Here is a 72,089-nt window from a genome sequence, read left to right as displayed (position 1 = left end):
TTTTAATAACAAAACACAGGAGCTTGACAGAGTTCAAGTAGAAACGAAAAAAACCTCCCAAAGGGAAAAAACTGGAACCAAAACCTTCACTTGTTCAAAAATAGAAAAGCAAAAAACCACCGACTGCCCAGGCGGTATCAGTACGGTGGACAGCTCCGCAGCAACACTGTAGAGGAAACAGGCAGATCCGTTGACGAGCAGCGGCAATACTTCAAGACTCTCACTCCTCTCTTGACCACGCCGTAGGGACACGGGCACAGACAGCTTCGAGAGGTAAGCGCACTGGGCACAGGCAGACACAATGGTAAATGCAGGACAGACAACCAGCCATGCAGCAATCCCCAACCAGACAGGACTAGGACTTAGACACGAAAGGGGAGAAGACATACAACGTTAGCGAGAATAGAGGAATAATCTGGCAAGGAAGGTAGGGAGGAGAAGGAAAGAAGTAGGAGTGCTAATCAAGGGAGATGGGGAACAGGTGCGGGAAGCCAAGCGCAAAGAGTAGCGCAATGAAGAGCAGCTGAATGAGATTAACAGAGCAGAGGAAAGGTGAGTGCGAAATAGGAGCGGAAGAGTGAATGAATCAGTGTGAAAAGGGAGGGAGAAAGAAAGAGCCAGGATCATGACAAGAAAGGGCTTGACTTGTACCAAAGTTTTAGAAATGATTATGTAGCGTGACCCCTCCAGCGAGCTGCAGCTTATTTGAAGTTGGTATTGCATTTTGGTTCATAATACATTATGTTCATAAATTTGATGCAAAGTAGATTTTTTTTTACAGGATTTTAAGGTTTTAAACTGGCTTTACCACCAAGAAAAGACGAGCATTTCACACATAGACCATCCGGACATTTGACCATCAAAAGGCAGCAGGTGCATAAACACACTTCTGTTTTTATTGTTTACTCCATGTAGTTCTGAGAGCATGAGGTGCATATTTGGATTTTTTCAGATACATCAAGGTAAGTGCATAAAGGTCTCTCTCACGCCCTCTGTTTCTCTCTCTCTCTCTCTCTCTCTCTCTCTCTCTCTCTCTCTCTCTCTCACACACACACACACACACACAAACACTATAATTTGCTGTTATACTCCTTATAAATCAATATACAAGCCAGGAACTAAGCCTTTTTTGCACAGGCCTATCTAAAGGGTTAATGGTACCACCTAGTGATCGACTGTAAAAAAAATAACAAATGTTACCTCTTCCCAACAGGGAAAACCACCAACAATCAAGAATCTCACACACACATAAACACTATAATTTGCTGTTATACTCCATATAACTCCATATACAAGCCAGAAACTAAGCCTTTTTTTGCACAGGCCTATCTAAAGTGTTAATGGTCCCACCTAGTGATCAACTGTACAAATAACAAATTTTACATCTTCTCAAAAGGGAAAACCACAAACAATCAAGAATGCATGATTATATGGTGTCATGGCTTTGCAATCAAAAAATGTCGTTATAATGGAAGTCAATGGGGCAAAAACAGCCACCAACAACAAATTAGGGAGAAAAAATTTAAATCTAATGCTGCACAAAAACTAACAATGCATCAAAGCCAATCTTGTTACTAATCTTTGAGATGCCCAAGACTGTGATAAAAGGTAAAAAATATCCAGTCCACAATCACTTTTTAAATTTAAAATATGTAATTTTGTGGGTTTTTTTCCAAATCAGTGACATCATTTATGAACTTGGTAATTAAAGAGTTAAAATCTTGGATTTATTTTTAAACATTTGATAGTTTTGATCAGGACTGAGGTTGATTAATAGATTTATGCAAAAAAAAAAATGAAAAAAATATTTATCTGATACATTTTTACAGCAGTTTAATTTAGTGGATGTCTTCATCCACGAACATAACGAAAGGGTAGTGAATTTGCCCAGGGTGTACCGTCGAGTTTTTGAAAAATTTCAAAGCATTTTCCCAAAATATGGGTCAAAATAAGATTTGTCACCAAAAATCATTCCATTAGCTCAAACACAGAGAAAGTTGTGAAACGTCCCCAACAACGCATAAGGGTTAAGTGTGCAACAATACAGTGGTGATTTCTTTTGGGATTTGAACCAGTAACCTTCAGGTTATCAAATCATAAATCTTAACCACTATAAAACTTCATCCCCATGTAAGATCATAGAAGCAACCTTCCCCCAACACACACAAGTGCCTTTTCCATGGAAATCAGCCAAGTTAAATGCTTCTGACCGTGTCGGCCGTTGCACATTTGCTTCTCTTAATCAGCTGCAGAAATATGTACATATATTAACATAATCAAAGACTAGGCTGCATGACTTCATCTATTCTGCTATTCCGTGCTGAATTATAGCTGACTTTCATTATAGTTAAACATGTGGCAGAGCTCTTAATGTGTCAAGACAATCAGCTAATCATGACAATGTCGATTTATGGACTGGACTGAAATTACATCCCGTCCTTTCTTTGTTTCCTAAAATTGGTTGGCTGATAAAGTGTACTTGTGTGTATTTGTGTGTGTAGAACAAACGTGCCTGTGTGTCCGATGACTCTAATTTTAAGGTTTAAACAGACCTGCATGCACACATTCATACACTGATTAAATATTGCTCGCCATGTTTACAAAGATAGGCAAACAAATTAGCTGCGCCGAGGGAGTGATTGTGCATGAGCATAGGCTGTTTCATGCATTTATTCCAGTAATAATGTTTTGGATGATTATAGATCAAGTAAATCTTGATATGACTGTAGGTCACGTGGTGTGCTAGAGAAGCTTCTAAGATTCTATTTAATGTATTGCAAGGATTGTCAAAAGTACAGTGCAGAGGTTTATGGACTTCCTGTCACCTCCTGCTTATGCATGAACAGGAATTGATCTGAACAGCTGCACACACAGGAGGATTTCTTCATGAGACCTCATTGCTGATGGAAATTACAATCGGAGGCATTCAGGAAACCTGTTGAAATATAGTGACTCATTGATTTAAGAATCTTGTCATTCTCTTTATCCCATGATTCTCATGTATTATAAAAACCACATACAGTGAAAAGTTTTTAAATAGATAATTCACCTATTCATCCTGTCATCATTTACTCATCCTCTTGTTTTTCCAGTATGCCTTTCTCCTGTGTATATTTTGAAAATGTACTGGGTGTTTATGTATTTACAGTAAATAAGGACCAGAGATTTCATAAAAAAAGAAACAAAAAATATCAGAAAAGTGGTCCATATTATGTGTGTGCTATATTCTGAGGTTTCATATGATATATATAGGAGTCATATGATAGCTATGTGTGAAGAAAAAAAAGGTATTATTTACTGATAATCTTGATACTATAGCAGCTTGTGACTTGATCATTGAGCCAATGTATTGAACTTTGATTTGTGAATGAATTACTTAGACCAGTTTTGTGAACCAGATCCACAAATTCATTGAAGGATTAAAATGACACTGACACTGAAGACTGGAGTTATGATGCTGAAAATTCAACTTCACATCACAGGAATAAATTACATTTTATAACATATTAAAATAGAAAAGTTGTTATAAATTATAAAAATCTTTTATTATATTAATGGTTTCATGGCATTTTTCCCCTGTATCAAATTAATGCAGCCTTGGTGAGCTTAAGAGACTTCAAATCATTACAAATCTTACTGACCTCAAACGTCTGAATGGTAAAATATGTACGGCCTTCTAACTTTCATGTTAATGCAGAGTAGAATTTTTTTACTTATTCACATGCTAATCTGCTCTTCTGGAAATTTACCACTGTGTGTCTTCAGCGCCCTGCCAAGAAAGTGCTTCGCAAAAATATGTGAATACATTTATGTAAAACAACTAGTTGAAATATAATTGTAAAGAGACTGATGAATGAAAAAAATCAGGGAACGGGATGCTGGGTGAATGCCGTTTTAGAAAAGATAGAAAAGGAATAGAAAAGGTATTGTTATAATTCGCTGTGGTATTATCTAGCAGATACTATATTATGTGAAGTGCATGTGACATGCGGGGGGAGTTGGAGATGGCTGTTAAGTGGTGTGCACGTATGTGTCTCTGTGCTTCCCTGGAGAGAGAAGGACGGTTGATAGGATGGTAATGAAGGAAGAGAGAAGGAGAACAGGAGAGTGCCGTGCTGACACTTATTACTGCGGGTGAGAACCATAACGGTGAAACCCACACAAACAATTTCTCACCTCTAAAACCTCTCAAATCCGTGTAAATACACTTAACCAGTCACGTCCATAGCTAATGTATTTCCTGTAACAAATTAAGTGTGTTCAATCAGAACAAAATTAGGCACACACACACACAAAGTTTATGCCTTTTGTTTGCCAGCTTGGCACATATGCCATGCTATTTCTGTGGAGGTCTGCAACAACTACTTATCTCTCTGAAGGGTGTCTGTGTGTGAGAAGTATGTGATTAACAGCTGAAATAACACCTTGTGGAGACACTGATCTGATGGAGGCATTCAACACTAGTGTGTGTGTGTGTGTGTGTGTGGAGGAGACAGCATTCTTTCTCTCTCTTACAGAACATTTATTTTGCCTTTCACTTATTTAATTCTGCTTTTAGCATGAGACAATTTACAGAAACAATATCTACAATATCAATTTGCATTTACAAAAGGAAAATGCAATTCCAAATCATTTTCAAACGTGGCTCATGTGTCTAAAATTTAAAACTGAAATATGAAATACGTCAACATGAAATCAAAATTGACCTTGTGTGATTCACCATGTATGTTACTACAGTAGATAGATAGATAGATAGATAGATAGATAGATAGATAGATAGATAGATAGATAGATAGATAGATAGATAGATAGATAGATAGATAGATAGATAGATAGATAGATAGGTCGGTCGGTCGATAGATAGGTCGGTCGGTCGATAGATAGATAGATAGATAGATAGATAGATAGATAGATAGATAGATAGATAGATAGATAGATAGATAGATAGATAGATAGATAGATAGATAGATAGATAGATAGATAGATAGATAGATAGATAGATAGATTTTTATCTACGAATGACTATTTTTGTTGACTTTAATGCATTACATGTGGTCAGGCTAAATTACAAAAGTAATGATCTCAGGTGGTTTTGGAAGTACTGTAATATTTTTGGCACCCAATTTAAATTAGATTTGGTGCCATTAGTTTTTGGCTTTCCGAGCAGATACACAAAAATCTGCCAACAGTAAATTATATCATATATTAACCTTTGCTGCCAGAAAACATTTTATTGTGGTAGATCAAGGCCTCCTCGGTTGGCATGAGGTGATATTTGTTGTGTTCCCACTGGAACCCTTTTTCTTTCTAAAACAGACAAGTTCTACAAGGTAAGAATGACTTATTTGGCCATGCCATTTCTCACCTGTCATTTCACATCAGAGTATCCTATCTTTTCCATACTATCTGTCTCTAACCTCTTAAGGTTTCATTGTTCATCTACAGGCAAACTATCTAGAATTTACTGCAGTGTTTAAAGTTCAGAGTTTGAAACTTGTTAATCTGTCTTGTACGCTCTCATCATGAAAAACAACATTCACCTTGCTCAAAACATCCACTGCTTTAGTGTTACTGAATATCCTGCCGGTTTATACATAATGACATATTTGAGCTTCTATATCCCAAAATGTGCAGACTCTAGATTAAAGTCTAGCAGTGCTGATTTGACTGATTGTAAAAACAGTCAAGGGTTTGTCAGAGTATAATGAGGAAAGCAATTTATCATACAGAAACCAACAATATTAGAGCAACAGTACTGAATTGTATCTGTCTATTGCCCTCTCTTCCTCTTTCACACACACACAGAAACAGTCTGTTAATTTAATCAGGTGCTAAATCTGCTTATTTCTATCAGTATAATGAACTTTAATGAATTCACCTAACACTCTCCTGAAACAAGGCACATAAATTTATTTTCATCTGCTTTGAATTAGAGCTCAAATGTGGAATAGCTGATTAGTAAGCTGCACAGATGAGTCTGAGACTCAAGAGTGATTGGCAAGAGTAGGAGGGCAAATGGAATGGGGATGCTATTACCCTTCATTGTTTTTTTCCAGGATGATATTTATAAAGCCTCAAATAAAAAATGACAAAGTGGCCCCCACTGATGCCATCTGACTCACTTACTCTTTCATTTCTCACTCTCTCTCTTTCTTTCTCTCTCTGTCTCTTACTTTCTCTTAAGACTGAAGAATCAAAGGCATATTAAGAGCATGCACATACGCATCTCTCCCTTTCTATGAGAGATGTTGTCTGTGAATCATGCAGCACTTTGTAAAGAAAGGCGAAGAATATGTCAATTATTGTTTACATAAGTGGCTTCATCTTTACAAAACACAGACATGCAGATAATGACCATAGTCGGATTCTCTGTCTGCATGTAAACATCAAAACACAGGTGTGCTATTACTCTGCCTGTGTGTGTGTGTGTGTGTGTCTGTGTGTGCATGATAACCACTGTGGGGGGATACTGATTGAGCTCATTGTAACTCAAAGCAGGTGTGTTCATCTCGCATTCAACAAATAAATAAATGAATAAATATTTAGCATCCTGACTCATTTCTCCATGAATGAGATAGAACAGAACTATAGGGGCAGTCGTGGCCTAATGGTTAGAGTGTTGGACTTGCAATCCAAGGGTTTTGAGTCTCGGGCTGGCAGGAATTGTAGGTGTTTAGTCTCGGGCTGGCAGGAATTGTAGGTGGGGGGAGTGAATGTACAGCGCTCTCTCCACCTTCAGTACCACGACTGAGGTGCCATTGAGCAAGGCACCAAACCCCACCGAAACCCCAAACTGCTCCCTGGGCGCTGCAGCATAAATGGCTGCCCACTGCTCTGGGTGTGTGTGTATTCACAGTGTGTGTGTGTTCACTGCTGTGTGTGTGCACTTTGGATGGGTTAAAAACAGAGCACAAATTCTGAGTATGGGTCACCATACTTGGCTGTATGTCACGTTACTTGATAAGACATAGGTCAGTGCATGTACTCTTAAAAATAAGGGCTCCAAAAGGACGTTTTTGCAGAGAAGTCACAGAAGAACAATTTTTTGACTAGAAAGGTTCCATGATTGGTAAATGTCCCTTATGGAACCATTTAAGCCAATAAAGAATATTTGTGACCCTATTTCACAGAAGTCTTAAGCCGCTGTGGTATATTATTAGAAATAGCCACAAAAACAGTGTATGGGTCAAAATGATAATTCTTTCTCTGTTCCATGAAGATATTTTGTAAATTTTCTACAGTAAATATATAAAAACTTAATTTTTGACTATTAATATGCATTGCTAAGAATTCATTTAGACAACTTTAAAGGCTATTTTCTCAGTATTTTGCACCCTCAGATTCCAGATTTTCAAATAGTTTTATCTCAGCCAAATATTGTCTGATCCTAATAAACCATACATCAATGGAAAGCTCAAGCTCTCAATTTCGAACAATTGACACTTAAGACTAGTTTTTTGGTCCTGGGTCACATTTAATTTAAGGGAGTTTGGTGTGTGTTAGGAGAAATGGTGTCTGTATCTGAGAGAGATATGAGGAACACGTTTGAGAAAAGGCTTTACTCTAGGTTACTCAAGCTGAAAGAATTCAAACGGCTATCTTTAATTATTCCCTATTCCATTAGTTCTGGAAGTGGCCTTCCATATGAACACTCTGATTCTAATGGCTTTGCTGGATCCATGTCTGGAAGAGTGAAGGATGGCTTGGACTGAGGCAGTCTAACACACTAACAGACTGAAAACCAGCCTTGATGCATTATTCATCACAACACTCACCTCTTTTCATTTGGAAAAAAAGACCATGATTTGAGGCCATTTGTGTCTAGGGTCATCTAAAATCAAAGACAGAGCACCACTGAAACAGAAAGTCTGTCAGACATTAAACTTGGTTCCTATTGCAACAGAAAATGTTGAGTTGCAAATGGACTAATAAAGAACCATTCAATTAGTATTTTGCTTTGAGTAATTGTGCTTTTCTTTTTAGCCCAGGGCTTTTCGCCATAGTCTGGAAGCTTTTGCAAATTTCACACATTTTTTGGCTTTAAAGTCAGCTTTAGAATTTTGATTCTAAAGCTGTATTAAGATCCGTCTAGTTTCATCATTAATAAGAAAGGAGAGAAGGCAAAGAAAGAATAGTGGAGAGACAAAGAAAGAAGGAGAGAGAATTCACGGTGGTTAAGAGTTGGTTTGAAAAGGGGAAATTAAGGTTAAGAAATAAACCTGGACTGGCCAGAGAGTTGCCATGGTGTTTTGAAGAGGGCACTCAGGCTAATTTTTCACACTCTGTCTGGATAAGCTGAGAGGATCTTTTTCACAATGGACAAGGGAGGAAAGCATCTGTTTTCCACATTGTGTGCTTGTACATGTGGGAGATGTGTGGGAGAGAAAGATTTTGTGTTTAACACAGCTTCATCTAATGAGACAGTAATTAGAGAACCTGGGCCTAGGGTCGTGAGAGCATGTGTGCATTGGCATAATGTCAGATGTACAACAAAAACTTGCTTTGTTATGGACTTTCAGCATTATATAGTTATATACCATTCCAGTTCAACCAAGATTCTAAAAAAAAATAAAAAAATCTCAATCATGTTTTTGGAAAAAGTCTCTTATGATCACTAAACTGCATTTATGTACAACTTAAAATAACTGTTTTCTATTTTAATATATATATAAAAAAAAAACAAATAGAAGAACAGCATATATTTGAAATATATGAAATATATATTTTTTTTACATTTTATATATTTGATTAATATTTTTAGATTAATGGGTTTTTGTTAAATGTGAGCCTAAATCATCACAATTAAAAGAACCAAAGACTTAAACTACTTCAGTCTGTGTGCATTGAATTTATTTAATAGATGAATTTCACCATTTGAGTTGAACTACTGAAATAAATGAACTTTTCCATGAGATTCTAATTTAATGAGAAGCACCTGTAAAGACCATTATTTTATAGTTTTTTTTTTTTTGCATCACACTCAGTGTAGTCTATTATTATTTTCTGATTACATTTTTCTTGAAATATGGCACATTATGAAACACTCACTCTACTCTAACACTGCACTGTATTCCTTCTGATGTTATACGGTAGCTTTTACGACAAGTCGTTCAATGATGATATTCACCTCCACCAATCCTTGTATGTAATCTCCATCCAGATTAAAAAAAATGGCAGAAAAATGATGTAAGATTGTAAGAGATGAAATGGGCAAACTTAATTAATTTGACACAAGTTTCTGATTAAAAAAACAAGTAAAAAATGTCTGCTATATGACAATCAGTCATTATTCACTACAGCTTGTTTAGCATAAATCTTTTTTCATTGAATGATTCAGTATGTTGTGTGTTGCATTATGTTTAAATATTAATACTGTGTGGCAGCAGCCCTGACTCACATGATGCCCCAGGCAAGATCAGTCTAATTTGACCTTTTGGTTTCAATGCAAGGCCTTATCCAGGAAAATTGCAAATCTTAAAATTTGGTCAATATGAGGTGTCTAAAATGTCAGCAAGAGACAGCATTTGTCCCAGAAGTGTACATTTTGTTGATCAGAACAGCTTTGTAGTTAAGCAGGTTTTGTGACAGAGCTGGTTGCCTGCATTTCACTTATAAAGAGACACAAGGGATCAAAACAGAAAATCTGAGTTAAAAGAGAAAAAAGAAATAAATGTGCTGTGTTAATAATGGAAAGAATGACTGGGAAAGAGTGAGAGAAGTGCTGCTTTGGCACAACGCGACAATGAACAGATGTTCAAACAGAGCCCTCTGGCCTGTGCGTGCATGTATGTGAGCGTTTGTGTGTTTGCACGGGGAATGGGAGTGTTTAAAGCAAACCCTATGTATTTTGGAGATTATGGGACACATGGAGAGCACAGAACAATACAGCAGACCATGAACCCAAAGAACAAAACCATCACACAAGGCAGAGGGAAAGAGTAGAAAGCTGGAGGAACAGGATAAGTCAACAGAGAGGAGCTCCAGGTATTCTGAATTCCTCAGGCACATGCAGAGAGAAAATAGGCTAAGAATAGTGAAATACAACAAAAGAACAGAGGAGCGAAAGAATAAGAGGATGATCGAGGAAGGTAGAAGAGAAACTGATTTATTTCCTGGAAGACCCAAAGAAAGTAATCAGAGTATTCATGTCTTGAATTGCATGCTGCTTTTTATTTGAACTTTTTCTGCCTCTGAGTGAATGAGTTCTCCTGATTGGCTGTGTCGAATTGTTATTGTGACAACCAAACAGAGAGGCCATTTCAGGAAAACTGTCGGAAAGACTGAGGTTTCATCAGGCTTGTCCTTATAAATCACAGAAGTTTAGAAGAGGAGAGGAGCTTCTAATTAGCTTCTTGAGATGTAAGCTACTCACAAAGTAGTTAAACAACCTTTCTCTAACGAGACAACATCTTTATAAATGAATGAATGAATGAATGAATTATGCATTTGTATAGTGCTTTTTTTTGTATTGTTGTACACCCAAAGTAATTTATAATCATGTTTGGGGGTCTTTCCTGTATCAAATGCACGACATGTTTAATTATGCAATCAGAGGATTTTTAACTAACTAAATCCTAATAAACAGGTTTTAAATTGGGGTAACAGCATTAAATGAAATTTAGTGATAAATGCAATTAACAAAACTAGAAAACCAATGCACTCTCATGGCAGTTCACAACTATTTTACATTTTTATGTATTGGTGGCGATTTCATATGATTTTTTTACACTCTTATATGTTTTTGTATGACTTATTAATGCCTCATTGATCTGTTGATTTAGGGGTGGACCTTCATGCTTTTTGTTTTTCTAAAGATTCTACATTTCCTTATTACTCAAATCACACAAATTCATGCATATATAATAACATAAATCAGTTTATTTAAAGCAGAATTAAACCATGACTAGGTGATCATGAATGTATGAAAACATGAAGGTAATCATGACTTTATTTCTTATAATTGCACATTTATTTACATAAGTGCATCTTTATATCTCATAATTGTGACATTGTATTTAGTGATAATATCTCACAATGTGACTAGTTCTTTTTTTTCTCATAGTAATCTTTTTTTTATTTTTTTCTAGTTTTAATGTGCATATATCATTTCAAAATCAATATCATATGTTGCATATTATGTTTATGGATGCATTGTACGCGGGTCACATGAATGTCTTTCCAGTAAGTCTATTCAAAAATTCATGAATGATATTTAGTCAGTATCCTGGAGGTTTCTGTTTGGCTACCACCTACAGAGAATAAGGAAGTCTGCTCGCTTGCCCTTAGTGAAGCCTCGCAAATATGATTGCTTTCAGTTTATTTGAAATGTGTATATCTCTCTGTGTGAATGTGTTTGTTCATGTCCAGGCAAATGCAATCAAGGAAATGTCAAGTGGATCATCGCACTTGCATCGTTTTGCATCAAGTCCATCTGCTCAGTGAAGTGTGACTATTTCATCTTGAGTGTTCACACGACCACCTCTTCAGTCTCCACACACACATGCACAGAAAGATCTGATGATTAGAAACTGGCCGAGAATTTTGAATAGATTTCTCATAAGGTTAAGCATCTCTTTGCACCAATGACATGGTCAGATATGCTCTCCACATCAAGTACATACCGACTCTAGAAACTAGTCATAGTTAACAGGCACAGACAAACAGTAGTTGTGTCTGTAACATAAGGTCATTCATAAGACAAAAGAACTTACCAGTTATACATTGAGGACATTCATTTAAATAAAGAATCAAACCTGAGACACTTTAATTGGATATACCAGGTTAGTGTCATCAAATCTTTGAAACTATATGCTCTGTATAACTATAGATAGACTTTGTTTTCTGAATGAAGTCTGTGAAATAATCTGTATTTTTCAATATGTTTTTGAAATTGTGATGACAAAATATGCCCACATTTGGTGATTTCTATATGTGTCATTGTGAGGATTTGCACACCAGTCTTTTGCTGTAAACTATTTCAGCCACAATGGTGTGTTCGCTCAAGATTACTGGGATGATGGCTTTTTTTTTCCCGCGTCACTCGAGCAAATAAAAACATTTAAAAAAACATTTGCTGATATATCCAGATGTGTCAATAAGCTATTCACTGATTGTCTTGGGCGACAATGTTTCATTGAGTCAAGTTGATAAATTGATAATTGCATTAATAAAAGGTATTAAAAAACTTTGAGTTTAACTTGATATGCAAAATAACTTGATGTAATGCAACTAAAACTAATTAAAAAATATTAAAACGATAAAGAACCTCTAAACTAATAGATATATAAACAAAAAGCACATACACAAACAGATATTACTACTGTAAAATAGCCTAATGTAGTAATAATAATATAATAATATAGTAATTAAAAACAATAATAGTATTTCAGTTATACTAAAATAACACTATTAGACCATATTAATAAATATATATATAAAGTCTGCATAGTCTTCAAGTCTGTCTTTTTGTCAGTTTTCTAGTTACACTGAGATAAAACTGGGGTAATATCTACACAATAATAGCAACTCCAGCCCACCACCAACTGAGACCTGTCTGGTTTTAGTATTTCATGAAGATCTAACTGAAGAGATAAACACAAACACACATTCAGCTTCATACAGCAATTAAAGAACACTGTTTGCTGTACTCTGTGTTACAGAGTTTAAATGTATTGAACTAAGCTCCAGGTCTGTGTGATCCTCTCTAATGCCTCTCTAGTGTGATCCTCTCGCAGCTATAATGCACATCTTTATTGAGGAATGCCAGAAGTGAGCAAGCATACGCCACATTCCAGTGATGTCTGGAGCGGACACATAAGGAGATTGTTGTTTAAATCCCACTCAGGCTGATTTGTGCCCATTACAGCCATTTAAGAATCTTCTACGGATTCAGTATGTCTTTTACATAGAGAGTAGTTGATTCAACTGCTCAAGACATCTGCTGTCTAACGAAATATGAGCAAATCTGTCCTTCTCGTCTGTAGAGTCTCATTAATTGGAGGAATACAGCAGTATGTCCTTGCTGTGATGGGTTTTATGTACTATTATAAGCTCTGTGGTGGTTTACTCTTTGTGGTGGTATTTCTTCATGTGCATAGAGGTACAACATGTCCCTGAATCAACATCTGTTGCTTTCTGATCTAAGGAATAGTTTTAGGGCTAATAGGAATTTTGGTCCAGAAACAACAAACAGTGTTGAATCAAGAAAAGTCTTATTTGTGTAGCCTGATGTTTTCTAATCTAAGCTATTGCTTTGAGTGACAGGATGCACTGAGAAATGAGCATGTCTACTCACCTTAAGTACTGACTCACTGAGGTTACAGCACATACACTCTAGGAGACACACAAGCATATTCACATGTTTATATGCCCTGCTGCATTCAGAGAGCTCTAATGAGATGTGCACTACATATAAAACCTTTTCTACTGGTGTGAACAAAAATATGATCAGACTTGTTTTGGTATGGGGTGGGGGTGGCAGGTGTCTGACAACAGTTGACTATTCTTTTAGAAATAAAATAAAAGCCAGAAATAATTCCTTGTAAACTTATGTTTTTTTCTGGACAAAGTGTGGTTTTGTTTGTTATAAACTGAACTTTGTAGACTATAATGTTCACCCCAAAATTATTTGGGATATATTGTTATCAGAATTGCTACAGGTGATGTTAAAATTTCTGATATTAATTCAGAAATTCACTTATTTTAGCTTGCAGGGGCTGTCATTTAAAGACTGGATTCTGATCACAGAAGCCATTGATAAAATGTAAGAAAATAAATAAATAAATAAAATAATATTATTAATGGAATAGTTAACCCCCAAAAAATAAATAAAAAATTACTCACTCTGAGGCCATCCAAGACATACCCGTAGATGAGTTTGTTTCTTCATTGGAATGGATTTGGAGAAATTTAGCACTACATCACTTGCTCACCAATGGATCCGTAGTCAATGGGTGCCGTCAGAATGAAAGTCCAAACAGCTGTTAAAAACATCATAATAATCCAATAATCCACATGACTGATCGATCACTGAGGTTTTGTGAAGTATAAACTTTAAACTTTGCTTCTGGCCAAAATACAAGTATAGTAAACATTTTTTGTTTAATTTTTCTAGTGAAAAAGTCCATTGTGTATATATATATATTGTCAATACACACTTCACAAGACATTAATTGATGTTTTTATCAGCTGTTTGAACTATTCTACTGATGGCACCCATTCACTGCAGAGGATCCATTGGTTAGCAAGTGATGTAATGTTGGATCAGTTTTGATGAAGAAACAAAATCATGTACAAGTTTGGATGGCCTAAGTGAGATCTTTTTCAGCAAATATTTATTTTTGACAGCTAAGAAAATAAATCCACTTTGGTTAACAAAATAAATCCACTACAGTGTAGCTACAAAACAATCATCTTAGCAACAAACCACAAGTCTGACTCTATAATCTGTGTTGCCATGGACAATGTATATTAAAGATACCAAATATTGTGACTGACCAATCGGTATTGAATTTTCCAGAGCACCGTGTAATAGATGGTGTTAATCATTACCGGTCTTGATTATTAACTACTCCTGAGAGACATTCAGGTAATCAGGCCTGAGAGTGTCCTTCTGCTGCTGGACGCTGTTGTCTCTCTGTCCAGATTAATCCTTCACCTTCATCAGATCTTTCAGAGAGTTTGACTCCTCATGTCCTATTCCTTTCCTTCACCCTTCTAAGTTCTTCTGAAACTTTAATGTCAGAAGTATTTTTACACCAGCAGTCTGTCAGCGTTATTAGTCTCCTCAGCTTTTAGACACCGTGATAGATAGAGCTGGAGAAAACTGTCATTTCTGAAACTCAGATGTGAAAAGATGAAAAGAGTAACATGATCTAGTCTGGATAGTGTCTCAAGAGTGATCTTCTGCACATGTTTTAATAAAGGTGTGAAGATATGAAATAGCATGACATGGGTTTCTCTAGTTATTTAGGTCTGTGTGTTTATGCACCTGCATGGTCAAAAAATGAGGTGATTTCTTTCTTTTGATAATCTAACACGTAATGCATTTTTTTTTTTTTCATAAATACAAATGCACGGACATACATCTTCCTCCCCCACCTTTTTTTTTCTTTTCATAAATACAAATGCACGGACATACATCTTCCTCCCCCACCTTCTCTCAATACTTCACTGTTTACTTTAGTCTTCTATCTTTCATTCTCACCTTTTAGCTCTCTGCGTCCCGGCAATATGTCACTTCTGCAGTGAAACCTAAAACTCATTCAACATCTGATCACTGTCCGTTGAGACCTCTTTTTCTCTCTTTGTCCCTTCTGTATTTCAATCTTTACCTTTCAACCCTTCTCAGTGTCTTCTCAGCTTTTCACTCTCGCTTATTTTCTGCAGAGCAGAGGTGTTAAATGGACATGCTTTTCATTCAAACAGTCGTCACAGAGCCCTGTCCATGGTGCTGAAAGCACACTTTCTTTTTCTTTCTTTCTTTCTTTCTTTCTTTCTTTCTTTCTTTCTTTCTTTCTTTCTCTCTTTCTTTCTTTCTTTCTTTCTTATAAAAATTTAAACCAACTCTCCCATGTTGTACAAGTACATACACAACCAGAAATAAAAACTAATTTAAGAGGATTATAAAACCTTTGGAATTGAACTACTTCTTAAAAAGTCAATGTGATCTATTTAACCCGTATAGGCTTATCAGGTGTATCAAGGTAAGTTATTTTAATTATTATTACATGTTATGAACTTTTTATGAAAAGGCAGGGTTAGTTCAGGTCAGTATTCCTGATTTTTTATTTCTAACATTTGAAAAATAACGATGAGCATGTGTCAAGTGTATTCAATCTGCTATTCAAAGTTTTTTTTTTAGTTCATGATTAATGGTAAGATCACTTGACATTTTAAGAGGCGTTTAATTAATGTGTTTGATTAGCAAATTATGCATTTTTTTCAAAAAACAAAATATTGTAGATTACACTCCAAAGAACTTGTTTTAAAGAAGGATTTAAAAAAAAAAGATTTCCAATTTTCATCATTGACCATTAATAACACTACTATTTTTCCACTATATTTCTTCCCTTGATCAGTCTCCCTTAATAAATTGTGTTCAGATCTTGATGTGCTTTGGTGGAATTGTCTGAGTCAACCATTCCTGTCTGACCTGATGACTCCTCTAATTACTTACTCTGTCAACCAATCACTACACTTTCAATCACCAGTAAGCACCGGAATTATTATCCTCTCAACCAATCACCGCGAAAGCTCCTAATAGATCATTTTAAAACAAAATGGGCATTTAATGTGTTTCTTTCCTACCATGTATAATGATTAGGGCATCAAAAGATCACCCCACACAGCAAACAAGGTGACAGAAAGATTGTTTGAATATGAATATGTCACCAGTCTAGTGATTACATCCAGACATTGTCAGATTTTAATGCATTGACTGAATTTATGTATTCCATTTCCATTTTCTGATGGAACCTATTTTCCATTAGTTTGCATGTTGTATGAATCCACAAGAAGTGTGTAGTGTCCATTTGATGATTTCTCTCTTTGCCAGTGTCAAAATCCAATGGTCATTAAACATTTCTACAGATGTATTAATTTTTAATTAAAGTACAAGATTTAACAGACATTATTAATGAACAAGCTGTTTGGACTTGAGGATGTAATGATTAATTCAGCATAATGCATCCTCTTTAATGGCAACGTAATGACCTTTTGTGCAATACATAAATTGTCACAAGACAGCATTTTATAAAACACTTTTAAATACTAAACTTTAAAGTTGTATGTGCCAGAGATGTGTATGCTTTAAAATATTATGTATTTGATTCTTCTGTACCAGAGAGACAACTAAACACATTCTATGTTGCAGCTGAATATAATTTATTAATTGTAACTAGGGATAACATAGGGTTGTATGGTACACAGCTAGAGATGAGAAGTAGGCATGCACATATTGTAATTGTGTATATTTGTGATATTACTAAGTGTGTGAGTGATACACACTGGGTGACCATATTGTCACCAGTAAACAGCTAAAGAATTCAAACCAAAGTACATCCAGCTGGAGTTTTGTGCTTTCTCAAAGAAAGAAAGAAAGAAAAAAGATAGAAGGAAAGAAAAAGACAAACAAACCAAAAAATAAATAAAATAATAAAAACCAATTAAATGTTACTTCTCATGCTTTCTACTAGTTATGCACCTTCACCTTGTTCTCACACTGCAGAACATTCTATTTTTAACAAGTAATTCTGTTCTAATTTTACAGCTAAAATATCTAAAGAAAATCATTGAAATTATCAAACATTATTTGAGAATCAACGATGCATAAGATACTCAGACTTGTTTTCAAATAAAGTATCTTTAATTTAGGTGTATTTTCCCCCCAAAGTTTTGGATCAGTAACATTTTATGTTTTTAAAAGAAGCTTTTTTGTTAACAAAGGGTGCATTTATTTGAACAAAAATACAGTAAAAACAGTACTACTGTGAAATATTATTTCAATTTAAAAAATAATAGTTTTATATTTTAATATATTTCTAAATGTTTTTTGTCCTGTTATGATAAAACTTCAGCATCATTACTCACATGATCAGTGATAAGTGTCACATGATCCTTCAGAAATCATTCATATATGCTGATTTGCTGCTCAAGAAATAGTTATTATTATTATCAAGTTGTGCTGCTCAATATTTGTAATCACAATCGGTATTGAATGGATACTGCAATACTTTTTTTTTTTAGGACTTAGATTCAAAAAGTTCACCAGAACCGCATTTATTTGAAATAAATTATTTTGTGAAGTAAATCTTCATAGTCACTTTTAATCAGTTTAATGCATCAGTGCAAAATAAAAGTATTAATTTCTTACAACAACAAAACAAAACAAGAAATCTTACTGACACCACACTTTAAGTATATACAGTATATTATGTGTTTCATTTAAGTAAATGTATCTTGTTTCAAGTGTTTTTATCTTGTTTATTTTGTTTCCAGGATCTTCAGGCATTAAACTTTTTAAAATAAATATTTTGTTTTTCAAGGATTTTTAGACCCTTTACTGTAAAAGTCAAAAATACTAATTAAAAATAAGTTATTACTTTTGCAGTGCAAGCCAATGCAAATATTCATTCATTGTGCAGTCAGAAAGCTAATTCCTGACATGTTGTTGTTACTCTACAGGAGTCCTTATTTAGTTCCAAACAAAACAATAATTTTGCTCTAATCTGGACACAGTTGTCTGTGCTCATTGTACATAAACATGGAAAAACTGCTCTCAGATTAGGAGAAAGTTTTAAAAGCACTTCTAGGTCAGCGATCTGCATTCATCTTCCTTAATTTGGGAGGCAAGTTGTCCTCTGGACGTCCACCAGGCGTGTGTGGAGGACCGTGGGGGTGTGTGGGGATGGCCGCTGGGGTGGGAGGCAGACTTCTCTGGTGGAGGTCCCCGGTGGACATGGCCATGGGCTGGAAACCCACCTTGAGGGCTTTGAGGTGGAATCGTGCCTCTCCATCAGCCTGCCCAGGACTGGAGCCGAGGCGCTGTAGTTTAAGAGGAAGGTCCCCAGTGCTTGAAGCCTTTTCGGGTGGCTGCGAACTCAAGCGTAGCACCTTCCTCTGCAGATCTTCTCTACCAGACGAGCTCATTTTCTGGAGTTTGCTGGGCAGCTTGCAAGAAGCGCTTCCGGGATGCGCCCCATCCTCACCTGCTTCCAGGCAGTCCATGGAAAACACTCGCTCCCTGTTCGGCGTGTCCAGTGGGGAGAGGAGCGAGGATTTCTCCTCGTACTCTTTCACACTGTAGGGTGGCGTGGGAACCTCGAAGGTGCTGTGAAACTGGGAGTAGTCCACCCGAAAGAAGCCCTCTTCCAGAGACATGACGGGCAGGAAGCGGTGACCCCACAACACCTCATCTTCTGTATACGAGGTGCGAGCTTGACATGTCATACCTGTGAGAAACAGAATATAATAACAAGCAATACAATGGAGAGGAAAGGTTTATGGTAAAAATGTATTACAAATAAGGAGGCTTTCATTGTCAGGTTAGCCTGGCCATGAGAATGATTTATACTGCCCTGTTACTTTTCCTTCCAAGAATTGTGATTTACAAACTCTCAGTACATAATGTGCGTGAGAAGGCCATGCAAGGCAGAGTTTTAAGACTCCTGCAATCATAATTCAGCCAGAGGGCCATTCAGTGAGTCATAAACACAGCCTGAGCCATAGCTTTACATGGCCAGGCTCTTTCACTTATAACATCGCCAGGGAGACTGAAAATCCAATCTGTTCCAACATAAAATTAAAAACAATCAATAGAGAAATCACTGCCAACAGCCAACAGCTTACTATGGAATGCATTGTGTTTTGTTGTTCTCATTTTCTGCAGAATTGTAATTCTTGTTTTCATGGGCACAAACCAGTAAATAAAAAGAGAGCTGGAAAATGTATGCTGTCATGCTGAAGTAGCATTTCTGTCATTACAAACAGAATGGTGTTTAGGGTATATGATTATATTATGCAATAGTTCCAGTCCTCAGATTCAGTTGGCTGAGACTGTCAGACTGTGAAATGGTGGGGATATTGCAGTGTCTGTGTTTTTGCTGGTTATGTCCATATGCCAGTAGGTGGTTTAGTGTGTGTAATGAGTGTGTAATTGAACTGATTTGTTCACTGAACACTGAAATATTCAGGACCAAAACAAGTGATCATAAGTGAGTCATTAAATAATAATTACACTGATTCATGTTTGAAAAAAAACTACTGATTATGAGTGAGTCATTGAGTTACTTACTGACCCAATTCATTTGAAAAAATACTGATTCCTTCATTAATTAAGCGAGTGATCACAAGTAAGTCATTGAATCATTCGCTCATCCGATTTGTTAAAAAAAATCTGATTCAGTTATGTTAAAAACAAGTGATGAATGAGTCAATAAATCATTCATATCAACCTATTTATTCAGAACACTGATTCATTCCTGTGCCGAACAAGTGATTATGAGTGAGTCACTGAATCATTCATGCAACTTGAAAACACTGATTCATTCATGAATTAAAAAAGTGATTATGAATGAGCCATTTAATTATTCACTCGACTAATTTGTAAAAAAAAAAAAAAAAAAAACTGATTTATTTATGAATGACACAAGTGATTATGAGAGAGACACTAAATCATTCATGCAAACAGTTTGTTTAAAACACTGATTCATTATCAAACCAATCAAATAGTTATGAGTGAGTCATTGGGTACGTTTAAATGGACAATAATATTCAGATTTTACTCGAATAAGACAATACTTTGATTAAAAATCTACCATGTAAACAGAGATGTTTGATTACCTTAATCCGGCTAAAGTCATTCTCAAAGTAAACAGAAATTGAATTAGGACATGTGGAGTATTCCTATTTTAGTCGCATTATTGAAGTGCACTATAGACATGTACACTGCTTAATCACACTATTAACATTGGGTAGGACTTTTCGCCGCATTTTGCAACAGGATACACAGACGGCAGTGGACAACCATTTGACAGCTAACAAAAGAGCAGGAACATGATGGGAACAGGAACAGAGTAATATTCTAAAAGCAATTCATATAAACACCTTACACATAATATTGTCTTATTCAGAATAAGGTAAATAATTAGATTACTGATGTCCATGTAAACATAGTCATAGAATCATTTACTCAACCGAATTATTCAAAGCACTGATTCATTCCTGTACCGACCAAGTGATCATGAGTCAGACATTGAATCACTCACTCAACATTTGAATTAAAAACACTGATTAATTTATGAATCATCCATCCAAATAATTTTTTTAAACCACTCATTCACTTCTGATAGTGGATCAAAAATACACCAAGTTTCCAGAAAATTTTTCTAAAGTGTAAGTTACTTATTGTTTATTTAACTGTTTAAAAGCAATATCGATTTTTAACATCATTAGTGATATTCAGTGAGTCATCACTCTTGTTATTGTGATATTGCACAGTTATTTATCCATAATCAGACCCAGGCTTTTGCAGTCTTTTAGCAGTTTTAGTGCTGATTTTAGGGAAGAATCTGCACATTTCTAGCAGATTGAATGTAAACATGATAAAATCTGTTAAACTGGCCTTGGGTGTATTACAGATAAGCATCAGATTAGCCAAATATTTAATAAACAAATATGCAAATACAGGGGACATGTAAAGAATCATCAGTGACAGGTGTCTGTGGAGCTTCGGTGTGGGCCTGGTCATGATTTAATAATTATCATTAAATAGCCTACTAATTAGCAGCACCTAATGCGAAACATGAACAAGCCTCAGTTTTCAAAAATGAAGGATGAAGATCACAACAACTCACTCTCTCTGTTGCTGGCACTACATCATCCCATGTAATTAAACCAGTTTATGTGACATTAATCACACTGAAAATCCCACATTTTGCTGCCAGAGTGATCGTGCTGAGCAGGAGCAACGGGGTGGCATGGCTTCATCTAAAGGCTTAAATGATGGATCAATGCTGGAAGAGGTTTTGCGAACGTATCAATGGCTTCACTGCAGTTCAGCTGAAAGTAGCTTTTTAAGCTCTCATTTAAAGCAAGACAAATTTCACAGTCTTCACAGTAAGACTCTTGATTGCGCAATACTCTGTCGGCATACATAATTAGAGTCTGTCTGTCGTCTCCTTTGGTCTGATCTATGGTATTGATTAAAAGAAGCCACATGCTTCCCGCTTCCACACATGCGTGTTGGCTATTTGACTAAATTGCACATATATTTAGTTCTTTGTTGTTTTATATTAGGGTTTACAAAGAGAAGATCCCAATTAAAATGAGGCTTTTTAATTCTGTGAGCTACAAAGGTTCCTGCAAAGCCCTTAAAATCATACAGAGCTGTGGCTTTGTCTTGTACCACTGTGTAAAATGATTAACTTGACATTTCTGTCTGTGTCCAGGGCTTCAGCGGATCAATAAGCACTTGTGAGTACATGACAGGCCTCAGCTCTCGAACAGCAGGGTGTTTAACTGTTTCAATTCACCACATGACTGTTTGCCACATTACTGGCCTGACAAGAAATTAATTACTGAATGAAAGCGTGAATGAAGAAATGGTTTACCAGGAGCCTTCCTCTAGTGTGCACTAATACGCTTGCTAAGTGTGTGTGTGAGGGTGTTTGTGTCTATCACTGCTGTTACCCCTGTAATAATGGGCACAGACACAGAGGCTATGTAATACCCTTCCTTGCTTTGGTTCCATCTCATATCATTTCCCGGAGAGAGCGAGAGTTCAAATTGAAAGGCCCCCTGCAAGCTGTTCTATTATCAGAGGTAATTTACAGTGAAACAACTAATAATACATGAAGCTGAATTAAATTTCCTGTTTTATTCTGAAAGGTTAGATAGTGTGAAAGAACTAACAAAAAAAAATATATAAATATATTAATAATTCTTAATATATGGTAACTTACTGTGTCTTTATTTATTCATTTATTTTCCATGCTAATACGTTGTTATTATTGCCTCTTTTATGCATTTCTCTCAATATGAAAATGCAATAGAATTACAGATTTTCTTTATTTGAAATAAAGCTGAAATAAAATAAAAAATATTGGCTAACAACATATTTTATTTTCATTAGCTGCCCAGACAATATTTGTTTAGCTTTTTTATTTAAGTACTAAATAACTTAAACTGAAATAAATTAAACTTTAGAAATAAAACAGGACAAAATTTAATATCAAATAAATACAAATGAAAAAATAAAAGCTAATTCAGCATATTAATAAATACTAGTATAAATAAAAATAATATAATTGAAATGCTACCAAAATATCAATGTTGCTTACTAGCTCAGATCAGAAGAGCAAGATAATCTAAGGTATTTATATTACATTTTATTGTTAGATAAATCATATAATTTAGAAATGCAATTTATAGTATGCATAACTCCAATGATCTAAGGTGTCCTTCTTGTAGTCAGATAAGTTAAGCTTAGAAAACACCTCTAAAATTGAAATGAGAATCATATTTGATTGAAAGGGTAAGAAGGAGACAGGAAATGAAAATTCTAATTATATTTCTGTTTATTTGTACAGTGAAAAAGAATGCTAAAAAAAGCTCTCGCTTTCTTTTACTCTCACATTCTCAAAAGAAAATCCCATCCTGCCTTCTTCAGTTACTTCACTTCCTCGCACTCTGCCAGCATAAAAGACACCAGGAGTAGATCAAACTCGAGCAAGGTTTGTAGCTCATATCAAAATGTCAAGCATGTGACTGAAAAAAAAAAAAAAAATTGTATTTTGTATTATGCAGAAGGCGCCTCTAACAGCACAGGCCTGATAATGCAATCAGAAAGATGCTGCTGACCTGACTGTGTACCTATTGCATCCATTCAGACTGAGGGGTGCGAGGAACAATACTGAGAAGTATTCACAGTTTATAAGGTAAAGTACAAAGAATGTGTGAGAAAAGTGATATGTTCAGTTAGATTTGATAAATGAAAATGAATGATGACAAATTTTCACCCTGCAAAACATTTCTTAATTAGAAATTGTGTTATGTTTTGCATTAAAATCTCAATGCCATTAAAACAAGATAAATTTACTTGGGAAGCAAATTTGCATGAGACTTGTTTTCAGAGAACACATCTTGAGAAAATGTAATTGTCATTGTCACATTTGTTTTGTTCTTGTCAGAAAAGTTAGATGTATGCATATTACAAAAACAAATGTGAAAAAAATCTTAATATATACATCTTGTCTTTTAGAGCATTTTTTTTTAGATAATGTTAAGATCATTTGGTAACACTCGTTAAAAAGAACTAACAATATAAAACTTTAAAGCATTTATTAATATAATCTGTTATTTTGGGCGTGACTACCATTCATTTCATACAGCAGAAAAATTGTAAATATTTATGCAGACATACTTCAATTTTGATTTTCGAAATTCATACCATCTTTGAAGATCTTTTTTTTCCATAAAATGAATGAATGAATAATTAATCGATGGATTAATGAATGAATGAATGAATGAATAAAATAAAATAAAATAAAATAAAATAAATAAATAAATAAAAGGTCATTGTGAATTTTTAGTTCATATTTCTGATTTATCTAAATTCTGAGCTAATTTTTCAGTTTTTTGTAGAGATAATAATTTTAGAATTGTGAGATAAAAGAAAAATCAAGTCATCAAATGCAAGATAAAATCAATATGACAAAATCTATATTGATTTTATCTTGATAACTTCTTTTTTTATGGCACAGTGTGCAGACTCTCTTTTTACCTATTATCTCTATTTTTTTATTTTTTTATTTTTTGGTCTATGGACCTCCTTTGGACTATTTTGAAGATGCAGTGAGTTCCTGACTATTCTTCAAATAAATAAAAACAACACTGTTACATTTTTTTATTTAGTAGTGGGGAACAAAATACAACTCAGAAATCTTAGAAAAAAGTCACTATTACCTTTTTTATTTTATTCTGTGGCTGAAAAAACAAAACAGAAATGTGAGATGTAAAGAATTCTGAGAAAAAAATTCACAATTGTGTGATGTAAAATTGTCTGCATTTTGAAATAAAATTTATTGAAATTAAAATATAATTTATATAAAATTGTATCTTTATTGTGTGGTGGAATCTGACTTCCATAAATATGATCTAACAATGAACAGTTGTATTTTTATTAACTTATATTAACAAAGATAAATACTCTAACAAACATTTTGCTTATTGTTAGTCAATGCATTAACTGTTACTGATATTTTTTACATGAAAACTAGTAAAAAAAAATAACTGAAGGGATTCGAGTAATACTGTAAATAAACAATTGTGTTAAGCCAGATTTTGTTCCTAAAGAAATGGAGATTGGAGTGAAAGATGCTACCCACCTGTTGTTTCCACAATGCCCTCTAAGATGACGACGATCTCAAACTGCTCGTTCATGAGCGAGCGTTGGGACAGTTCGAAGAAGGGGCTCTTGGGATTGATCTCATGGCAGATGGTGAGGGGAGAGACTAGGAAGAGTTGGTCAGCGCCTGTTCCAAAGCCCACATCCAGTTCACACTGATCCAATGGCAGGAACTCGCCCTCCGGGGTCTGACGAGACTGGTGAGACACAGGGAAGTCATCATCAACATAGCAGTCATCACATCAAAAACATCAATATCCCAGACAAATTACAGCAGTAACAATCAATCAATCAAAAAAAAAAAAAAAAGATACTCAAGGATGGTGAGAAATGGAGATGGAAATGGAAATAGGAAATTGAAAGAAGGATGTCAGCATGTATATTTACAATTTTTCTGCTGTATACAGTGTATGGTAATCAGACCCGAAATAACAGAATATATTGAAATTGAGGGAGACATTTATGCTGTTTAGTGTGTGAGGGTAAATATTTCGCTTTAGGCAAGTGGAGAGAAAGAGAGAGAGTGTGTTTGTGGCTGTCAAGGAGTGAATGGGGAATTCTGACAAGCATGAGTGCTCAGAACAGTGAAATAAAACACAGACGGAGCAAAGGAGGAGGCTGGGGTGAGATAAGAAAATGCTTACAAAGCACTGTGTCATTAGCCATGATTTATGATGATAAAGGGTGTCTGTTCAGGAAGCTAGGGAAATTTAAGACCAGATGATTTACAGGACGATGTCAAACTAAAGCAGAGAAGGAAACTCCAGCATGAGTGTTGTGTTTTTCTACACATAGGGTTTGTGTTTGTATGTGAAAAGGCATTGGATGAAGCTACACACAATAATTATTTTCTTTAAAATGTTGCTCTGAATACCAAGTGGAAGGGAAGCACTCTTACATTCAGCGGATGTCCTCTCACTTCCAAGTCTCCATATCATCCTCTCTCAGTGCAATGGTCTTACTGGAACTGTTTAGGCTAAGATCATCTCCAAAGGGCCTTAGAGCTGTAGAACAGCCTCATGGGATGTAAACCAAAAACCCTTTATAAATAGGCCCATTACTTAAAACACTGGAGCTCGATGAGGCTTAAAAACTTCCACATGGAATCATATTCCATGTAAACTACACAAAACTGGGGAAGCTTTTCCAGTCCCTAAATAGAGCAAATACAGGTGAAAGGAAGATAACTTAGAATTTAATTGTAATTTTATTCTTACTTCTTTCTTCTTTTGATTAACCTCCCTGTAGTTTATGATGTTCTAAAGCTATTTAAATTAAATGTCATTTATTTTATTATTTCACTGAACAAAATTATAAATGCAACACTTTTGTTTTTGCCCCCATTTTTCATGAGCTGAACACAAAAGGCCTATTTTTATCAAATATTGTTCACAAATCTGTCTAAACCTGTGTTAGTAAGCACTTCTCCTTTGCCGAGATTATCCCAATACCTCACAGGTGTGGCATATCAAGATGCTGATTAAACAGCATGATTACTGAACAGGTGTGCCTTAGGCTGCCCAAAATAAAAGGCCACTCTAAAATGTGCAGATTTATTGTATTGGGGGGTCCGAAAACCAGTCAGTACCTGGTGTCACTACCATTTGCCTCACACAGGGCAACACATCTCCTTCACATAAAGTTGATCAGGTTGTTGATTGTGGCCTGTGGAACGATGGTCCACTTCTCTTCAATGGCTGTGCAAAGTTGCTGGATATTGGCAGGAAGTAAAGTCAAGTCAAGTCATCTTTATTTATATAGCGCTTTATACAAAACAGATTGTGTCAAAGCAACTGAACAACATTAATTAGGAAAACTAGTATGTGTAGGAACTGGAACACGCTGTCGTAGGCACTGATCCAGAGCATCCCAAACATGCTCAATGAGTGACATGTCCGGTGAGTATGCTGGCCATGCTAGAACTGGGATGTTTTCAGCTTCCAGGAATTGTGTACAGATCTTTGCAACATGGGGTTGTGCATTATCATGTTGCAACATGAGATGATGGTTGTGGACGAATGGCACAATAGGCCTCAGGATCTTGTCACGGTATCTCTGTGCGTTCAAAATACCATCAATAAAATGCACCTTTGTTAATTGTCCCATACCATAACCCCACTGCCACCATGGGCCACTCGATCCACAACATTGACATCAGCAAACCGCTCAACCACACAACGCCATACACGCTGTTTGCCATCTGCCCTGTACAGTGAAAACCAGAACACCTCTTCAAAGTGCCAGACGCCATCGAATGTGAGCATTTGCCTACTCAAGTCGGTTATGACAAAACAATTGCAGTTAGGTCGAGACCCCGATGAGGACGACGAGCAAGCAGATGAGCTTCCCTGAGACAGTTTCTGACAGTTTGTGCAGAAATTCTTTGGTTATGGAAACCGATTGTTGCAGCAGCTGTCCGGGAGGTTGGTCTCAGACGATCTTGGAGGTGAAGATGCTGGATGTGGAGGTCCTGGGCTGGTGTGGTTACATTTATGCCACACCTGTGAGGTGGATGGATTATCTCAGCAAAGGAAAATTGTGAACAATATTGGAGAGAAATAGGCCTTTTGTGTACACAGAAAAAGTCTTAGATCTTTGAGTTCTGGGCAAAAACAACGTTTATAATTTTGTTTAGTGTAAATTTAAGTCATACAGTTCTGTATTATAACAAATTAGAATACTCATGTTCACCAAGGCTTAATTTATTTGATAAAAAACAAACAGTTAAAATTGTCAAATTGCTAAATATTATTACAGTCTAAAATAACTATTTTCTATTTTAATTTATTTAAAATGTCATTTATTACTGGTATGGCAAAGCTGATTTTCCAGCAGTGATACAGTGTTTCAGTCTGTAGTGTCACATAATCCTTAGAAATCTGATATGCTGATTTGGTGCACAATTATTATTTATTATTGGTACCCAATTATTAATAATGATTTTGATCTTATTATTATTATTATTTTTTTTTTTTTGTGAAAACAATGATAATTGTTTTTTTCATGATTCAATAAATAGAATGTTCGATGAACAACATTTATTTAAAATACAAATATTATTTTTTGTCACATTTTAAATATCTTCTCACTCATTTTTGAGCAATTCAATGCATCCTGGCCATCGCAAAAAATCAATTAAAAAAAAATCTTTTAAAATATATTAAAAAAAAATACCATTTAAAATTTTCTATTTTCAGTACCATTTTACAATATTATACACTGTTTTTGCTGTATTTATGATCAAGTGAGTAAAAGAGACTTAATAATATTTAATAATGTTTGATCTTAGTAATCAATCTTAATAATAGCTAATATACTATATATAAGCAGACATATTTGCATCTTTAGACATTACACAAATACAAATGAGCTTAAACTGCACACCTTTGTTAACTGTCAGGTCTGTACATAGCTAATAGCTGATTCAAATCCATATCTGATATCAGCTGATCAGTTGATCGTTGACATCAGCAAACCGCTCACCCACACGATGCCATACGCTCTGTTTGCCATCTGCCCTATACAGTGAAAACTAGGATTCATCTGTGTAGAGAAAACCTCTCCAAAGTGTCTGATTCATAGCTGATTCAAATCCATATCTGAAATCAGTTGATCAGTAAACTGAAGCCAATATTGCATGTAAGATGAATATTTATTTAATATGATGTGATGAATCTATCGAGTTGCTAGGTGAGTTTGAACTCCGGTTGCAGGGGAGGCTTGCTGGACAGGGCCTATCACTCCTACATCCAGTGTGCCCAAGCAGAAAAATTTAATAATGCTCATACAGACACAGTATGACATTTCTCTATCTCTCGCTTACCCCATTATTTTCTCCATCTCACTCTTATTGCTCCTTCTCTCTTTGTCTTGTACTTTCTCTTGCAAACACATTCTTGGATAGGCTAAAAAATCTGAGACAGTGAGGGAAATTTCACCACGAGACGACACACAAAGATCAAACTCTGAAAATATGTCTGTCAGTATGTGATAGCAGGTGTGTCTTTGTTTTTTGTGCCAGAACCACTAGCCCTACATCGATCAGATGTATTGCATTGCCAATTGACTTGATTAAGGCTTTAATGTGAAATTGATCCAGTAACCAGTACGGCTGGTTTATCCATTAATTGGTTATATTGATTGCAGCATGAAAAATTAACACATCAAAAAAAAAAAAAAAAAAAAACCTGCATTTTGAGTGTTGACTGTGATTTAATTGTTCAAAGATGATATACAGTTTTCATGACGATGTAAAACTTTGTTCAACCACTTACACATACACATACATTTCTACACTTACAGTAGATTCTCCTGTGCACACATTTACACCTCTTGAGAGAATATAAACATACTTTTGAAATCACACCATCCCACCCATAGACACACACACACACACACACACATGGATAAACAACCTTCACCCACACAGAGGTTCTGGAGCAGCTGCATTAAGTGTCTACTCAACTCTCTATCAACCCACAAGAAGCAATTCCACCGTGAAGTCGCATCACACCAACTACCTATATCCAGTTGCACACACACACACACACACACACACACACACACACACACACACACACACACACACACACACACACACACACACACACACACACACACACACACACACAAACATCCCTGCCAAAAATCGACATGCATACTGCTTTTTATTTAGCAGCACTCCTGTCTTGCATCCCCCACTATATCAGTCTAGCATTTCCTGGACAGGTTTTGCTCTCCCAAAAAAATTTGTAGCGTTAACTTGACTATTTTTTGTAGTAGTGTGTCAGTAGCTAAGTTTATTTAAAATATTGTAGCATTTACAGTAAAAAAAAGCTTCTGCCAAGCAGTAACGAAACAGCAAGGCAAAAACAGTGTGTAATGTAATTAGTACTGGGAAGTACCATTTATTTTAGAGAAAATGCTGTTCTTTTCAACTTTCTATTCATCAAAGAATCCTAAAAAAAGGATGACAGTTTTCACAAAAATATTAAGCAGCACAACTGTTTACAAAATGTATAATAATTTGTTTCTTGAGCATCAAATCAGCATATCAGAATGATTTATGGAGGATCACGTGACACTGAAGACTGGAGTAATTCAGCTTACAGGTTAATTACATGTCAAAACATTACAATAGAAAAAAGTTATTTTAAATTGTAATAATATTTCACAATATTATTGTTTTACAGTATAGTTTAGATGCATTCGTAGTGAGCATGAAAGACTATTGAATGGTAGTGTACACCTACTTTTCTTTACTTAAATGTAACTTTTTACCATGGTCTTAACTCAGGCATATTAATTTGAGTTTAAGCTATCAATATGTTTTTAATTTTTAATGTCACTTTAAAGGTGATAGTTGAAGGTTTTTTAACTTTTTTAATTTTATTTCTTTTTTTTTTTACCAGATAAGAATTGCTCTTATTATGTAACCATTTTTGATCATAATAGTTATTTTACCATACATATCTTATAGTTAGCTACAAGTTACTTAAAGCCATTACTTTATGTTATTTTTATTTTATACTTACATTTTTTTGATGTTTTTTTTTTCTTTTTTTCTTTTTTTTTTTTTAGAAATAGCTCATGCCAGAATGAAATTTTTCATAATTTATTGATCCAAACCAGTGTGACTTCCTTTCTTCCTTTCAACAGACCAAACTATCAAATTATCAGCTTTAACATTATTTTTAAACAATTCAAATAAAGACACGTGACTTCTATATTCATTTTTTTTTTTCTGCAGATTTGGAATGATATCAAGGTGAGTAAATGTTGACAGAAATTCCATTGTTTGGGAAAACTTTGGGAAATACAGGTGCTGGTCATATAATTAGAATATCATCAAAAAGTTGATTTATTTCACAAATTCCATTCAAAAAGTGATACTTGTATATTATATTCATTCATTAAACACAAACTGATATATTTCAAATGTTTATGTCTTTTAATTTTGATGATTATAACTGACAACTAAGGAAAATCCCAAATTCAGTATCTTAGAAAATTAGAATATTACCTAAGACCAATAAATACAAAGAAAGGATTTTTAGAAATCTTGGCCAACTGAAAAGTATGAACATGAAAAGTATGAGCATGTACAGCACTAAATTGGGGCTCCTTTTGCCTGAATTACTGCAGCAATGCGGCGTGGCATGGAGTCGATCAGTCTGTGGTACAGCTCAGGTGTTATGAGAGCCCAGGTTGCTCTGATAGTGGCCTTCAGCTCTTTTGCATTGTTGGGTCTGGCATATCGCATTATCCTCTTCACAATTCCCCATAGATTTTCTATCGGGTTAAGGTCAGGCGAGTTTGCTGGCCAATTAAGAACAGGGATACCATGGTCCTTAAACCAGGTACTGGTAGCTTTGGCACTGTGTGCAGTTGCCAAGTCCTGTTGGAAAATGAAATCTGCATCTCCATAAAGTTGGTCAGCAGCAGGAAACATGAAGTGCTCTAAAACTTCCTGGTATACGGCTGCGTTGTTGACCTTGGACCTCAGAAAACACAGTGGACCAACACCAGCAGATGACATGGCACCCCGAACCATCACTGACTGTGGAAACTTTACACTGAACCTCAAGCAATGTGGATTTTGTGCCTCTCCTCTCTTCTTCCAGACTCTGGGACCCTGATTTCCAAAGGAAATGCTAAATTTACTTTCATCAGAGTACATAACTTTGGACCACTCAGCAGCAGTCCAGTCCTTTTTGTCTTTAGACGCTTCTGACGCTGTCTGTTGTTCAAGAGTGGCTTGACACAAGGAATGCGACAGCTGAAACCCGTGTCTTACATACGTCTGTGCGTAGTGGTTCTTGAAGCACTGACTCCAGCTGCAGTCCACTCTTTGTGAATCTCTCCTACATTTCTGAATGGGTTTTGTTTCACAATCCTTTCCAGGGTGTGGTTAGCCCAATTTCTTGTACACTTTTTTCTACCACATCTTTTCCTTCCCTTCGCCTCTCTATTAATGTGCTTGGACACAGAACTCTGTGAACAGCCAGCCTCTTTTGCAATGACCTTTTGTGTCTTGCCCTCCTTGTCCAAGGTGTCAGTGGTTGTCTTTTGGACAACTGTCAAGTCAGCAGTCTTCCCCATGATTGTGTAGCCTACAGAACTAGAATGAGAGACAATTTAAAGGCCTTTGCAGGTGTTTTGAGTTAATTAGCTGATTAGAGTGTGGCACCAGGTGTCTTCAATATTGAACCTTTTCACAATATTCAAATTTTCTGAGAAACTGAATTTTTCCTTAGTTGAAATAAATCAACTTTTTGATGATATTTTTATTATATGACCAGCACCTGTAGTTATGTTCACACTTTATTTTAAGGTCCATTAACTAACTATTAGCCACGACTTTTGCCTCAGTAAACTCCTAATTATTGCTTATTAATACTGAGCAAGGTAGTTAAGTTTAGCTGTGGATGTAGAACATGGTCATGCACAATATGTGCTTTGTAAAACAGCCAATATGCTATAATATGCATGCTACTAAGCATCTACAGTAATAAACCTGGACAGGGTACTTATGCCTACTAAACATAATGCGATCTTTGCTATTTTTTGGCTGTTAGGAAGAGGATACTGGGATGAGGCCCTGAGTTCTCCTCCCAATGTATTTTGAACACAAGTGTTGGGACAAATAGATTATCACACCAATGAGATACTAAAATATTTAAGAACATAACCTCCTTTTCAAACCTGTCAGCATTGCTTTTGATTGGTTCTCTGATGTTCAGTTTCCTCCTGGGCATGTAACTAAAATACATAATTCATGAGACTGAAGCCACCATTGTTGTACACATGATGTGGGGTTCATTGGAAGGTTTGTTGTATTGAGTATGAATGGGATTACACTATTTTCCAGCAGGCTGTATTAAAACATAAATGTTCTGTTGCTTTCTTCTGCTTCTTAAATCTAGGCAATGTTATTTTTTACTCCTGTCTCTTTATATTAAGCTTGAAAAGACAGATTACTAAGTTCAAGAAGCAGACCAGCAAATCGTACACATGGTCTTTCCTGAACATTTCAGGAAAACACTGCTAAATACACACATTCACACCAAATCACAGTGGGCAGCAGTGATAAACTGTTTAAGATGAGCAAGTTCCTTAATTTGAATAAGATGTAAAGTGATGAGATGTTTGCATGGGTCTGATGAGCTCTAATGCTTACATTAACGCTGATTGATGTCAAGCTAAAGGCTGTACTTGTCTTAATTCAGTATCCATTGGCTTTTAAGCCACACAGCTAGACAGAGCCAAAGCAATCTTAAAAACAGCACCTCTGTGACTGAAGAGAAAAAGCTATTATTCAAATGGCCATTTGAATGCATTTATGTGACTGAACGTTTATCTGTGTGTTTATGTGTGTCTTGTAGACTAAAGAGCTGCCAGATAAAACCTGTCATTCTTCTTCATATCCCACAGGAAAGCGGAGGAGAGATAGAAAGGAGAGAGTATTAAAGAAGAGGGAAATCGGGAGGAGGTGGATTGAAACCTCTTTCCTCTGCAGCAGGTACCAGCAGCCATCCATTTGACTCAGTCATGTGCATGGGTGAATAAAAGCTGGGATTTCACTGCTTTGCCTTCCGCTGACTCACAGTGGCTTTGACAGCAGAGTGGGGAGGGAGGGGGGGGGGGGGGTACTCACAAGCAAATAGATGGGACTTTCACACTTAAAAGGGTAATACTACAGCCTAAATTAAACTCTAAGATAGAAATTTATGATGTAATCTATATATCCTATTCTACTGAACTCTACCAAACAAAGTAAAATATGACATTGTATATTTTATTCTGTTTTACGTAACACCATAAAATGATTTGATCAACAAATTCATGTCAACATATGTTTTCACACTACTTTATCACATTAAATTAATTTAACCAATTCCAACTTCATGTTTTAAGTTACAATACATAATTCAGCTAGTTTTTTCCTTCAGTTTAATATAGTTTAAGTTGAAATTAATGTAGTGCCAATTTGATTAGACTTAAAAATTGAAGGCAGCCCATGAGGAGCCCTAAAAATTTGGGGTGGGAAAGGTTGTTGTAATGTTTTAATAGTTAATAGTTTATTGTTTTAGTCTCTTTTGCTCACCAATGTTTATTTAATGAGTTTATTTGATGAAATATACAGATAACTAGTAATATTGCTAACTATTATCCCAGTTTAGTTTAGTTTTTTCTACATTTAATATGTATATATATATATATATATATATATATATATATATATATATACAGTGCCCTCCACTATCATTGGCACCCTTGGTAAATATGAGCAAATGTGGCTGTGAAAATAAATCTGCATTGTTTATCCTTTTGATCTTTCATTCAAAGAATTATCGATGTAGAAAATCTCGTTGTGAAATAAATGCTTTCTCTAGTTCACGTTAGCCACAGTTATTGGCACCAAATTACTACAACCTCCTTTTCCCAAGATAAGAGCTCTGAGTTTTCTCCTGTAATGCCTGAAGAGTTACGAGAACACCTGATAAGAGATCAGAGACTATTCCTTCATCCAGAATCTCTCCAGATTTTTCAGGTGCACAGCTCCATGTTGGTGCTTCTTCTCTTCAGTTCAGTCCAATCATTTTCTACAGGGTTCAGTTCAGAGGACTGGGACGGCCATGGCAGAAGCTACATTTTGTGCTCAGTGACCTATTTTTGTGTTGATTTTAATATTTGTTTTGGATTATTGTCTTGATGAAAGATCCAACCACAGCCCATTATAAGATTTCTTTTGGTATCTGATTGAATATGTGATGCCATGTATCTGAACATGACGTCCTGGACATGGGGTACTTTTTATCCCTGTTTGTACTAAACCAATCTAGTGGGTTTGCCTTTTTAAGGCTTTCTGACCCCAAGACTCAACTAATCTCTGCAATTTTTCAGCCATGATCCTTGGAGAATCTTTAGCCATTAAAACTCCTCACTGTGCATTAGGGTGGTATACTGTAGACACATGTCCTCTTCCAGGCAGATCTGTTACATATTTAGTTGATTGGAACTTCTTAATTATTGCCCTGATGGGTGAAATTGGGATTTTCAGTGCTTTAGCTCTTTTCTTACAGCTACTTTCTATTTTGTGAAGCTCAACAATCTTGTCCTGCACATCAGAACTATATTATTTGGCTTTACTCCTTGTGGTGGATGATTAAGGGGTATTTGGCCTGTGTGTTCCTCATTATTATAATCCTGTGCAACAAGAAGTCATGGCTGGACGATTTCATGTTCCTCGTCACCCTAGTGGGCTAAAAATAAAAATATGAATGGTAATATACTTCAGAGATATTTTACTCATAAGAAATTCTAGGGGTGCCAATAATTGTGGCCAATAACTGTCTGTCTATCTATCTATCTATCTATCTATCTATCTATCTATCTATCCATCCATCCATCTATCTATCTATCTATCCATCCATCTATCTATATGTATATATATATATATATATATATAATTCTATAGAACTCTTTAGAATAGTGCATATATGTTCATAGGAGTTATTCTACTCTATGCAATACTTCTCTACTCAGTTTCTACTCAGAATCACATGCAAACCAAAAAAACTATTCAGTCTTACAGAACTGAACCGTTACTGTGTAATTCAAATTGGCTTCTGCATTCTTTTTCTCTCTCTCTTCTTCTCTGTAGAACTACCCAATAAAATGCACATGCATTATACAGACAATGTAATGTGCACCTCTTAGTGGGTATCTTATACTGCTGAAGGTCATACACGTATAACCCCTGTGTGTCTCCGTAATAAACTCATCTATCTGTATCACTGCTGGGTCACATGTCGGCAACGCCTGTCAGTGACAAGACAAATGACATGCTGTCCACCTCACATTTCACGCATCACTGCCAGCCATGCAACACACACATACACAACACACCAAAGCATACATATTCATACAAAGGCATAAATATCTCCCAGCATGCCCGTGTCCTATGAACATACACTCAAGTGATTTGAGGTTATGTTCATGAACCTTATAAGCAATTCTAAACCTTTTCATTCATGTCAAACATATTGCCAAGCATAAACACACACAAACTAATTTAAAACAGACCTTTATGCTCACAAAAGATCGGCACACAAAGACCTTTACACACTACACACCCACACAGTCAACCTGAGTCAAAACCTGTCCCTGTAATCGAATTATCAGCAATTAACTCATTCATCACAGCACACATGTGACTGTGTCCACAACAGAAAACATCTGTTCTCGCTGTAAAACACGCTAAATGAGATCAAACAGATCCAGCTGAAGTGCAGTGGGAGTGGGTTTCTCTTCAGCTTTTATGAGGTTGCTTACACAAACAGCACTTTGTTATCATTACGATCATTGTGTGTGAGTTTAGACAAGAATATTCAGTCGTACAATGTGAATGGGTTTCTATCATCCCTAAATAAATTTAATTTAGAACTCATAAAATGTGAGAATGAATTTGTGTATCAACTCCAGGATGGTGGCGCTGTTGGACACAGCGGCTGCTCCAGGTCCCAAAAACTGTGTTTTTATGTCTGTTAGTTTCACCTTATCGCGAAATTATCAGATAAACACTCAGAAACTAGGGTTGGGCATCGTTTTGATTTGAACGATTCGACTTTCGATTCCGGTTCTTTTTGATTCTCGATTCCGATTCTTTGAGGGGTATAGTCAAACATGGCACAGGCTCAATTCACAGAGAATTTTTTTATTTATATTCAATATTCTGCAGCCCATGTGGGAGAAAATTATGGAATGCCTCTTCACCAGAAAATATTAATATATGATTTATAAAGAAAAAAAGGTTTGTATATGCAGAACTTGCACGCTGGTCTGGACACTCTGAACATGCATAAAATAGCTCAATAATACATTAAAAACAATTCTTGTTAAGAAATATCAGCATGTCTGCCTTCTCAGGCAGTATCCGTGAACGTTCAGCACAGATTGTGTCACCGGCAGTTGAAAACACCCGTTCACTAGGTGTTGAGGAGGCCTGAACACACAAATACGAAAAAGCTATTTTTGCCATTAAACGATAAGTCATGCGCTGGTTCCACCACCAGGCAGCAGGGTCATCCGACATAAAGGTTGGTGGTGTCTCCTTATACATCTGCATCTCCTTCTCTGCTTGGTCCTGGATAGACATGGTCCTCCGCTTTGATGACATATTTTCTGCATCCTCATCGGCAAAAAGCTCCTCCAATGGAGACTTTCTTGGATGTTTGCTTGGAGGTTGTTGCTGCAAAAACAAAGAATAGGCTTATTCGCTAAAAGAAAAACATCTACTAAAGGCAGACAGAGGCTAAGATCCTAAATATAATTTCAGCATTTCTGTGCTTACATTCTCATCTTCCTCTTCATCACTCTCATGCCTTTTCTCATCACTGCTTTCCCCACAATCGACCTCTGTTGACTGCAAATAACATAATTGGCATTTATAGAACAAACATTTTAATAACTAAATTGGAGACATTAAATGATTGAGCTTCAATGTCATTATATAACCTGCTCGTGCTCAGATTCTGTCATCATGTCTCTCTTGATTCGGTCCCAGACAGCGTCTTCATCATCACCATCAATTTTTCTTTTGAAGCGTGGGTCTAATGCTGTTGCCACTTCAAGAAAGTTCCTGATGTCCTCACTCTGAAAAATATATATTTTTTGTATTTAAATATACAATTAAGTCACAGGAATATAATTATTTAATGTATAGTTCTTGAATGAAAGTTACCTGATATCGCTTGGACAAGTTTGCCCAAACTTGCTTCATGAGATTAGATACAAATACTGTGTCCTCCTCAACCACAGTAAAGTGCATCTCAAGCTTTTTAATAATTGGCAGGATCTGTCCACATGTAGGGTTCTTCTCAGTTGATACACAAAGTGTGGAAGTGTAAAGAACTCTCATCAAGTTGATGAAGTCCTCTGCCTTCCTGAAGTCTTCATCACACAGCCTGGAAAGTCTGTGTGTGACAATTAGGATACATTTTATAATATAAAATGAAAGCTTTTCTTGCTTGTTAGATCATTTTTAATTATCTAGCATTGGACTCTCCCTTGAAGTTGACTGAATCTTAAGCTGCTTAGTGTTTTGTTCATCTAGTGTATTAGTGCTGTACTGTATATATATGTTCAGTAGGAATAGGATACCCAGATTTTCCTCTCTCCTATCTAGCTCTACCTGTCCCTCTCCATATTCTTTCTCAGCCGTTGGTCCAAGCTGGCTGCTTGAATTGCAGGGTATTGCTCTAGGAATCTCTCCATCATAAGGTAGAGAGAGTTCCATCGAGTTCTCACATCCAGTGTGAGTGTGTGTTGTGGCAGCTCTGACACAAACAATAAAAATCACAAATACAGATAAACAAATGATATTATATATAATATAACATCATACAACATGATTGTTTTATGTGTGTGTTTTTTTGTACATTTAGACATTGTACTATTTAAAAAAAATAAATGCATGCAAAATTTATGCTATTAAAAAAGGCATTTTAATTATATAGTGTCCATAGTGGTCAAATGAAACATTCAGTGATTCTTACCTAGAAGATCTTGCTTCTCTCTCAGAACAACCTTTGCCATTGAGGACCTCTTCATCCACACGATGATGGCTCGTATCTTTGCAGTCCACTGAGTCACTGCACTCAGGGAGTAGAGACTCTGTGCTGCAAGATTGAGTGTATGAGCAAAGCAGCCCAGTTTCACAAACTCTAGTCTTTTTATGGCTATGTCCATATTTGCTGCATTATCCACAGTAGCAGCTACTACTTTGTCAAAGATGCCATATTCTTTGAGGACGTCACCGATCTCCTCTGCCACAGCATGTCCAGTCTGGGCTGTGTAGACAGCTTTTGTTTGCAGCACTTTTTGCTTCATTTTGCCCTCCACTAAATAGTGTGCTGTTACAGTTAGGTAGTGGTCTTGAGCAATGCTAGTCCAAGCGTCACAAGTGAGGGCAACAGAGTGGACATCAGCAAGCTCAGAGATTACATTAGATTTTTCCACCTTGTACCAAGCTGGGATTAACTGGTTTGCCAAATAGTCTCTGGTAGGGGGAGTGTACTTGGGGTTGATAGAATGGATCATATCCCTGTGAACACAACACATAACAATATGATATATATACAGCATTTATTCATCTTTGTAATGTTAATTTCAACATTTACTAATACTTTATTAAAATCTGATTAACATGAATTAATGCACTGTGAACTAACATGAACAAACAATGAACAGCTTTATTTCTAATAACTAACATTAACAAAGATTAATAAATACTGTAACAAATGTATTACTCATTGTTAGTTCATGTTAGTTAATACATTAATGTTTAATAAATGTTGTGAATGTTAACTCAGTCAAGTTAAATCTTAAATCATTGATTAACATAAACAGTTAACTTAACTTACCTGAACGTAGGGGATTCCACATCTGAGAAGGGGTGCAGTCTTTTCACCACATATGCAGTTACTTTTCTGTGGCACTCTTCAATTTTCTCAGATGGCATTTTTCCCTGCTTTGCTGCTAATGTGAACGGAGTCTGCATCGGTTCAGCATTAGCAGCAATGATATCAGGACTGCTGCTACTAGTGTGGGCAATTTGCTTAATGCTACATTCACCTACGAGGGGAAAAAATAATTTCAGCAACGTTGTTGTTCACAATTAGCAATTTAGTGTACACTACAATCCCTTACCTGATTGTGACGATTGTGAAGTGTTGCCCGAGGAGGACGGGACAGTGGCCCTACGCAGCACGTCAAACACGCTACACTCAGTTTGTATACCATGCAGGCGTAGGTGTTTCGTCATATTAGTAGTGCATCCTCTCGTGCAAGAAATAAGTCTGCTGCAAGTGTTGCACTGTGCTGATCCAGGTTTTTTTAAAGTAAAATAAAGCCACACTTTTGAGCGCCGCTTACCGTGTTCCATGTCTGATGTCTGCAAAAGATAAAGCGCGCGCGGGACAGCACTTCCGAATCCGGAGATACGGTGGCCACTATGCGCCAAAAACCTGCGCGTTTGGAACCGATGATCGGAATCGACTTTTTTTTCTCTGAACGATTCCAATGGTATCGTTTTTTAAAAAACGGTTCCAAGTTGGAACCGGTTTTCGATGCCCAACCCTATCAGAAACACATCTATGATCGACAGAGCCTTTAGGAAATCAGCAGTGTATACAAACACCAGCTTTCGTCTGTGACTACTGAGAAGCTAAGAGGCCTCTATCTGCTGCTGAAGCCGAACCCCGAGACCACAGCCTCGCCTACTGACACTACTCGCACATAACGGCAAAGCCAGCGGTGTGAGAGGGGGCAGAAGCAAGGCAAACGTGGAGGCAAACCCCACTAGACCAGCGATTCCATCACTCATGCCCTCAAACGTTCGCTCTCTGGAAAATAAACTGGACTTTATTCAATTTAGAAGGTCTTCACAGCATGAGACAAGGGATTGTTGTGTGTTTGTTTCCACTGAAACATGGCTGAACGACAACATCTCAGACTCAGCTACTCAGCTGCACGGACTTCCCTGCTACTGAGCGGACAGAGACAAAGCACTGTCTGGTAAGTGACAAAACACTGTTCATTGCTGGTGGAGTTTATGTTTGTGAAGTGTACAGTGTTCCAGCATACAGACCACTTCTGAAACTCGCCAGACTGGTTCAAAAACTCATCACAGTTTGGCCAGATGATGCTACCTCAACATTACAGGACTGCTTTCAGTGCCGGAGTGGAACATGTTTAAAGAGGCAGCCACCTACAACAACCTCACAGACTTGCAGGAGTACAACTGAAACTGTGAGCGCTTATATCAAAAAGTGCACTGACGATGTGATCACCACACATGCAAACCAAAAGCCATGGATGACAGCAGAGGTTTGTGGGCTGCTAAAGACCAGAGATTAAGCATTCAGATCAGGAGATAAAACAGCCCTCAAAACAGCAAGAGCCAATCTGTCCTGTGGCATCAAAAATGCAAAATGGTTATATTCTCATAAAATCAACAATCACTTCACAGACAGCAGAGACACACAGAGCCTGTGGCCACTTAGGTAATCCATGTGACATCAGAGCATCAGTTAGAATTTGTTGAAGCATCCAAAATAAATTTTTGTCCACAAAAAGGGATGGACATGGTGAGCAACAATACTCAGGTAGGCTGTGGAGTATAAAACAATGCTCAGTTGATACTAAGGGGCCCAATGTGTGGCAAGAAAATATGCCCCACACCGTTACACCACCACCAGCAGCCTGAACCATTGAGTCAAGGCAGGATGGATCCATACTTTCATGTTCTTTACGCTAAATTCTGACCCTACCATCTGAATGTCGCAGCATAAATCGAGACTCTTTAGACCAGTCAACTTTTTCCAATCTTCTATTGTCAAATTTTGGTGAGCCTGTGCGAATTGTAGCCTCTGTTTCCTGTTCTTAGCTGACAGGAGCGGCACAGAACCAACCAATTCACTTCATCTCAATAAATTAGAATATGGTGACATGCCAATCACCTAATCAACTCAAAACAAAAGGTTTCCTGCAAAGGTTTCCTGAGCCTTCAAAATGGTCTCTCAGTTTGGTTCAGTAGGCTACACAATAATGGGGAAGACTGCTGGCCTGACAGTTGTCCAGAAGACAATCATTGACAGAGGCTTCTTACCTGGGCTAAGGAGAAGAAGAACTGGACTGTTGCCCAGTGGTCCAAAGTCCTCTTTTCAGATTTAGAGCAAGTTTGTATTTAATTTGGAAACCAAGGTCCTAGAGTCTGGAGGAAGGGTGGAGAAGCTCATAGCCCAAGTTGCTTGAAGTCCAGTGTTAAGTTTCCACAGTCTGTGATGATTTGGGGTGCAATGTCATTTGCTGATGTTGGTCCATTGTGTTTTTTGAAAACCAAAGTCGCTGCACCCATTTACCAAGAAATTTTGGAGTAGTTCATGCTTCCTTCTGCTGACCAGTTTTTTGAAGATGCTGATTTCATTTTCCAGCAGGATTTGGCACCTGCCCACAATGCCAAAAGCACCAAAAGTTGGTTAAATGACCATGGTGTTTGTGTGCTTGACTGGCCAGCAAACTCACCAGACCTGAACCCCAGAAAGAATCTATGGGCTATTTTCAAGAGGAAAATGAGAAACAAGAGACCAAAAAATGTAGATGAGCTGAAGGCCACTGTGAAAGAAACCTGGGCTTCCATACCACCTCAGAAGTGCCACAAACTGATCACCTCCATGCCACGCCGAATTGAGGCAGTAATTAAAGCAAAAGGAGCCTCTGTCAAATATTGAGTACATGTATAGTAAATGAACATACTTTCCAGAAGGCCAACAATTCACAAAAAATATGAAGTATTCTAATTTGTTGAGATAGTGAATTGGAGGGTTTTTGTTAAATGTTATCCAAAATCATGTGAAATAAAAGAACCAAAGACTTAAACTACTTCAGTCTGTGCGCATTGAGTTTCCCAATTTGAGTTGAATTACTGAAATAAATGACTTTTCCATGACATTCTAATTTATTGAGATGCATTTATTGAGAGATTAGTTGCGTCTTGTGGTCAGAAAGCCTTAAAAAATAAAATAAAATAATAATCAAAGAGCCCCTACATCACCACATGTTGTTCAGGAGGTGTTCAAGAAATATTCTCCTTGCTCATCCAAAAACAAACTCCAGCATATTCACTTGTCAAACACGACTGGAACAGATACATGATACATTGCATCACATATTCAATCAGATAGCAAAAGATTAAGAATCTAAACCAGACTGCCTCTGTTAGAAATCTTATAATGGGCTGTAGTTGGATCCATAAGGACAATAATCCAAAACAAATATTAAAATCAAGACAAAAATGGGTCACTGAGCACAAAATGAAGCTTCTGCCATGGCCGTCCCATTCCTCTGAACTGAACCCTGTAGAAAATGAGTGGACTGAACTGAAGAGAAGCACCAACATGGAGCTGTGCATCTGAAAAATCTGGAGAGATTCTGGATGAAGGAATAGTCTCTGATCTCTTATCAGGTGTTCTCCAAACTCTTCAGGCATTATCGGAACTCAGAGCTGTTATCTTAGGAAAAGGACGTTGCAATAATTGGGTGCCAATAACTGTGGCTAACGTGAACTAGAGAAAGCATTTATTTCATAATGAGATTTTCCAACCACTTTCAATTGTTTTACTTCAATGATAAGTTTTGAATAAGTTAATAATTTTTTGAATGAAAGATCAAAACAATAAACGGTGCAGATTTATCTTCACAGCCACCTTTGCTCATATTTACCAAGGGTGCCAATAATAGTGGAGGAGACTGTATATTATATATATATATTCTCTATTATAGCCTTGTGATACTCTGAATTGTCTTCTCCTCTATTCTATTTGATTTAATGATCCTATCCTATCCTATCGTTTTCTATGCATATTGTGGTACACTTAAGTGTCCATTCCACTTAAGTGTTATTCTATTCTATTCTGTTCTATTCTATTCTATTCTATTCTATTCTATTCTATTCTATTCTATTCTATTAATATTGTGGTACTCTCAAGTGTCCTCTATTCTTTTCTATTCTATTGTGGTACTCTCAAGTGTCCTCTATTAAATTCTATTTTATTCTGCTATATTCTATGCATATTGTTGTACTCTCAAGTGTCAAATATTCTATTCTATTCTGTTATATACATTTTGGGGTATAATCAAGTGTTCAATATTCTATTCTTTTCAATTCTATTCAATTTAATTCTATTCTATTCTTTTCTATTCTATTATATTCTACTCTATACATATTGTGGTACATACTGTGGCAAGTGTCAAATTTCCTCTCATCTTGCTCATGTTTCCTTGCTCAACTCATCCCAGACCTTCACACAAGACGGAGAGATATTTATTGCTCCTCATTTCTACCATGTTGCATTAGAATGCTTTTGTTTTCTTCATAAAACACAAGGCTGAATTCTGTCTCTGTCTCCCACTCTCTATCAACTCATGCCTTGTATTTTCTCTTTTTTGTCCCTTATGATAACGATCTTTGTCTCCTTTCATCTTTCTGCTCTTTTCATCTGTCCTTTTTTTGTCTTCTCTCTACCCTCTCTCTGTTCATCAATTCACAAACAATAGAGACAGTGACTCAGAACTGTAATTAGGTGAGAGGAAGGTTATAGATACCTCTTCATTTGTTTGAAACAGAAGATACAACAGAAAGTTGGGAAAAATTCATATGCCGATGCTTCTCTCAAATTAGAGGATATGGAAGGAGCAATTAGCAATAGAACAAGCAAAAAATATTACAGGGATAGGTAATTCTGTCATTAATTTATATAAAACATAGCATGATGTTTTCAGTGACATGAAAGTGAGTAAATAATGACATTAAGAATTTTTTTAACTGACTCTCCCTTTAAAAGGAATTTTAGGGTAAGTGCAATGTCTCTATATTTGTCTATTAGAGAGAATGTAAGATGAACCGAGAGATGGTCCTTCTGGTTTGACTGTCTCCAGTGTGTTATTTGCATCTTCAGTGAATGATGTAAACACACACGCTCTTACAAAACACCACACCATATGTCTTGGATCCACTGTAAACCTTCATGTTCAATTATAACATTTAAGTGTGCCCCTGTAAGTGTGCATCTCACAGTTGTTATAAATTAAAAAGTTATAAATGCATGATCAATATAATCAAAGCACAATTGAGATGTTTCTGCTTTGTTTATCCGGCATGATGAGACATGATCTGACAAAAGGTGACTGGGAATGACTGAGACTGTGTGTGAGCGTGTGTGGGCGACTGAATCTAAATGGACTGGATATGCCGGCTTTAACAAAAAAATTGGCAGGATGGAGAGAGAGAGAAAGAGTGAGAGCTGGTTTGTATGTGATTAAAACACAGAAAGCAATGGCAGATTAGATTAGGTACATGTTAAGTGCTCTTAAGTGTCAAGTAGCCTCCTTCAATAGTTATTGTATAAGCAAGCCCCTGAACATCCAGCTAGTGCTATTATATATATATATATATATATATATATATATATATATATATATATATATATATATATATATATATATATATATATATATATATTATATTATATATTTTGTTTATTATAGTTGTTCTGTAACCCCTTCATTTCTACAATTTTTCTGAGAACTATGGAAGTTATTTTTGTATTAATATTCCACATCTGTGGCTGTGGGATCTTTAAAGATAAAAAAAACTATTGGCTGCTTAATAGCCCTGAAGCACATTGAAAAAAATACTGATGAGATAAGATTTAGGGTTATATGAGAGAGAGAGAGAGCGAGAGAGAGAGAAATGTTTTCTTTCCAATTTATGTTCACATTTCACCACTCTCTTCTTTTTATTGAGTCTGTTTTCTGCTTCTTTATTTTACCCCCTTTTACTTCCAATAAGTCCAATTCTCTTTCTTTCACTGTCAATTTTGTTTGTGTTCCCTGATGCCGTCCCAACCTTATAACATTCTGGCAAACTATCTTTTACTATCTCTCACTAACTTACTCTGCCTTCCCTGTTTATACTCTATTCCCCTGGTTCTTCTTTCTTCATTGAGAGAAAAACTTCAGCATAGCTTAAACTGACAGTCTGCTTCATTAAGCCAGATGCCATTGACCAAAGCCTCTTAATCAATCACAGCATTCACTTGGCACTAAATAATTAGTGTGAGCTCCCCGAAAGATTTTTGGAGTGGGCCTGAAAGGTCATCCATCCATATCTTTGAAGAATATTCACCGGCTTTTAACTCTATAATTGTTCTGCAGGCTGAGATCAGTTATTTTAACATTATTTTATAGAATAGATTCAGATGATCACACAATTTCAAAGCACATCGGCCATAAAAGTTCAGTTTTATTACACTGACCTCTTTGTTCACCTTATCAGCAGCCTTTGACTGACAGTCCTATTTATCAATTACTAGGAAGAAATCCGATTATGTGAGTGTGTCGTCCTTGTGTCAACTTCCATGCCTTATTCCTTTCATTTTAAGCCTTTCTGTTGACTGAGCTGATATGGAACAGCAGACAGATAGACACACTCACTCACTCACTCACTCACTCACTCACTCACTCGCACAGTAGCATCAAAGCACAGTGTAAGAACACATAGTATGGTTCTACTAGAGCTGTTATGTAAGCATCTTAAAAAAAAAGCTTCCATTGACAAGAGCGACTCCTCTCCCCCTCAGAATATATTTCGTACAGCTCTAGCAGTGCTCTCACGTGCACATCTGCAAATTATTCTGCTACATTTTCTAAGGCTTTGAAAGTTATTGCATGAGGCTGTAAGCCACAAAAAAATCCTCCTTCACAAGTGTGCAAATGCAAATTTTCTGACATCTTTCTGGCTGTGACCTCAGCTCCCGCAGGAGTCTTAGAGAGGCTTATGGGCTCAAAACCCAGAGACATTGTCTTTTCTCTTTGCATTTTGGAACGAACCCTCTAAAACTGAGAGAAATGTCGCTGATGTGGAACCGCCTTCCAATTAGCGAGCAGGTCGGTTTTAAATGTCACTTGTTACAAGTGACAGATGTTAGATGTTGGCACAGTAAGCCGTCTGTAAAACTCTCTTATCTGAGCCTTTTGTCACTGTAATCTCATCTTGTTCAGCTGTGATGATGGCTGTCCATGTCGAGATTACAATAATAAAATTTCAAGCCTTTTCATGTAACTGGTAATCAGTTGTGAAAGGGGCACCCGCGCGCCTCAAATTCTCAGCTGTACTGACTCTCTGCTAAATCACATTTCATAGGTCCCTTGATTGTCACATATTGTGAAAAATCTTTGCTCGGTATGCTTTCTGTGAAAGATGACAGCGCATTTCTGAGGAAAAATTCAGATCTTATGACTAGAGAAACTCAGTATAAAATGAAAAGTTACTATTTTAATAATTTAACATGTCTGTTAATGGTCACATGATATGCAGGTAAACATAGAAATTAGTTATTTTTAAGTTTTATTTTGATTGTTTTTGTTTTACTCTTTTTTATTTAAATTTAAAAAATATATATTTTTATAATTATTAGCTTTTTATCAACTCACAAACCCCATGCAGTTCCCTTAAAGAACACTCAGGGGTTAGCGAACACCAGACTGTTCCAGCAATAAGACATTTTAAGATGCAGCTCAATCCTAAAATGTATAAATATTAATACTGGCATACATACACTTGCATAAAAAAAATGACAGAATGACAATATGAAAGAAATTAATCATGCCACTCTTTTAAAATGTATTAAACTTTCTGTGAGTAAGAGACAAGACTAGTTTTTCCTACACATTACTGATTCCAGCATTGCAAAATATGATTAAAATATTTGTAAGCAGCCTCCTCTTTTCTTGGTAAGAAGAAATGGAAATAATAACTTTGTGATATTAAAATTACTTTCTGATATTTCTGAAGTTCAATGTTTTACACAATTTAAAAAACAAGAACATATTGTTAGCTTGGTATAAATATATGAATTTCCACTACGGACGCACATTCTGCTTATGGTTCAGTGCCACCACACCACTTACTCATGTTAACTATTGTTCATAGACAAACTTTGCTATGGGAAGCACCACTATAACTCATTACATTTCTGACAATCAAAAGGGTACTGCTGTACATCACATAACATATTTAAAAAGATACCAAAATAGACAAAACTCTTAAAAAAACGATAATAGTAAATAGATCAAACTTAATGATACAACAATGCTTAATAGCTTAAGAGTATTAAAGTAAAATAAAATAAAAATAATAAAATAAATAAACTGCACCATAACTGCACATATACTAACAGCAACAATAACATTAAATACTTAGTGAATAGTAATTTCAGTATATTGCATCTTGGCACATAATAAAAACCTGCGACTGAATGAATGAATGAATGAATGAATGAATGAATGAATGAATGAATGAATGAATGAATGAAAATGTAAATGTAAATGTAAATGAAAAGTTGTTAAACCGCTTGGTGATTTAAAGACAAGCAACAATTTGTTTAACCATACTGTTTAAAAAAAATGTAAGCAATTTTACAACAAATTAGTAAAATCCTGTTCATTGGTTAACTGTAAGTCACTTTACTGTAAGTCAGTAAAATATTGTATTTTTCTTTATATATTTATATAAAATGTAAAGCACATTATTTTAATTCCAAGCCTTTAAATTACACTTTGTTCTGTATTATATTTGAGTATTTTATGTGGATTTTATGTGGCATTTTAGGTGTTTAGTTGATTACATTATTTTAGTATCATGTGTGTTATTAATGGTAGGCTATGCTGTCTTTATATTGGCTATCTAGTATTGTTGTTAACATCGTTAGAGGGTCAATTTTGGGATACGTATATAAATATGTTGGAATTTACATTATATAGCTAATTTAATGAACAATTGAAACTGTGAAATACAGTCACCTCAATACAATCCCATAATGTTCTGAAAAACAGCTGCCGCCAGCTTTTAATATAATTTTTGTTGCAGTCAAATTTTAAAGAAAATTATTTTAAAAATAGAGAGTGAAGTCTAAACTAGTTATGGTTTTATTTGTAGTCTTTTTGTTGTAATAATTAGATAAACTAAAGGCCAAGCAGAGCTGTGTGTGTGCAGTGTGTGTGTTTTCACCTTTATGAGTTTACACCTGATTTGCGCGGACACCATATGGCTGTTCCTCAGATTGCCCACGCGGAACATTAAGCAGAGTTTTCCGTCTCGCTGTGAGATCACCGCGTCCTGACTGAACATGAGCGTCTCCGCGCGCTTCTTGGGCTGGGACATCTTAATGAACATACAGCCGATGAGGAACGCGTCTACTATGGAGCCCAGCAGAGACTGGAACAGAAACAGGATGATGCCCTCAGGGCACTTCTCAGTTATATAGCGGTAACCGTAGCCGATCGTCGCCTCGGTTTCAATGAAAAAGAGGAACGCCGACGGGAAGTTGTAAACATTGGCGACGCACGGAGTGTACGAAGCGTCATGGCCATGATTCAAGTCCCCTCTGATATACGCGATGATCCACCACATCGAGGCCATGACCAGCCAGGCGATGGTGTAGGTGAGGATGAAAATGAGAAGGTTCCAGCGCCACTTCAAGTCCACCAACGTGGTGAACAGGTCAGATAAATAGCGGCTGGTCTCTCCGCCGAGATTCCCGTGCTGGACGTTGCAGCGTCCATTCTTGTCCACGAAACGCTGGCGCTTCTTCTTGACCGGCGCGCTCGGGAAAGACGCGCCTCTGTTCGTGTTCACCACATGGTAGTCCTCTCCAAATTTACGCCTTAGCGCTGCCATGACTTCAGCACATTTGGGAGTTTATTATCTTAAAAATACAAAAAGGAAACTTACTTTCTCTGTAGCATGGCTTTGGTGCCTTTCCACTTTCTAAAGCAGATGAAAAACGGTCGCGAGACAGGGCAAGGTCTCTCTTGCCAACTTTTTTTCCTCTTGTAAATCTGGACTGTAAATGCAGTCAGGAAGACGCGTGGCTACTATAATGTCAGTTTACTGTAGCATCTCTATACTAGTCTCTCTTCTTCTCTGGATGTCCGTGTGAAATGCACGGGTTCTCTGTGCTCCTCTGCACATAATATGAACAGGAGAATAAGAGAGAGAAGAGAGAGTGGGTGGGAGGAGGGGGGCTTGGGTGAGCGAAATACTATTTTATACACTGGAAAAGGTGTGTGTGTGTGTGTGTGTGTGTGTCTGTGTGTGTGTGTGTGTGTGTGCGTGTTCCCCGGCATTGGGAAGAAGATTGGATTGGATTTCCAGTTCAATGTTGAAATCAATACACTAGCCTTCAGTCGACTACATTGGTGTCCTGTTAAAGCTGACACGTTATTTTGTATTTTCATGCTGGTATTAATATAGGCGGAAAATTAAAAGTGTCTTTTGTGTAATTAAGGGCAAAACTAAAATGATAATTTCCCTTCAAAACTGAACGCTATTCCGAAGTCAGTTCGTCAAACTAACAGCGCCATCTGCTGACTGAGATGCGTAAATACACAATTCACTGAAACAAACGATAGCCATTCATTCATTCAATCATTCATTCATTCATTCAAGATTTAATTCCTATAATGGATCAACTCAAAGCAAGTCAAAACAAAAGATCTGAAAGTCATGAGTCTTAATATAAGAGAATAAAATAAAATAATTGTTTCTCTCTTTTACTCTTCTAATAAATATTTGTGACTTATTACTTTTACTCTGATTTTCTTACATTTATTTTCATTCTTATTAGAAATGCACATACTACTACTAATATTACATTTACATTTATTTTCAATAAATAAAGTCACAATTATTAATTCAATAATTCACATTTATTCCTTCATTTTCATATAGCACCCTTAGCTAAATTAATTAATTAATTAATTTTTAATGCTCTTTCTATTGATGATTATTTGAAAAGGGTTAAACAAACTGATTGAAGTGCTTAAAGCCATCAGTAACATCATCATGCTTAGTTTAACAGAAAGCCTTTCCTAAATTTGAACTACCTCACTTGGTGCTCTTTTGACGAATTGTGTAAAAGGCCACCTAATCAGAAAGCGCTGTGTCTGATGATGTTAATGCTAACAGAAAGGCATTCTGTGTCTTTTTTATAAGTAGCTGTAACTTACAGCTCTGGACAGTGGAGACACATGAACATAATATTCCCACCAGTCTAATAGCATGCTTATTTTTGGTTATTGTGCAGTTATTCACTGCAGAGAAATCTGAAACTGCATCCTCTTCTTCTCTCTGTTTGCTCCTTTGGGGAATCTAAAATACATGGGCAGCCATAAGGCCACCAGGCCAGTATATCTGTTTGTGCATTATATAAAAAATCATTATAATTCCTTGTAATGACAACTCTTCTGGCTCTGAGGAATACTGAACACAAATGAAAAAACATCTCTCTTGTTAGGGGAGACGCTGTGTATTTGTCTCTGACTTAGATTAAAAACATTATTAAACACATTTATCAGGGGATTGAGTTATAGCAGTAATGAAATATGAAGCAGTGTGATCCAATAATCAAGGCCCAAGCACACATAACTAAACAACAGTGAAGAAAACAGTGCTGGAAAAGAATCAGGGTCTCTTTATGCTATAGGTGATTGACAGGAACAGTGTCGCCCACCTCCAGATTCTCACTGGCCCCATGTGAATGATGCATAGAAGTTTGGGATTGATAGATATTCTTCTCCTTGATAAATAAACAACATAATACATTATTAGAACATCAGATGCAGCTACACTGCCCTTCATATTTGGAAATGAAAAAAAGAATGAGAAGGCAAAAAAGAAGAAAAAAGATGAATGAATGAGAAAGGCATGATGGAAACAGTGAGCATATTATTACATGCAAACTCTTGAATAATGAATGATCTCTAAGAATTGATGACATCTACATAATATCACATGACCTGTCAAGTTTTCTTAAATAACAGTCATGAGCTGTAGGCCCGTGTTTAAATTTAAAAAGAAGATTCAACTGCTACAATAGCTACAACAGTGGAAACATTTGGCAAACATAAAGCAACTTGTTATTATTATTCAATTTCTTCTATATATATTATAAGGCTATGAATTTAATTAATAGAAATTTGTAATAATGTGTCCCTAATCTATGTAAAATAATTATGAGAACACATCTGACAACTTTTAGCCGTATCTTTACTTATAGTACGCTGGCTCCAATAGTCTCATGGTCAGTGCCCCGACATACAGAATCCTGTCCTGTCTGAATAAAAGATATTAAAAAAAGAATATATATATGTACAGTACAGACCAAAAGTTTGGAAACATTACCATTTTTAATGCTTTGGAAAGACGTTTCTTCTGCTCATCAAGCCTGCATTTATTTGATCAAAAGTACAGAAAAAATATATAATATTGTGATATATTATTACAATTTAAAATAATTGTTTTTAAATTTATTATACTTTAAATTATCATTTATTTCTGTGATGCAAAGCTGAATTTTTAGGATCATTCTAATATGATGATTCATTATCAAAGTTGGAAACAGTTCTGCTGCTTAATATTTTTTCAGAACATGTGATACTTTTTTAGGATACTTTGATGAATATAAATTAAAAAAAAAAAAAAAAAAAGAAGAAGCTATGTTTTTAAAATATAAATATTTTGTAATAACTATACACTACTGGTCAGTAATTTGGGGTCAGTAATTTTTTTTCTTTCTTTTTTTTAAATAAAATCAATTCTTTTATTCAGCAAGGATGTGTTAAATTGATAAAAAGTGATAGTAAAGAAAATATATTAGAATAGATATTATTAGATTTTTTTTTTATTTTGAATAAATGCAGTTCTTTTTAACCTTTTATTCATCAAATATATTAGACAGCAGAACTGTTTCCAACACTCATAATTAATCAGAATATTAGAAGGATTTCTAAATGATCATGTGATAGACTCGATGTTACATGTGACACTGAACGCTGGAGTAATGATGCTGAAAATTCAGCTTTGCATCACAGGAATAAATTATTTTTTTAAAGTATATTCAAAATATTTTTGATCAAATAAATGCAGGCTTGATGAGCAGAAGAAACTTCTTTCAAAAACATTAAAAATAGTAATGTTTCCAAACTTTTGGTCTGTACACTCTTATGACTGTATATATATATATATATATATATATATATATATATATATATATATATATATATATATATATATATACAGTACAGACCAAAAGTTTTGACACACCTTCGCATTCAAAGAATTTTCTTTATTTTCATGACTATGGCAATTGTAGAGTCACACTGAAGGCATCAAGGGCTATTTGACCAAGAAGGAGAGTGATGGGGTGCTGCGCAAGATGACCTGGCCTCCACAGTCACCGGACCTGAACCCAATCGAGATGGTTTAGGGGTGAGCTGGACCGCAGGCTGAAGGCAAAAGGGCCAACAAGTGCTAAGCATCTCTCGGGGAACTCCTTCAAGACTGTTGGAAGACCATTTCAGGTGACTAACTCTTGAAGCTCATCAAGAGAATGCCAAGAGTGTGCAAAGCAGTAATCAAAGCAAAAGGTGGCTACTTTGAAGAACCTACAATATGACATATTTTCAGTTGTTTCACACTTTTTTGTTATGTATATAATTCCATATATAATTCCACATGTGTTAATTCATAGTTTTGATGCCTTCAGTGAGACTCTACAATTTTCATAGTCATGAAAATAAAGAAAACTCTTTGAATGAGAAGGTGTGTCCAAACTTTTGGTCTGTACTGTATATATATATATATATATATATATATATATATATATATACTTTACTCATAGCACAGCCTCTGCTTAAATATGTAATAATTGCATATTTCATTTTAATTTTTAATTCTGTTCCATACATTAATTTTAAATAGAACAATAAGTCTGTGATAAGATTAGTCTGGAGCCTAAAGGTCTTTCTATAATTAGTTTGTTGTGGTTGGTTATGATTGTACTACTGTCTGATTCTAGTCATAACAATGTTTCAAATGAATTATATAGTGAAGTATTAAACACATATGAACACACAGATCTATTTATGACAGAACATTGTCAGACTATAACGTCTGAAAAGAATGTTCAGTGCACATTTATCTGGTCCAGAGATAGGATAGATTTCACACTTTCAGATTGAAATAATGTATTATCCCTATGATATGCCACATAAATATTTCAGGCATTTAAGCAAAGCAAATGATAAAATAAAGAAACACAAATATTGGCTGCAGTAGTTTGTCATTTTGTGGAAAGTGGATACAATATATAATCTTAGACTTAAAAATATTTACTGGCTTTGATTTTTCCATGAATTTGTTTCCCCATCTGGATCTTTTCTTAGTGTCACAATTTCTGCTTGCAATTATGATAGTCTAGTAGTTAATTAAGAGGCTATTTGAGGAATTATTTTCCTTTTTTATTTTCAGCATAATGAATTGTGTCACAGCCATCCTATTAATTTGAGAGCCATATTAAACGGTCTATGTGCTGTGTCCTAATTTTGGGAGACCCAACGGGATACCACCATATTTCTGAGACACAAACACAGTCTTGAGAGAATAAGATGGAGAATAGAATTTCAAAGAGAAAAATTATGAAAAACAGTCTTTGCAGAAACGTCTTCCTCTGTGAATGCAAGGGTGTGAAAAAGTTTCCAAAAAAGCTAGTCTATCTATGAAACCTGTCCACAGTAGATGTGTGCGTTGATACAATCTATAATGCAAAACTGAACAGTCTCACTAGGTCTAGTGTGTGCTCCTCTGTGCGGTAGTTCATTATCGGACGCTGCTCCAATGCCCTGGATCACATCGTCTGTCTCCTCGCAGGACCCGTCGGCTCTACCCACAGTTCCCCGCGCTCAGACAAGATGGAGGAAAGCAGCAGCTGCGGGAGAACAATGTTTGGACTCTGAATTTTAAAACGATTGATTGAGGGGGGAAATACACACACGGAGAGACAACGGTGGACATGCACTGGTAAGCGAAACCCTGAGATCAGCTTTGCGTTGAGTTTGAAGCGTCGGAGAGGCGCACGCGAGCGTGTTAGACAACAAAGCGCAACGCAGCGACGCAGTGTAGCATGTAGCCGCGTAGCTTGACGCGGAGCATCAATTGTTCGTAGGAGTTGCACGGGGCTGTTTATTATGGCTAAGCGCTGTCGCTCTCACAGCAATGCCATTGTCCATATTCTATACGTCTTCATTTCTTGTTGTGAGCGTGTGGTGTAAAACAAAAGCACATTTCGACTTTGCAAAGTGCTTTTTAGTTAATTATTGCATATGTTTTTATTATATTTGTCATATTATATGAGTGCACGTTCCATGCTCTACACTTTGCTAGTGTTATTTATTTATTAAGCGTCGCTTAGCCGGATGGCTAGCGCGTTAGCAGCGAGGCCCTTTGTGATCGGCATGTAGTTATTAATATGGGTCCCACCATAACGGTCCTGCTTTACTAACAAAAACGTAAATCTCCCACGTACACAGTATAGACTTCAGGGTCCCGTGCCACGGAGTCGTGTTGTTATTCTGGCCAATATGGCCACTGTGTCCCAAGATAGGACTCGCTTTGATTTGAGCGTGTGAAATAAATGATTTATGTCTCTCTGATTGATGAGCTAGCTCAGTTGGCTAACGTATGCACGAGCTATTTACATACCATCTGCGTCGCGTGCCGTCTGCGCGCACTCACAACACAAAGAGACGCGAGCTACGTGCTGTTAAACGACATAAAAGACTCCTCTACTAGGACAAAGTGTTCCTTTATTTCGCCTTTCTTCATTCCACGATATGTTTGGACCCACTTTATATTAAGCGTCTTTACTGCTATATACTAACATTTAAATTAATCGTTTGATGGGCAGTTATTGTGTACACATATTCTAGGTTGTAATTATTTAAAAATACCTGGATGTAATTGTTTTATATATATATATATATATAATTACAATTTTTAATACCTAAACCCACCCTTAACCTAACCACACTGTGAATCCAGACACTAACATTACCCATATTCCACCTAAAATTTGATGATACACGTAAACATGGGACCACAAGAAAGATAGAGATATTTTGAATCTAATAATTAAATGTTGGAGATGAATTCTCCACGTGATGAACGAGCTCCTATTGATTCTTCATCTTTTCCTTGAATGTGAAGTGACATGGATGCCAGAGCATCTGGTTTAGATCCAATCCATCAGCCTTTTAAGGGGAAATGAATTAGTATGAATCATCGGATGGCGCAGGAATCTAAAGAAGAGCAATTGGCCATTGACTTCCCGGAAACATGATGTACTCTTGGCAAATGTACACACACACATTGAGTGAGACATGGAAACCAATATATAGTGCTTGTCATAATTTACGCAGAAACATTTCTGCAAAATACCAGCTCTCGTTTACAATTGTTAAATGACTTTATTTTATTATGGGATCTATGATAAATTGATGGGAAGCTTTTTTTGTAATTCCATTTAATTTTTAAATGATGATGGTTCAACCCAAAATGAAAAGTGTCATCATTTACTCAACCTCATGTTGTTTCTAGCCTGTATGACTTGCTTACTGAATCATCATCTGACTCAGTCTGAGTCATTACTTTCAGTCTTGAAATTAAGTTTTGGTTGCTTAAGGTTTGCCAAACTTGAATCCGTATCATTACTGATTGGTTGTAGATTAGGTCATTACTGACGGATTACATTTGTAAATCTGCATTTGCAACAACCAGTTCGTCAGTTGTAGAAAATCATAATTAGTCAGAGCAGGATATTCAGTCTTCAGCCCTCAAATGATGATACTTGCATATAAAATAACCACCACAGTTGACTGATGTAGGCCTAATAACAAATGTCTCTCTCTCACATGCACATAAACACACACATTGCACAGTTAAAGAAGAATGTTCCACAGGCCACAATTCACTAACATTCCTGATGCTAGACATGTTCACAGGACACAGCATCCATGTTTATATTTATAACTTGCTCTTAATCCTTAACATTCAAAAATAGAGCATGTGAGCAAACACCAGACGATTTGTTTTGCATACGAAATCTTAAAATGAATGTCTGTGCATGTGTAATTTTTTATTATTTAACTCTCTACAGACACCTTGGCAATTGAATCGCCATTGGCTAGTAAAATTCGCAGTTTACTCGCCAGACTGGTATATATAATGTTTGTAAAATGGCAGTTTTTTTTTTTTATAAATATCTTAAAGTACACTTTTAACATCGGTCAGTCAAGCATTAAAATATAATAATTCTGTATTATGTAATGACAGAACGTCAATATTTAGAATTAAAACTTGATAACCATTTGATAGGGGTGCACCGAAATTTCGCCCGCCGAATCGGTTTCGGTTTCGGGCCGAAATAAAAAAAAACAGCCGAAAACGTAAACCGAAAATGAATGTCACCCGCCCCTCCCATCCGTGAGCAAGCGCTTAGGTTTCACTCACGATCGAGCTGTTATCACGCGTCTGCCTATCAAAGATTAAGCATGTCAAAGGGCTGTCACAATCAAAAAAAGCTTGTCACAAAAGCTGCACAATCGATCGGACCAACCAACACAAGTTTCGAAAACGAAAACAGGGAATCGATTTTAACGGCCTTCTCTCGGAGCGCGTCCAGCTCGTCACTATACGCTCGCAGCGAACGCGCGTCACACAGCAACTGCAGGTTCTGACACACACACACACACACAGAGGTGGGTAGTAACGAGTTACATTTACTTCGTTACATTTACTTGAGTAATTTTTTGGGGTAACTAATACTTTTCGGAGTATATTTAAAGATGGGTACTTTATACTCTTACTTGAGTAAATTTTTGGGGAAAAATTTGTACTTTTACTAAGTTACTTTGGGCGACGCTCCTCTCGTTACTTTATATTAATGCAATAAATGTTATAAATGCTTCAGTTTATTCCAAACGCGCCGTCTACTTTTCTCTGGGCAATGAGCGATGCCCATTCGCGAATGATTCATTCATTTGAGTCAATTCTGTTCAAAGGCTTGATCAAACCAATTGGCAAACGAGTGAATTGGTTCATGAATCAGTTTGAATGATTCGTTCAGTTCCCTGCCGTACGCGCTGAGCATCTGAAGTGGTTCACTCAGAGTTGTAACGTTTAACATCAGCAGCGTTGAAAACGTGGCTGGAACTGCACTGAATTGAAAGCAAATCTGCAAAGGCTATTATTTGCTTGCGATGGAGATCCTTATTAGATGAACACCGCGTGTGCTGACTACTGTTTAACAGGTAATAACTTGGGCTACATTCGATTACAGTACATGATACCACTGACTGTGACATTAGTTTGTTGTACGTGTGTGGCTTATAACAGAGGGGAGTCAAGTTGAATGCAGCTTCCAAAAGACAAAAAATAGCCGATTAATATTTTATTAATTTTAATACAATCACTCCGGTATCATCGGCTGCTAAATTCAGATCTGTAACCAATCACACACGATTCTTTTGAGCTTATTAAAGCATTGGCCAATCAGAGGTGTTCAGATGAGTCATCGCTAAAATGCCAGTGCTTCCTTCACTCGCTCACTGACTGAATACCTCTTTCTGGCGAATTCTCTCGTCAGAAACAACAAAGTGCAGATGTGTGTACGAATCTTTTATTAAGATATTGATTTCACAGTGGTAACAGTTTCAGTGATTTTAATGGGAGTTTCTGAGAGAGATTGAAATCTATACTGTCAGTGTAAATTATCTTTAATGTAAATGTTATTTGCTCTCTTTGTGAACAATGAAAGATTAGTAGCAATATTTATATCACATTAACTTTCAATGTTAAATTCACATTTAATATAAAGTCAGTCATATTAAAAATATGTTATGGCATGACACCTATATCTGTTACTTAAGTAAACAGACAGGGTTTTATAATAAATTACATAAATTGGAGTAAAGGCTGATGGAATATATACATTTATACACACACACATACATTACATACATTTTATCTATATATCTAAATAAAAATAGGCTCAGTATATATGACTCAAAGTAACTAGTAACTAACTACTTGAGTAGATTTTTTATCCGATACTCTTTTACTCTTACTCAAGTAACTATTCAAGAATAGTACTTTTACTTTTACTTGAGTAAATATTTCTAGAAGTACTTTTACTTTTACTTGAGTACAGTTTTTGGATACTCTACCCACCTCTGCACACACACACACACACACACACACAGAGCCTATTAGTGCATAATATCAATGTAGCCTTCAGTAATGTTTTGCATTGATGTTAGGGCAGTCCACATTGCTGACTTGTGCGCGTCTCAAGCGCCCTCTTTACGTTCGCCCTAATGCCTATTTAGTTGTCGGTGGATTTGCCTATATTTGGCGTTGAAAAATGGATCAACGCCAAATATAGGCAATTTACTAACGATTCAATGAACACTTTGCCTATGTCTCAAAAATCGAACAGGATTTTTTTTTCACAAAAGTGACAGCCCTATACGAGAGGACACCAAAGTTGCAATATGTAACATTTGTTCTGCAAAAATCTCCAAAATTGTGGATTTTTTTTTTGCACAATTTTTAAAAACTATTTTATTTGATGGAACATAAAACTTGAAGAATAATTATTATTTATATTTATTGTAAAAAATATTTTATGTTTTGTTATGTAACTGTTAATAAAAGTTTTATTATTATATTGTGATTTTTCAATTCAGATCCATTAAATCCAAGCAATATATATATACGTTTTTAAAAGAAGCCATTTTCGGCTTCAGTTTCGGTTTTCGGCCAAGTGCATCCTAAATTTTCGGTTTCGGTTTCGGTGCAGAATTTTCTTTTCGGTGCATCACTACCATTTGATAATGAATGCATATTAGTCTTTTAAACTGACCTTTGGACTGGTGGTTGTGCTTTTTGGTCATTCAGTGTTTCTGTAAAAAATTGGGTAAAAAAACTAATAGAAATACTTATAATAATGATACGAATTCTACTAATAAGAACAATATGAAATGCACTAAGGATTAAACGAGCTGCTGGATTTATGAATATTAATCAGGTTGTGTACATTCACTTGAACTGATTTGCTGAAATCAAAAGAGGGACGATAATAGGTGAGCACCAGCCAATGAGATAATTGTTTGCTCATTAGTTCCGCCCACTACCAGAGAACCCAGCAGTTCTTAAAAGCTGAAAAAATCCAAAGGAAATACGTTATTTTGACAATAAACTACAATGAAGACTATTTTTTACATGTAGTGCGTCAATTCTCTCTCTCTTTCTCTCTCTCTGTTTGTGTGAGAGAAAGCGACGTTGAGTTGTGCGCCTTCACACTAGAGTTTACGGTACGTCAAATACTGATGCACTTCACGTTCATTCAGATGAACTGAAAAATAGCACTGATCGCTTGTCGGAGAGTGAAACTCTGAAGCACTTATTCAGAGAGTGTTCGCGAATAAAAATATATCTGTGCTAAACTTATACTTAGCCTCCAACTCACACACAGGCAAATAAATCTGAGAATTTATTAGCCATTGGCTAATATTAGACATCATTTAGTCGCCAGAATGAAGATTTTGTCGCATATGCGAGTGATTTACTCAGAATTTAGAGGGTTGTCTTGAAAATAGAAATATAGCTATTAATCTTATGTAATTGCTGCTTTTAATTTACAAAAAATTCAAACTTCTGCAAGATGCAAAAACATACATAATCAATGGTCTATCTTAAAAATCTTGGCAAAATGATTTCGAGATTTCTTGTGCATGTGTGATTTTTGATATGTTTACATTGAGTCTGAATAGATGCTTTCATGCCATGAGACTATAGCCAGGTAATGTCTCTTAAAAATAAAATAAATAAAAAAATATTGTTTATTTCTGAGGCACATTAAATGAAAGTAAAAGCCTAATGTTGAGTTGTTTGCTTCACTCTTATCGTAATTACTCCTTATCTTTATGAGTACTTAACATTACTTCTCTTTAGAAGTCATAAGTGAATTGTTTCCCATAGGCTGTTGTTTGTGTGTTAAAAGGAGGAAATGGCAAGCACAATACACTGAAGAGAGGTTGACATGTTTTTTTATGTCTGACCCACAAACCTCTGATTAATCCAGTTAAGCACTTATTAGCTGGATCAAGAGAGCATACGGCTCCTGCTTCTACGTTTGTTTTTAAAGATCTGCACATCACTTGCTTGCATCACATGCTTCACGGTTTCCATGAATTTGGCAAGCATCATAAAGTTTTCATTTTGGTACAAACATTTGTCACAGTGACCTGGTTTTGAAGAGCCTCAAAGACCTGAAATGAAAACATTCCAAATTACAGAAGCACTCAGAAGGATGCAGTAGGCATCAGAGTCTTCACACTAACATGGCTGACGTGGTTGCCCATGGCACATTCACACTCTTGCAGCTTTTGAAACTTAATTTTCAGCTTTTACAACTTTTATTGGCCACCTGTAAATTACTTTTACAACCAAGATTGTATTGCTTCTCAGCAATGTAGCTTTAAAATAATATGGAAATACTAAAATAACAGCAGGATTGAATTTGTACACACACACATACACACATTTGTTTTTGTGAAAAGTGGGGACATCCCATAGGCGTAATGGTTTTTATACTGTACAAACTGTATATTCTATGGCTCTACACCAACCCTACACCTAAACCTAACCCTCACAGGAAACTTTGTGCATTTTTACTTTCTCAAAAAAACTCATTCTGTATGGTTTATAAGTGTTTTGAAAAATGGGGACATGGGTTATGTCCTCATAAGTCACCCTCTCCTTGTAATACCTGTGTCATACCCATGTCATTATACAGAGTTGTGTCCTGATACGTCACAAAAACACACACACACACATTTTGTGTTTGTGTGCGTATATATATATATATATATATATATATATGTGTGTGTGTGTGTGTGTGTGTGTGTGTGTGTATACTGTTTGGGATCAAGTATCATTTAAAAATAATAATACTTATATTAATTATGCATTAAGGATACATTTAAGTCAGACTTACATTGTAAAAAAAAAATCAATCATTTGTTTCCACAAAATATTAATCAGCACAACTTTTTTCAACATTTATATTAAGAAGAAATGTTTCTCATGAAGACTGCCATCAAAGGATTAAATTACATTTTAAAGTATTTTGAAATAGAAAACAGTTCATTTAAATTGTAGTAATATTTAAAAGAAATACATCTTTAGTGAGTTTATTGAACTGTATTGTGTATTATTATATTATTTTGTGAACAAATGTATAATATTTTTACATTTCATATTATTGTCATTTATTACTCATTATATTGCGTATTAAAAATAATTGTGTTTCTACTTGGCTAATCAGGCACACTTGCTGGGCACTTCATGTATGTAAAGAATCATTATTATCAAATCATTATTTGGTCTCTTTTTATGTCTTTAGGATGAGTGAGGTGGCTTTGCATTGAAGCAGACCCCGTCGCCCAGTTCCAGCATCAGTGTGAGTGTGATAACACTCTGAGCCTTGCACCTTCAACATGAGCCTGATCCAGGACAAATTTGGCAATGAGTTCCTCCGCTCTAACGGTGGCATGGAGCCAGGCTTTGCTCCGGGCATGCTCATGTTCAGTCACCTGCCCCCTGTTACTAGCTTCACCCGGCTGGCCAGTCAAACCGTTATGGCTGACCTGCAGCCCCACGAGATGATCTTGAAGAAGGAGAGGGATTCACCGGACTGTGGAGGAGGAGGGCTGAGTGCTGGAGGCATGGGTGGTGGAGGTGGCATAGGAGGGATGATGGGAAGCGTGGGAGATTACGTTCATGCCATGGGCATTAAACAGGAGAAGGTCTCTGAACATGATTACAGGCTGCCTCTCTACCCGGGAGCTGGAGCTGGAGTACGAAGTGGAGGAGAGTTGCTGGAGGTCTCGCTGGGCAACCATCAGAACCTGATGGTGCAAGACCTCAGTCTGGGAAACGTAAGTGTGCCCATGTCTGTCTGTAAAAATATACTTGGAATGGGTGGTTGCTAGTTACACCAAGGAATGCTTTTATTACTTGTGCTGTTATAAAAATGTTACACATCCTCATCATGTGATTTCCTAGATTCCATATTTTACTGAACTTCCCTACTTTCAGTATCACTACACTATGAAAGTTACAGGTTCTTTAATATCCATGGAACCTTTCCATTCCACAAAAGCTTCTTTAGTGGAAAAATGTTAGATTATAAAGTTTTCTTCACACTAAGGAAAGTATAGTTCTTTGAACTATTCACTAAAAGATTCTATGGTTTTTCAATGGCATTGCTGAAAACAGAAAAAACAAAATCCTTTTAGAACCTTTTTTTTTTTTTTAATAATGTAGTTATTAAATTAAAGGAAAATATGTCTCACAAGGAAAACATTTTTTAATTGAAATGGAATATATTTTTGTTGATAGTGTCATTGTTTTTTTTTATAATTTCATTTGCATAGCTTTTGGTGCTAAACTACAGAAAGTGTTTAAAAGAAAAGTTTAAAACTTAAAAGTTTCAGAGATTGTTACATAGTCTCAGATATTTAAGAAGGTATCATAGGGTTTTCCCTAGTCAATAACAGCTACTACGTGTACTAGCACCATAAATCTTCAATCACTGAATGAATAAAGAAATCTCTGTAATCCATAACTTGTGCTAAGTAGTGGGTGTCCCACATCAGTAAACTAATGGTTATTTTTCTTGAATTTTAGAGGGCATGGGTGTGTGTTTTTTTTTTTTTTTTTGATATCTAAATTTCCAAATTCCCTAGATTCTTAAATTAAGTTTGTGTTTAAGGTCTGTGGAAGTCTATCCCAAGCCGAGCTCCACAATATTACTGTAGGACAGAAAATAATGGTCCTTCCTGTCGGTGATGTCATCCCGTTTCTGTGGATGACTGAGGGGTTTGACTAGGTCAAATGCAACGGGACTCATTCAGTTGTGTGTGCGGAAATTAAAAACGGTACCTTTGCATCTGATACTGTGATAATTAAGTCCTTTCCGAGGTTATAAGGGCAGTGCAGCCATTTAATCACTATAAGGGTTTATTGATCGTCTCATCCGCACCGACGACTGAAAGGAAATCAGGCTGAAGCATTGAGATACTGCATCTGGCTCTGTCTTTGTGCAGTAGCCAACGGGAGCTTTGATTACATTAATAAAATGATGACTCATGCTAAATCACGATTATTTCTAGCAGCACGAAAAGAAATAACACACAAGATGTCTTTGTTCTGTCTTTTGTATCTGTTTGGTTGGATTTAATCTATCCCAGTTGCTCTTCCTCATGCTTTTTTTTATTAAAGGAGAGGTCATTTTAAAGACATCAGACTAGAGCAAAGAGTAAAATATGTTTTGGCTAGCCAATTTAAAATTGCATATCTTTCTCGCTCTAGTTTTTTCTTTTGTCAAGTATGCCATAGCCTTCTGAATCTGAAGGACAATGAGTGTCACATGGTCAATTCATATTTTAATCTCCATTCAACATAGGTGTTTTTTTGTGTGTGTGTGTTTCCCGCCAATCTGGTGTTTTATACTGCCCAAATGTGAGACACTATTCAGATGTGCAGCTGGTCAATAATCCACATGGTGTTTTTCCATAGATGGACGCGAAAAAGGGAAAGTGTCATTGATTCTCTAGGGATAGATATAGAGGCTCATAAATAACAGGTTTACCACCCTGCCTTCTGCCGCTTACACATTAGCCAATACTTTTAATATTCAAACTAGCATCTCATCTAGTATGTGCGTATTGTAGAGTCGTCGGATTTCTGTATCTGCGTTTGTTTCAATTAAAAAAAAAATCAATCCCCCAAAAAAATCCATGGCACAGTCTCAACATGGCAAAGTCTCAATAATCCATGCATACAAAATGAAAAACAGATTTTTGCTTCACAAATGTTGTGAATGAATGGGATTTTGTGGTCTTTTATTTATTCTGCTCCTCCTTTGTTATCCTTCCAGCTGTCAGGGCGGCTGGTAAAGGAATCCTCAGGGAGGAAAGGTCGAAGGTCAAACGGCGAGGGACAGGAGGGCAAGACACGGAGGAAACGAGGAGAGTCAAAGGTGCAAACAAACGCTTCATCAACATAAAACTTTATTATTCACTGCTGTGCTTATTGTTAAAATAACTTTTGTTTGATTGTTTCCCTTCATAAAATAATAGAAGTGTTATCTAATACTGAAAATTGTTTTTTCTGCAGTCAATGATGCTGGATCCAGATGGAGGGAGCTTGTCTCCAAACTCCAAACCGCACATCTGTGAGCACTGCAATGCAGCGTTCCGGAGCTCCTATCATTTACGCAGACATGTGCTTATACACACAGGTCAGCATGCGTTTATACTTACACAGCAGAGCGTGCATATGTTAGTAGAGATTGGCCTGTGCACACCGTGTCATCGGAAAACCATTTGTTCCAAGGATTAACAGCCAGTATAAAGTAGAGATTAAGGGTATTTGCGTTCTAAAATAGCTGCTTTGTCAAGTTCACAAAAGTGCTAAACTGTTTTTTTTTTATTATTACACTTGGATAAACTGTTTGAATCATTTCTTAAAGTTTTAAAAGGATTTATCATGAAAGTAGGTTTGCAAAAGAGCTATATGTATATGCCAAAAAAAAAAAACTACATTCCATGACAGAAAAAGCAGTATTATCTTTTAATTAAAGTAGATCTGGGCATCTGCCATGACATTTGCTGTGAGAAAAACGACAAGCAGATTGAAAGCAGACTGACACAAAAGGTGTAATGGTTGGAGGAGCACAGTTATCACTGTAATATTGCACTCTTGTCAGCCAATCAGATTCGAGAACCAGAAAGGACTGTTGTGTGTGTGTGTGTGTGTGTGTGTGTGTGTGTGTGTGGTATGTATGTCTTAAATATATACTAATGTGTGTACATGTAAATATACAGAGTACACACATTATGTAAACACACAAAATCTTGGATGCGATTACTCAATTTGGCAGCCTATATATATATATATATATATATATATATATATATATATATATATAGTTTTTTTACAAAAAAGTATTTTATACAAACCAAGGCCCTTGGAGTCTAAATGGTTGAAAACTACTATTTTAACAGTAGCCAGATAGGTTTGCTACATTATACTTTAGATTCAGTTGTAATTGATACAATTATTTTACTCAGACTTAGAAGTGTATTGACCTCATTAAAAACCATCATTATGTCTTGCTGCCTCTGTAGTCACTATATAAACATGTCAACTCCGTCATTTACAGGTGAGAGGCCTTTCCGCTGCACTCAGTGTAACATGAGCTTCATTCAGAAATACCTCTTACAGAGACATGAGAAGATTCACAGTGGTAAGTTCTTCAAGTTCACACTTCAGCTTTCATTTCCTCATATCTGGCTTATTTGTTAGCAAGATGTAAATCATGCTTCACAGCCACTTCTGTTTTCATCATAAAAATTTGCAAGCCAGATTTGTTTGGTGCACAACTTATCTTTCCTTTCATTGATGTGTGGTTTCCAGGAGAGAAGCCATTCAGCTGTGATCAGTGCAACATGCGTTTTATTCAGAAGTATCACATGGAAAGACACAAGAGAACTCACAGTGGAGAAAAGCCATACAAGTGTGACACCTGCCAACAGGTGCGTTTCATGCACAAGTTTCAACCCTTTCTGTTAAGCAGCAGTGTTCTCACATTTGTGTTTCCTTCTTAAGTATTTTTCCAGAACGGACCGGTTGCTGAAGCACAAGCGGACGTGTGGAGATGCCATCAAAAAGGGTGTGGATGGGGGAGAGCACGAGTTGGGCTCAGCAGGCGACGGAGAACACGGCAGCTACGGAATCTCTCAGGGAAATGCAACTACGCCCAGCCGCAAACGGGGCAAGACAAAAAATGCTGGTGAGGGGGGTGAGCGAAAACGTAAAAAGTCATCCGGGTCTATGGGAGCGACGCATAGTCAGGGGGCGGATGGTTACGGGGTGCATGACTTTGGGGTATCAACAACTTCATCTTCAGCTCAGCCGGGCTCCAGCATGCACAGTGAACACGGCCGGGCTCCCAAGATGGCCTTTAAGAAGGGGAACAGGAAGTCCATGGAGAAAAATACTCACCCCATGGATCAGACCAAGCCAGGAGGAATGGAGTTGCCTGCAGGAGGAGGCTTGGACAGCCTCGGGCTTCTTCCAGGTCAAGCGGCCAAAGTTGGTCCCAGCAGCAGTAACTATGACGATGCCATGCAGTTTCTGAAGAAGAGGCGATACCTCCATGTGCCGAACAATGGGGGCACTGCTTCTGGAGCTTCAGACTATGATGTAGGCGTCAGTCACCTACAGTCGCAGCCGACGGTCATCCAGGGTGTCGTTTCTGGGGTCCTAGATGGTGACGCCACACTGGGCCTCCTGGACGCGTCCCCTCTGGGAGATATAAAGCAGGACAAGTCTGGTATCCCAGATGAGGTTCTCCAGAGCTTGTTGGACCACTACGCTCACAAGTCTGATGAGACCTTCGACATCACCGATCCCCATCACGTCGAGCTCCAGCCAGCCGCCACAGATGCTGCAGACCCGCTAGGAACCGAGGATGCCCCGTCGAGTCCCAATGGTGGCGACAAATCCGTAATCATGCATGAGTACTCACGTTTTCTCCTACAGGCGCTAGAGAGGACCAGTCACAGCGCAAGCTTCCCGTTGGTTTCCAGTCCTGGATCTGTCGTGACTACCACGGGACCATTTACAGGCCCTAGCCCGCTTTCGTCAGACAAGCATGTGTATACTTCCTCACCTCTCGAGTACTCGTTCTCTCATCCTGTCTCGTCTTCGCCCTCCCTTTTGTCTGTGCCAAAGTCCCACTTTGGTCTCCTCGAGGGCTCGTCGCCTCCAACGGGCTTCCACTTGAGCAGCCTGGAGCCGTCTGCGCACACGCAGCAGCTCACACCTTCCCAAGAGCTCACCGAACAGCTGGAGAAGCAGCACACCTCCCCTCCGCCGCCTCCACACACCGCCAACACCAACGCCTACCAGATCACACCTCAGCCTCCCGATCTGGGCGGTCCGAAGGGAACACAAGGGCCAAAAAACGGAGCCGCAGCCACCACTGGAGGATTCTCCCTGTCTGCGTCCCAGGACCTGGCCACGCTGGACCCAGCCAAGGCTCCTTATCAGATCGAGAACTTTGCCCAGGCTTTCGGGGCGCAGTTTAAAGGGGGCAGAGTGTCCCTGGCCTTCAGCAGTGACTCGGGGGGAGAGGTGACTCACCACTTACACACATCAGTCTCCGAATTCTCAGGGTATAGCAATCTCTTGGCTGATGCCAGCGACCCAGTCAGCAGTGGCTCCAAAACCCCAACAAGCCAAAGCTACAGGTGAACGGGCTCATGTGCCTAGATGCTCAGATGGAGGTTCCCTATTTTTATTTTGTCATGCTGTCTTTATTGTTGTTGTTGTTGTTATTATTATTGTTATTATTATTATTATTTAGTTCTCATACTTCAATGAAATTGTCATGTTTTTCTCACCGCCATTATGTTCATATGAAATTTCGCCCTCCTTTGGCCTGCATTTTCCATTATTACGTTCTTCTGTTTTTCAATTTCCTTCGGAAATTCTCCGTAGACTTCTAGTTCCGCTCTTTTGATCAATAGACAAAAACGCTAAATTAGTTCTGCTTAATTTTTTTCCAAAAGTCATTCACGTACATTTTAGCAATTGACTTTACAAGCGTGTAAAAGTAACTATGAAAAAGCAATGGCAGGGAGTTGCCTAGAACTGAAATCGTCTGTTACAGTGATTCAAGTATTACTCAGGAAAACGTGTGGTTGGCAAATCCAGAAGGGTAGCAAGCATTCATCCAAGAGGCAGACGTTTTGCAAATACAAAGAGCTTTTACAGGAGATTTTTTTTTTTTTTTATTATTCTGAATAAGTGCAACAAGTAGAAGACTTAAGCGCTGCCTGTTAAATTACACTGACACCACTTTCCACTTAGCTGTATAGAGATTATGGTACTTTTGTCAATGTGAAATACTCACATTCTCTTTCAGTAAGGGCCATATATATATAAATATATATTTATAAGAATATCTGTATGTAAAATAACATATACTCTTTCTTGAGACTGGCAGGTGACTTGGAGGGAGATAAAGAGGGATTGAGTTTGTGAAGAGAGGCCTGTGACTGACAGCATGGAAACCCCCTACGCCATGTCCTTCTTTTTTATTCCTTAGATTGCGAAGCCAAGAGCTTTGCACTAGAGGGCACTGCATGCAAGCGTGTAAGTGCCTCTTGGCACAGGCCAAATCATGGGATTCTTCTGTGCCTGTCTGGCTTGCTCATCCCTCTCTCCCTCCGTCCACTCCTCCTTTCTCTTCTCCGTCAGAAAGAATCCCATTTAGCACTTTTTTGATCCTGTTTATTTTAAACGGTGAATGAAACTACCCAGGCTGATCACACATAATGTGAACTGTGTAACTGACATGCTGTTTTTAAAAGGGGGCAGTGGACAGAAAAGGGACGGGATTCATTTTAGGAAGTGTAGGTTATGTTGACAAGACCAAGGTCTTTCTTATGGAAAACTTTAGTTTCAATGGGTCGTGTTTGCTGGAATTAAGGGTGGGCTTTTCTTGGGGTGGGAGCGTAGGGTGTCTTTTTTATATTTTATTCCCAGCTTCTCATGGATGTAGAGTATTGGGTTGGGAAAATGTGCTTTGTGTTAAAATGGCCCCTGTTGTACCATGCCTTTCACCAGAGGCGACTTTCTAAAAAGTCAGGCTCTTAGTAATTTATATAGTATTGGTCCTAAATATTACTGACTTAACAGTCCAAAAGGAAGTCGGAAAACTATTGCAGTGTGCATGCAGGGCAAAGTATTACCTTGAACTACGTTTTTATGCGTTTGATTTTGTACTGTACAAGTATTATTGTATTTTTTTTTTAAACGATCAATAACTGTCTTCCATCAGCGCTGTTGGCTGCTGTTATACTATCCTTGAATTACTGTCATCTAATGTTGATCCTTCTTTCATGTGTTTTACCTACCGATCCCCAAAAAAGGACAGAACCACATGCAATTTGATTGTTTGACAGGCGGACGGCTCTTAGGGAACACAAACTGACCACTAGGACTCATTTAGGAAGGTTGGGGGTACTCCGTTCACAATAATGTTAGTAGTAATAATCACATTAATGAGGAGTGTGATGACTAAAATGAAATCACCACAGCTGATGTTTTATACCTCATATCACTGGTCACAGAAGCAGGGATATCAAAGAGTGACTGTATGTAGCATGACCGATGTGGCTTCTGTTAATTAACGCCTCAAATAGTCCCTTTGCCATTAAACTTGTCTTTTTTATTGTAGGATGTCCTGTTTTCTTTCCTTTTCAGAGACAATTTTCTGAACTTCTGAAAGGTTCTTGAAGTTGGTAACTTTAGTATTGTTTCAGTAACTAAGGTCAAGGAGATCCAAAGATGCCATGAATTGAAATCTAATTTAATTTAAATTCACAGGCTGTCAATTCACTTTGCATTTACTTTTGTTTTAAATTCATCCTGTGCCCTGCAGTTTTGTTGTGTAATTTTGTTTTATGATTTGATGTGAAGCACAGCTGAAATATAATTTCTGGTTCAGTGTGTAAAGCCCCCGCAGACACTGTTAAGCCTTGAATGAAATCCTGTGTGGCTTGAATAATGCCAGCCATCAATCTGTCAATTTTCTTTTTGGCTTCTTGCTGTATATTCCTGAAAGTATTTATTTTGTTTACATAGTTAATAACACTACAATTTTTTTTTTTTTTGCATGTACATTTTTTTTTTTGTTTTCTTTTTCCCCTTTTTGTCACCATGCCAAATTTGTAGCTAATTATCTCTTTCTCTCCTGTCTTATTTCATCACAGATTCTTGTGATCTGATACACAGGGCTATACCTGTCCATTTTGACTTTATTATTAATTAGAAAAAAAATAAAAATGCTGAGATCAATGTTTCTGGATGCATGTATTTTTTTCTAGTGTGTGATGTTACAAGATATTTTTATATATGATACTGTTAGAGATCCGCCCCTTCAGTATCTTGTTTGGTAAACATCCATTTTTTTTGTTTTTTTTTTGAGCTGAAGGGCTCAAGTAAGTGGACTTGATGTTCTGAGGCACTGATGCAGAAGTAGGAGTGAATTTGAGTCTAATCTTGAGTCTTGCTCTGTCATCAGGGTGACCATAATTCAGGGTACATGCCTGGGCGACAATCAGAGCAATTAGCTTACTCTAATTACAAAGAGGCAAACCTTTCTAATTTGAAAAAAAAAAAAATCCTTTTGGTATCTCATCACTTGCACCATCATGAGGTAATGTGTGTATAATCAGGGTGGAGCGTGAACTGTGTGTTTGAGTTTTTTTTTTTAGCTCTGTACCCAGTCCAGCACAACTTGGTTTTCAAGGCCTATAAGTTCATTGAGGTTCACAACCATTCACACAATGCAACTTGCCCTTGATTGTGAATGAACAAATCTGGTTAATTTTTGATTTCTTGGGTTTAGTATAATTTTTTTTTAGCAAAAAGGTTTTTGAGGAAATTATAACTTTCACTCTGCACGGATGCATTAAATTGATCAAAGGGGACAGCAAACAGTGTTACAAAAAATTATATTCTATTTCGAATGTTGTTCTTTTGAACATTCTATTCATCAAATAAACTTTAATATATCACCCCCCCCCCCCCCCCCCCCAAAAAATAAGCAGCACAACTGTTTCAAGTCAAGTCACCTTTATTTATATAGTGTTTTTAACAATACAGATTGTGTCAAAGCAACCGAACAGCATTAAAAAGGAAAATAGTGTCAATAATGCAAAAAGGCAGTTCATAATTTAATTCAGTGATGTCATCATCCAACTCAGTTCAGTTTAAATAGTATCTGTGCCATCAAGTCGATGATATCGCTGGAAATTAAGTGTCCCAAACTAAGAAAGCCAGAGGCGACAGCCGCAAGGAACCAAAAGTCCATCGGTGAAAGAATGGGGGCCAGTTCTCCTCTGACCAGACGAAACCAGCAGTTCAATTCCAGGCTGCAGCAAAGTCAGATTGTGCAGAAGAATCATCTGTGTCCTGTGGTCTTGTCCTGGTGGTCGTCTGAGACAAGGTCTTTACAGGGGATCTGTATCTGGGGCTCATCTAGTTGTCCTGGTCTCCGCTGTCTTTTCAGGGCTGTAGAGGTCCTTTCTAGGAGCTGATCCACCATCTGGTCTGGATACGTACTGGATCCGGATGACTGCAGTGACCCTCTGATATGGATACAGACTGGATCTGGTGGCTACAGTGACCTCGGAATGAGAGAGAAACAGACTAATATTAGTGTAGGTGCCATTCTAACGATGTAGCAAGCCAAGTACATTGGGTGTTACGGGAAGTGTTCTCGGTTCTGGTTTACCTAATTAATGCAGCTTAAAAATACTTTAACGGATTTGAATATTAGAAATGTGTTAGTGTGTAATGTGTTAGCCAGGTTAAAGAGATAAGTCTTTAATCTAGATTTAAACTGACAGAGTGTGTCTGCCTCCTGAACAATATTAGAGTTTGGGCGTTAAATAGGAAAAGGATCTGTCGTCCGCAGTTGATTTTGATATTCTAACTTGAAAATGCTGTGTAGGACCTTAATGGTGTTATAAATAACCTTAATGATAGTTTTGTTTTTTATTCATAAATATTAGTATATTA

General features: G+C 36.7%; 2 protein-coding genes across 2 annotated transcripts; one reads left to right on the top strand and one right to left on the bottom strand.

Moving 5' to 3' along the window:
* Positions 1–17,573: 17,573 nt before the first annotated feature.
* On the bottom strand, positions 17,574–49,496 carry LOC132149080 (G protein-activated inward rectifier potassium channel 1-like). Its single transcript, XM_059558006.1, has 3 exons — positions 48,537–49,496; positions 24,885–25,101; positions 17,574–18,950 (listed from the first exon to the last, which is right to left on the bottom strand). Exons 1-3 carry the CDS (start codon positions 49,203–49,205, stop codon positions 18,313–18,315), a joined length of 1,524 nt encoding a protein of 507 aa, XP_059413989.1. The 5' UTR covers positions 49,206–49,496; the 3' UTR covers positions 17,574–18,312.
* Positions 49,497–54,125: 4,629 nt separating this feature from the next.
* On the top strand, positions 54,126–67,895 carry znf281a (zinc finger protein 281a). Its single transcript, XM_059557993.1, has 7 exons — positions 54,126–54,386; positions 61,831–62,365; positions 64,369–64,470; positions 64,608–64,731; positions 65,656–65,739; positions 65,910–66,028; positions 66,102–67,895. Exons 2-7 carry the CDS (start codon positions 61,925–61,927, stop codon positions 67,749–67,751), a joined length of 2,520 nt encoding a protein of 839 aa, XP_059413976.1. The 5' UTR covers positions 54,126–54,386; positions 61,831–61,924; the 3' UTR covers positions 67,752–67,895.
* The last annotated feature ends 4,194 nt before the right edge of the window (positions 67,896–72,089 follow it).

The sequence above is a fragment of the Carassius carassius genome, chromosome 1 (genome assembly GCF_963082965.1).
Source record: "Carassius carassius chromosome 1, fCarCar2.1, whole genome shotgun sequence".
NCBI classification, from domain to species: Eukaryota; Metazoa; Chordata; class Actinopteri; order Cypriniformes; family Cyprinidae; genus Carassius; species Carassius carassius.
The sequence above is the reverse complement of the archived record's forward strand: the minus strand, read 5'-3'. Positions and strand labels throughout refer to the sequence as shown.

Coding starts and splice junctions, on each gene's coding strand:
- znf281a (XM_059557993.1), top strand. CDS start 61,925: ATGAGCCTGATCCAGGACAAATTTGGCAATGAGTTCCTCCGCTCTAAC. Junction 64,732..65,655: donor ACATGTGCTTATACACACAG/GTCAGCATGCGT, acceptor CGTCATTTACAG/GTGAGAGGCCTTTCCGCTGC. Junction 66,029..66,101: donor AGTGTGACACCTGCCAACAG/GTGCGTTTCATG, acceptor TTCCTTCTTAAG/TATTTTTCCAGAACGGACCG.
- LOC132149080 (XM_059558006.1), bottom strand. CDS start 49,205: ATGGCAGCGCTAAGGCGTAAATTTGGAGAGGACTACCATGTGGTGAAC. Junction 25,102..48,536: donor TCAGGTGTAAACTCATAAAG/GTGAAAACACAC, acceptor GTGTCTCACCAG/TCTCGTCAGACCCCGGAGGG. Junction 18,951..24,884: donor GGGCATTGTGGAAACAACAG/GTGGGTAGCATC, acceptor TGTTTCTCACAG/GTATGACATGTCAAGCTCGC.